Genomic DNA, 72,089 nt, shown 5'->3' with positions numbered 1-72,089 from the left:
TGTCTAAGATGTTGCCGTGTTTGGACATTTATTTTTCACAGCAAAAGCAAGCGAGTTTTTGTTCCTTCTCCATGAAAAAACCTGAAATAACCTGATGTCAAAGCCTCAGCAGGTTGGCGAATCCCTGAGCTTGTTAGCATGTTAATTACAGGAGCAGGCCCATGGAATTGACACCATCGCACGCCAACTAAATGAAGCGTATCTAGCGTAAATGTCAGGAGAGCTGTCATGTGACAACTCAGAAATTTAAATCATACATTACTTTAAATAATGACCCCTAATTGTTGTTTTTTTAAGACTCGTGAGAGAGCAACAATTAGGGATACTTTGTTTGGTTCTAGATCCCTGGTTATTTTTTGTGTCATAGCACAGATGTTTTCCCTTACAAATGTATACTTTTGGACTCAAAAATTTCACATCAACAGTATTTTTAGACTCCCAAGAGTTCTCTGTGAATATTTTCAGAGGAAACCTGTCAATTGTTTTTTTCTTTTCATTATATACTCAAAACGCTTTACAACACAAAGAAAGGGAGAACTCCAACAAATGGAACCAAGGAGAGATCCTGTGTTGGTTGAACATGATATTAATGATCCCAACTAGTGCAGGTTAGGAGTAGGGGTGTAAAGATACGCTAAACTCTCAATTCAGTTCGATTCAGAATTCGGTTCGGTACTGCTGATTAACAAATCTGCATGATTTGAACTGCTATTTTATGAACTATTATTTTATTGTTATTTATTGTGTGTGTCTCTGTGTGTTTTGCTGCCGGACACCTGAATTTCTCCATTTGGAGATAAACAAAGTTTCCATCTATTTTTGGTATTTTTTCGGTACAAAAAACCAAGGTAGATAAAAAATACTTACAAAATGCATTTATTGGTTTTACATAACAATAAATAAAATTGACCTATGTAAGTGATCTGCCTAGTAAAATAAGAAAAACAATATTAGCTGTCAGGAACCAAAAACTTTGGATAATTTACACTGGCCTGAAAAAAACCTTTTAACTTTCCGCCTTTTTTTTTTCTTGTAAACTCGATTGTTACAGTTGGGTGATGCCGTTTTAAGTTTGTTAACAGATTGGATGTGTTACACACAACATTTGACTTATCCAATTTTCTTTTTAATTCATGGATGCTGACAACAAAGCCAAAGTGTTCCCACACAGTAGAGCGTAAGGAGATGGGGGGTGTCCTCATCTCTGGCCTCGCGTCTGCCATATGTTGACATGCTTACTGTCTGTCACCTAATAAATTCAGAGGAAACTTATGGCTAAAATTACTTCCGCCTCTGGGGGTTAGGCCCGCCTATAGCCACTAAGACTCATGGGAAGTGTGAAATCAAAGCCCATTGAGACGACTGTTGTTGTGAATTTGGGCTATACAAATAAAATTGAAAATGAATTGAAATCTTGTGCGTTGAATCCTTCACCATCACTGAGAGAGCTATGAAGAAAAGTTGGGTTCATGTTTTTACGCTGTTTGTGTGTGTTCATTATAAATGGGTTATAATGCCGGAAAAGAGATGGAGCAATCGATTTCTCTGTCTACTCTCTCTCTGAGACTGTTTGAGGGTGTGTGGAGTATGAGGCAAGGACAGTTAACGCAGCTAGTTAAGCAGCAGGTCGGCTCTCGTGTCCTCGCTGCGAGTGACAAAGCAGCTGGGTTGTAACAATGCATGTGCGGGAAAATAAAGAAAAAACGTACCGAAACGGTACGGAAGTGAACCGAACCGAAACTGCCGTACCAAAACAAATCGGTTCAACTACGTGTATCGTTACACCCCTGGTTAGGAGGGCTGGACAAAAGGACTAGGTTGTAACTGACTCCTTTTTGGTTGGCTAATTTAATGTGGTATGAGGACCAGGCACAGTTGAAATCCTTCAAATTTCTTAAAAATCAACAGTATGCAGGAATTCCGACCTAGAACGGATTTTCTGTGACACGTGGTTGTAAACTATGATGCTGTACCGCTAGATAAATTGTTGGAGCACTGAGTGTACCCTGGTTGGGAGCCTGGTGGAGCGTCAACAAATTGAGAGCACTGTTTTGTAATTTACATGTTACAGCTGAACAATGTTGAGAGTTAATGTCAATAAAGTTTGATTTATCAGTTGAGCTTCACTCTCTGCAAAGGCCGCTTATTGCAGGTAAAAAGGACAAACGTAAAGAAAAACTTCCCATCGACCCCTCTGACCAATAACTTGCCTCTTGGTACTTTGAGGTATTGTGAGGCTTTTTTTGGGTTTAATTGTTTTTGGGTTTTTTAGCGCCCTTTAATCCAGTGCAAATATGGTCTAAGACTGTTTTTTTCAACCTTTTTTGAGCCAACGCACATTTCCTCCTTGACAGAAGTCCCGTGGCAGACCAGCATCCAAAAACTTAAAAAAAAGGAGAAACTCCATAGTTTGTATTGATGAACAGTCAACAACAACCTCTGCAATGTCACATTCATTTTTGTGATTATTGTGGCAGTAAAAGCTGGAAGTTGCAGCTGTTTTTTCTACAAGTTGTAATAAAAGTTAAGTTAGTTTTTTGTAATAATTTTGAACTAAATTATTTGAAATTTTACCCTGGTAGTTGTTTTTTCCCTTCAGTTTATTAACATGCAATGTTACGTAACCTCACAAAATCCAAATATATTCTTTCTAAATAGTGATTTATTTTTTAAAATATTTTTTTACATGTTAGTGCAAAGGCAACTGTAATTTTTGAACAATACGATCACAATATGTTTGATAAATTTTACACAAAAAGACTTACATTATATTTATGTTTTCTGTAGCTACACAAAAATTGAACATGTTGAAGATTTATTAGTTTTTCTGTCATGATACTGTAGGTGGGTGGAACCCAGATGCTGTAACCCAGAATGAAGACAGGTGAGTAGTGAGATAAGTTGAGTTTATTGTTTTTCCCAGAGATGTAATTGTCCGAGGCTGGTGGTGGCGTGGACGAGACAGATGGCGTGGCTGGAGGGCTTAATGCGGCATGCGTAGGCTGTGGTTTCTTGCGAGCTTCTGAGCGGCCGAGAGGATGATCCATGCTGACTTCACTCATGACTGGTAGGTGATCCTGGGACAGGGAACAGAAGTTTAGCACAAGAACGAAGCATAGTATAAAGTTACAGAGCATAACTTGGACCAGGGCTAGTCACCATAAGGGGTAACGATTTGACGATGAACTGTGGTGAGGAGTCTCCTTTTAAGCAGCAACAGCAGATGATGAGAGTGGAGTCAGCTGGTGGCAATCAAGCAGAGAAGCAAGCAGAGCTTAATTTAAGATGAAGTCTTTGAAAACTTTAACAAAAATGTTTTATTTCTGTTTCTGTTTAATTGTGTCTGTTTGTCATGATGGCCTGTCAGACTCCTCCCCCTTCAGGCGCTGCTGCTCATTCATCTCAGCTGTGACTATTCAACTCATCAAGCCACCTGCTACTTAAGGAGACCCAGCTTCATTATTCTTCGCCAGTTTGTTTACCCTGGTGGAGCCTAGTCTCCTGAAGCTCTCTACGTCTGGCCCCTTTGTCTCGTCCTGAACTAATCTTGGTCTGTCCTCTGCACTTCAGGTTTTCAATTCATGCCACGAGTGTCACCTGAGCCTTACCACCTCGAGCAGCAGAAGCCATAGCTCTCCATCGCTGACACTGCCTGCCATTGTGAGCCACAGTCTCTGTGCTCCCCAAGATCTCCATCCACGCCACACACCTAGAACTCAAGCCACGAACTCTCCCTCGCCCATTGCTCAAGGATCTCGCCACGAACTGTACCGGATCCTTCAATCAAGAGCCACAGCTATGTTGCCCACAGCCCCCCAGGATCAACCAAGAACTCAAATAAACTTCTTACTTACCTTTCGTTTACCTGTCTCTGCCTTCAGGGTCTGTCTCGCGTTGTAGTCATGACACTGTTGGCCAATTCACCTTAATCCTGTTTCTTAAATGTTATTATTACTTCTTGTAAAATAAACCAGACGTTAATAGAAAAGTGTTTCAGTTAGAAAGATGACTAGTACCAAACACTGGGATGTTTGGCTGTTATTAAACACAAACCTTGAAGGAGAACTAAACTGTTTACCTGTGGTTTCATCAAGAAGATTTAAAAACTGTTTTATGTGTGTTCGTTGTGGTTTTAAGACGTTTAACAGGGAAGACTCATTGTACGCTGAGACGCTGTCACTTTAACCCAATGCATCATGGGAGATGTAGTGACAACTGTGGCAGATGGCAGAAGACTCGCTTCTCTGAGCTTCATTGTTTTGTTCACGTTCCACTGTCTGACACCGGATCCCGCGATAAGCTATACCACTAAAGACGAGCTTTAGCTGTTAATTTTGTTGGAGCTGAGAGACTTTATGAGCTGAATCAGAACAAGGAAGTGAAGACTTTAACCACTCCTTATTGGTCAGACTGATGAGGTGTGATTAAGCCTCCAAGAATGATTGGTGGAGACAGTTAAAGGGGCGGGACTTTTCCGAAAACAGCTGAAGCTGCAGCTTAATGGCGATACCTTCATCCTTATCAAAGTGTCTTCAATAGGATCAAATAAACACAAAAAAAAAGTATTTTATGATCTTTCATATTCCTAAATACTCAGTGTTTTATCAGGGCCTGTTTGAATGAACACAGGGCTGATTTCCTGGAGATGGTAAATGTTTTTAGATCAGTGAAAACTAAACTTTTAGTTTTTATATATATATATATATATATATATATATATATATATATATATATATATATATATATATATATATATATATATATATATATATATATATATGGGATGCATGGGATGTACCACCGGACCGTAACTGAAGTGGCTGATATCAAGAAGTCCTACCAATGGCTAGAAAGGGCTGGCCTACAGGACAGCACTGAAGCGCTCATCCTGGCAGCTCAGGAACAAGCCCTGAGCACCAGAGCGATAGAGGCTCAGATCTACCACACCAGACAAGACCCAAGGTGTAGGCTGATCCTGTAGTCCCACAGGATCTTTGCCCTCTCATTCTCTACCACCTTCGGAGGTGTTTCCCATTTTGACCTTGGGGTTTCCAGTCCATATTCTGCACACATGTTCCTGTACATTATTCCAGCCACTTGTTTGTGGTGCTCCATGTATGCTTTACCTGCCAGCATCTTACATCCTGCAGTTATGTGCTGGATTGTTTCAGGCGCCTCTTTGCACAGCCTACACCTTGGGTCTTGTCTGGTGTGGTAGATCTGAGCCTCTATTGCTCTGGTGTTCAGGGCTTGTTCCTGAGCTGCCAGGATGAGTGCTTCAGTGCTGTCCTGTAGGCAAGCCATTGGTAGGACTTCTTGATATCAGCCACTTCAGTTACGGTCCGGTGGTACATCCCATGCATCTCCCATATATATATATATATACATATATATATATATATATATATATATATATATATATATATATATATATATATATATATATATATATATATATATATATATATATATATATATATATATATATATAAATACACATCATCCGACAGCTTCTCGTCTCTCTCAATCTATGTGTTTGCCGCTCTGCCTCAGATCTGCCCGAGTCCGCTCGCTGTAAGCTCCTGATCCGTTTGCTTAATAAAAGTTGAGGGAATGATACTTGGGCTGCAGTTAAGCCTCTTAACAAAGATCCCTGTTGGCAAACACAACCTTCGTGGGTAAAAAATGTCACATCTGTGCTCAGTTATGAAATCAAATCTGGTCACAATGAGATTTACATTAAGACACTCATTCAGAGCAACTAAATCAGGGTTTGGATGATTGTGAACAGAGTATTTGAAGTTTCACTTTCAGCAAAAAAGGCAGTTTTACCAATTATTTAAAAATGGTTTGAACTAAAACCCATCCAGCCATCCCTTTTTTTAAACCTGATAATTCCCTTTCAGGGGTTGCTTGAGCCTATCCCAGCTATTGTTGTGCGAAGGCAGGGTACACCCTGAACATATCGCCAGGCTGCCTTAGAGCCACTCTCACACATTAACACCAAGGGACAATTCAGATTGACCAATTAATCTATGAAGCATGTGGGAGGAAGCTGGAACCATGCAAACTCCACACAAAAAAGAAACTGGCTGAGATTCTCATGTCTCATCATTAAAAGCAGGAAATAAAAAATAAAAATTCTCCTTAGCCAAATGTCCTGATTTTGTGTATGCAGCCATCAAGAAAAAATAGTTTCAAAACTCACAACAAACTTGCCTTTCTTTAATTTGTATGAAGGTTATAGTTTCTTACGGGGCTCCAGATATGATCTCAGAGATTTTAAGCTCAGAGTATTCAAGGAGAATTTTAGACCCTCTTCAAAGAAAATCGTTTTTGGTGTTTTTAACATGTTTTGTGCCACTTTTGTTTAATGATTGAGGATGAAGGAAAGTTAAAATTTAAATCACTTTTCTGATTATTTTATTTTTCAAGTTGTTGTGAATCAGGAGCAGACAAAAAAAATGCAGTTGAAATAAGCTTGCAGTTGTTATGTACAGACTATAATCAGTGAGCTCCCTGCTCTGATTCATTCTGATGCATCCGCTTGAAGACAAGTAGTCACGACCAGAGGGGTATTCCAGGAAGCATGTTTAAACTAGCCTGACTTTAAGCCTGAACTCTGGCTGAAATCCGCCTGAACTTGCTTACTCTGGGTATGTCGGTTCCAAAAGACCGGGTATGAGTTGGCGTAATTACGCTCGACTTGGTAACCCTGGGTTAACGCACGGTACATAAAGACATTCTCAATAGATCGCCGATTTCTGGAGTCACCATGGAAACGCGTGGTGAAAAAAAAAGAAAGCGCTGTACTTAAGTGAGACGGAGTCTGAGAGTTTAATGACGGCGGAAAAAAATTACAAGTCCATCAAAAAAGTAACATGGCTGTAAAATAATTTAAATAATTTAGTTAAATTAATTCAAACTCAATAATTGTTTATACAACTCAAATTTACGTATTTATCTAACTCATTTTTATAACAATAAAAAGAACGGAAAAAAATGTACGGAGTGCAAAAATTCATTAAAGAATTTTCCATCATTGTCATAACATGTGTGGGAGGTAGGGGTGCTATATAAACTCATCATCCTCTCCCTTTCTCTCACTCATGGTGCAGAGACGTAAGCATAGTAGGACAAAATAGCTCGGCAAAACACGGTGAAACACGGTAAAACAGCTATACAACTAAAAACATTTTGTAAAAAACCCACACTTAAACCCAAATCCGTCCAGACAGGCAAAGGGAATAATATCCCACAATCCCTTGCGGTGCCGATCTAACAGCAGCACCAAAGTTACACCTACTTAATTGAATTAATTTGAACGAAAGGAAAATAATTGTCTGAAAACTATGTGTTATTTTTAAGGTGACCTAACAAAAAAAATGATTTATCTTAACTGAAGCAAATAACTAAGTTAGATCAAAGTAAAAAAGTTTATCTTTCCAACATCCATATGTGGTCTAATCGCCCTCTCATGGTGGAACAAGTGTTATCTGAGCTTTTTCATCCACTAAGTCATCTTTAAATGGACACGCCATGCTGCTTCACCTCTCTGTAAACAAACTAAGCTTCAACTAAACCTGCTCCAGACCAGGTTATGTTCAGTGCATGAGTTGCCATGGTAACTTGACCTACCCTGAAACATACCTCCATTTCTGGAACCAAAAGCTGAGGTTATCAACTTCCTTAGCCTCAATCTTATCGTGGGAGCTAGCATAACCTGCTTTCTGGAATACCCCCCTTGAGGGAAGATTCTGTCAACATTCAGAAAAGAGGAACAGATTTAAACCACAGCAGTTTTGGGGATTTTACCTTTAATGAATAATTTTTTTTATTTTAACTTTAGGGGTAAACACACTTTATGTTATTTATATGTTTACACAAGGACAGCTATGTAATACTGAAGGTTGTATACGAATACGTCTGTCATGGTGCCTCTGTCTGTCTCCTCCCCCTCCCCTCTCTGCTTGGCTCCTGATGCGACTCAGCTGGTGCCACTTACCTCATCACCCGCCTGCCTTTATAAGGAGCTCCAGGACCAGTATTCATCGCCAGTTCGTTGCCTCTGATGGTGCATAATATGGTTGTCAGGTTTTTGCCTATTGTCTCAAGCCCGCACATAAAATCTTGTTCTTACCTGTCTCCAGGAATCCATTGCCATGAGTGGCCGCCTGAGTCTGCATTTATTCTGGAACCCAGCCCTGTCTGCTTCATCGGTCAAACCACGAGCCTCTGCTGAACCTGCTATCCGCCAGGATCCACGAACGAAGCCACCAGTGATGTCACGAGCCTATAGGAACCCTTCATCCTCGTCGTGGGGTCCCCCCGGAGTCTGCTGCCTCTCATACTAAACTGATTCTGGATCTGAACATAAAATCATTTTCTAATCACGCCAGTACTCACCTGTGTCTCTCTCCGGGTTTCAGCGTCTGGGTCTATATTGTTCTGCTAGCCATGACAACGTCTGTTTTACTCATTGCTATGGATTTGTGAAAACTGGTCAGTAAAATCAAAATATGGACCCCTGGTAAAAAAAATGTTTTGCACTAACACAAATTTTTACTTTTTTAATTGAATTGTTACTTTTAATATAGAGTAATTCATTTTCCAACTCAAGTACTTTTTGGTTCAAGTTGTAAGTAACTATGACTAATTACTTTTTTAACATAATGTTCCCAATATAGCTATTCCTCGCAGTGTCAACTTTCGCAATTTCTTTTTTTTTCTTGTAGTGAAATTTTGCATGCTTTTATCTTGTATAGTGCCTTGTGTTCTGCAATCTCTGCCAAACCACCTGTGCAAATCAGTGAAAGCTGATTCGCTGTGGCAACCCCTTTAGGGAAATGCCGAAAGTTGAACAACAATTTGTGTTCTGCATCCTGATTGCCTGTGGATATTTCGCAATCAGTCTCCTTTGTCTCCTGTACAAAATGTGTTTAGTTTCAAAAATCGACATAAATCTACAATGATGAGCAGAACTTTGTTGTCATCCTTTAAAATAGGATTTTTTTTTTTTTGGGAAGGTTGAACTTTGAGAATTTTCCACCCTTTAACACCGGAGCTTTTGACTATGGTAACTTTTCAACCGTTTAAGCCAATTCTGAAGGAGAGAAAAGTAGTTTTACGCTGATATGCAACTCTTCACAGACGTGACACAATCAATCAAGTGGCTTAGCGCCAAAATGCAACACTTTACGTTAGTAATGTGTAACTTAAAGTGCTTCATGTCAGTAATGTGTTTTGTACTGTGTTGCATATTGGCACAAAGTCGATTCAAAAAGTCCTTTTTCTCAACGTCAGAATCAGCTGATCAATGGTGATCCCGTGAACGGTCGTAGAGTTATGGTTTGTCAGTGTGCGCGTGTTATGTAGGTGTTGTGGGGACAGCTCCAGTGTTCAAGGGTGGAACAAAACAGAAAAGAGTCAAAATGTTCATGTCAGTCTGAGAAAAGTGTAAAAAGCGTGTAGTGAAAGGTTTTTAGAGCCTTTAAGACCCATTCCAATTTTATTTAGCATGTTCTATTAGCATTTTTCTCATAATAGAGGACATATATAAATGGTGTATGACGTATACTTCTATAGCACTTTCTACCCTCTTTCGAAGGCCCAAAGTGCTTTACAGTCACAATCCCATTCACCCATGAACACACACATTCACACACTGATGGCGGCTTCGCTGCCGAACACTGGTGCCAACCTCCCACCAGAGGCAAGGTGGGATTCAGTGTCTTGCCCAAGGACACTTCGACTCATGAGCATGCAAGGCGGGAACCTGCAATCTTGCGATCATGGGTCGACCGCCCTACCGCTGCACCACGGCCGCCCGTATAAAATATAATAAATGATTACACCTGTATACCTGAGTATTTCTTCACTGAAATTGTGTTAGATGAGGAGCAGATGAAAGCAGGATGTTTTTGCTTCCATTTGGATTCTGTCATGTCTGAGTTCTGCTTCCTGTTTTATTTTAAAGATTCCCTTTATGTATCAGTTTTGAGTTTTACTTCCCCAATCTCTTCTGATCGATTTCTCTTGTGTCTCGTCAGTCCTGTTTGTACATATGTCATGTCTCTGCCTTCCTCTGGTGCTGGTCCATACAGTCATTTCCCTGATTGTCTGATTCCCTGTCTACCTGGTCACCACGAGAGTTGGTTTTGTTTGTTCTCCCTTTTTGGCAGAGCTTATTGTTTATCAAATTATAAACAAAACACTTTTTTTCACTTGGAAGCACCTGCCTCCCGTCTCCGCATTTTGGGCCCTTCATCAACACCCCTACCTGACACTCACTTTCTCTGCTGTATCTTTAAATCCTCCACTTCCAGTCAAATAGATCCACATCCGTCTTCGTTTTACTTGTCGGAGCTCTAAACTGTGCACTGGTTAGCTCCGATATTGCCGTTTTTTTTGCTACCCTTACGTTACCTTTGGCTTGTGAGGTGCTTGTCACAATAATGGGAGATAATTTTTTTTTTTTTTTAAGTTAAGGGCTTTTCAAAGACTTACCAGAAAGAAGCTTAAACGGAGAAGAAAACGAGCACATGTGACCTTCTCCACATGTTTGGTTGAAGAAAAGTAACAGAGCATGCAACAGTGGCATAGGGAGGGAAAAACCTCTTATTCTCTTTCAGCGAAGTGAGTTTAGAACCTGACACACTCCTTGCACTTTGTCTGCCATTTGCTTTACACCCAGAAGCTATTATCAGGCTTTCAAACTTCCCAACATCTAAAAGCTCTTTTCCTCCATCGACCTATTTTCTCTCTCTGTTTTTTTCTTCTTCTTTTTGTCTGTATTTGCTTGTGTCCTGCGAGGTTGATTGATAGGCCATCAGTTGTTCCAATTGCCAATTAAAACATTGGGGAGTCGGAACAAAAGTGGGACAGACAATTCCTGCATGATTAGATTGAGTTTGGGCGCTTTTACATCATTAATGAAAACCTTATCTGTCAGTTACCAAACTGCTGTTTTACCTAAATCCACAGAACAGCCGCTGCACAAAAGATGGATGTCAAGGACAAAATGTTACGTCTGTTTATTGTCTGTTTGAAGTTTCCATCCATTCCGGGAATTTCATTTTGAGCCTAATTTCAGACAAATTATGAAAAAAATAAAATAAAACGATAGTCTAAAATAAATAACTATTATATTTCTTCATTGTCTTTTAACAACTATTTCTGTTTGCATTGTTACAGCTTAAATTAATCAATAGATGGCACTGAATTAAGTTACTGAAATGCTCTTTACTATTATTTTCACTTAATATAAGAAAAAACAATTAATGCTTAAATGCTTAATTAATGCTAAATGTAAATGGTAAACTTTACTACCTTTCCTGGTTTACAGTCACAGTCCCATAAACCGATTCAAACACACATTCACACACTCAAACACTGGCGGCAACCTATAACCACCAGGAGCAATGTAGGATTCAGGGTCCTGCTCAATGACACGAAGTTTACTGCCTTAACCTTGCACTACGGTTGCCCCAGGCTCAGCAACCATGTTTAACATTTTCAAATTTTTGGTCGACTTGGGTTAAGAGCACCACCTTACCTTCGTGATCTCTTCAATAATGGCCTTAAACACAGAAGATGTTGCTGACTTTGACTTTTAACTTCCGTAACTCTTCAACCATTCATGGAATTCAAGAGGTTCGGATGTGGAAAATAATCAAATTTTTCCGTACAGAATCAGCTGGTTAACAACGATTAAACACTTCAATTCTTTCAAGTGCTACATTTCAGTGCAAGGCTGTTTTTCTCCGCTTCAGAATCCACTGGAATTAAGTTAATTGCGTAAAATATATTCGGAACAATGTCAACACTGGAGCTGAATCTCTGGTGTTCAAGGGTTTAAAGGAATCCTTTAACCAAACAATGTTACTGTCGACGATTGATGAATAAAAGAGTACTGCACTGAAATCTGCTTAGTTCTGAACAGGTTGGTGGCGTTGCTGGTCCTGATCCCAGCCGTCTCAAGGTGAGTACGGGGCACAACTGGGACAGCTCTATCACAGCGACAATCACGCAAAGTCCAACTCACCTTTGAGTAACAATTTATTCACCAATCTACATTTTACAAGTACTTTTGAACTGTGGGAGGATTCTAGGAGAAAACCCACACATCCACAGGGGGACCAAATTGGAGAGTTTGACAATTAATTCTCTGTTTAAAACAATTGTTTCTGCAAACTCAATTATTTTAAACAGCGTTTCCAGTTAAAGTGCTTTCTTTCCTTTCAGCCTACCAGCCCTAACACAATGCAAGTAGTTGCAGGACAAAGAGTACGTGCAGCAATTTTGCTCCCGATCTGTCTTCTTTCAGCGCTATACAAGCTTTTTTTTTATTCTGAAAATCAAGCTAACTCTCATGAGATTAGAGCCTTTCCTCTTTTTATAAAACTTCCTGTCTGTGAAGCCATGGTAGTAGGTGTCTGGTGTCATGGATGACAAATACAAGTGGCGGATGCTGCAGAACTGCACCACGTTTGGACCCACACCATGATTGGACCTACAGCGTGTTTGGACCTGCACCACGCCTGGACCCACACCCTGTTTGGACCTACACTTGGTATTTAGTTTGCATTTCACAGAAAATTTATTTTAGGTTTTTGTAGAGACTTACTTCAGTTGAACATCTCACTGGAAAAAACAAATCAGTTTATGTCGTGGAAAAAACGCTCTTCACGTTTCCCAAAGGCTGGGAAAAAATTTCTCCTTTCAGCGTCTCTCCTAATTGAGTTTTTAATTTTTATTGAGGATGGAAACCATCTCTCTCAGTGGTAAGGTGGATCATGGACATTCATCCTGTACACAAAGTGAGAAAAAAAGGCTGAGATCTTTAAAATGATTATAAGCTCAGCATCTAGTCTGTTCGCTGTCATAATTCAGCGGCGCTGCTCGCTTGCGGCCTCAGATCAGCCCAGTGACGCTCGTCGGCTGTCCATCGGCTTTCCGTTGGAGATTAACAGAGCACATGTGTTTTGTGCCTCACATCGGAACGTGCCATCCATCACACTTCCAGGGTTTTATGGACGAGGAGCTGGAGCCGCTTTAATTATGTGCTCCCATAAATCTACAGTGCAGAAAAAAACTGAAGCCACAGAATGGGGCAGGGGAGCAAGACGAGTGGACTATACCGTCAGGGACAGAAATGTTGGGAAACTATTCCAGCCGAGCCTTACAAACACACCTGAGTCCACCTGTGAGCTTCTCCGTCCCTCATGAGAACAGGAAAGCCTCCATTTAAACTTTAGAACTATGCAGTTCCTATTTGTTTAGCCTGCATTTGTCATTGTACATTTTTCCTTGTGGCGTATTCCCAGGAGAAGGACTGAGGTAATCAGACCGCACCTTCCCCATCTAATTAAAGGAGCCAAGATGTCAGGAATTGGCTTTGCATGTTTTTTACCAGGTGAACAGAGGAGTGCGACAGGTTCGGAAGAGCTCGACGGAAACGCTGCAGTTGACCCAACAACAGCCTTCATTGTGTTGGTTGCTATGGTTACATGACCTATCAGAGCCAATCACACAAAAAAGCATTACCTTACATCCATAATCCTTAAGTACAGACACATAAAACGCTCAGGATGTAGGAATGACACAAAAAAGGGAAAGCCCAAACACCACAACTGGAAAGAATCAGGTTTAGGTTGGGTTATGAAAGTACAAGACACGAGGTACAGACTTTTAGACTTTACTGCCCTTCACTGCAGTGAGATTGGAATGCAAGACCTTAACCTGCCCAAGAAGACTCAGTCATCCTGACATTATGTTTCCCAAGACAGTCAATGGCGCACTCCAAGAAAACAGACAATTCTCAAAGTTAGATGTTTTTTTTTCTGTCGGAAATTTTGCAGTAAGGAATCAAAGCATCTTTATTTGATTTATAACATCCAAAAATGAAGTAGTTTGGTTATTTTTTTACTCTTTAGCACCAGAGAGATGTTGCCTGAGACACCAAAATAACAAACGCTCTTTGACCTACTGTAGCTCTTCAACTATTTAAGTGATCAATGTGACTCGGATTCTTACTGGTAAAATAGCCTTTTTGCACCAATTCGTAAACCAGCTCATTCTGACAAGAAGACAAGCAGGTTGGCATATTGGCTTTGCACTAACATACATCTCTATGAAAAGTGACTTTTCATATCGGCTTTTCACCAAAATGTTATTAACGTAAACAAGCTACTTTTCACTCAGACAAAAGCGGCTTTGCATCACAATCAGCTGATTTCCATTCGTTTCGTAAAACTTTACTTCTATAAAGTGTTGTATATCAGTGCAAAACTGCTTTTATCAGAATTCATTGGAATTATGTTCAACGGTTGTGATATTCCAAAACAATGTTTGTTAGCTTGCTGTTGCTATACAGCTCCAGGGTTAAAGGGTTACATTTAGTTACACCTTTTTAGCAGAAAATACCTAGTACACAGTTTTTAAGGAGTAAAAAAAATACTGTAAAAACAGCACAAGATTTGAAAAGACCAAAGTTTTGAAAACAAGATTCCCAGAGGGAAATTAGATTCCTTTTAACACAAATCCCTACATCTCTGTCGTTTTGTCTTTGTTCACTTCCTGTTCTCTCTATGCTTTGGCCAGAGATCCGATGTTTTAATTTTCTGAAAAGAAATGATCATGATCCTTACATATAATGGAGTTTTTGAGTAAGTCATGGAAGTTTACTTTATCTTTGAGAAGATGTTGGCTCTCATATCCAGAAAATTTGACAGAAAACATTTATTTATTTTTTGTTGCAAAATCTAACAGGAGTTTATTTAAGTAAACTCCTGGTACATTTCTATTGGCACAGAGATGAAGAGGCAGAAGCTAAAACTTTGAAATCAGAGAAAATTCTTTTAAAAATGCATCCCTAAAACTATTTAATCTTTAAATGAAAAATTCTATCTGTCACCATAGACGACCTGACTTTGTTCATCTGATCTGGCTGCTTGAGCAAACCGGAGCTTTTCCTGCTCCCCACCAGCAGCAATTCTCCTAAAAGCCTGTAAATCCTTTCATCATGAGCAAACTGGGCTATTCTCAGACTGTTCCAGTCTAGAAATGAAAGAGTCCCATTTAATAACGCAATAACCTTCTATTTTTGGGGAGGAATATCCTTCATAATTACCTCAGGATGCATCAAAACAACAAGTGGGAACCAGCTGGGAAGCGGTTTATTTTGGTCCAACAAAGGGGTGAACTTAATACCCTTATAATGTGTGAAACTCTAATCCTCTGAAACAATTTGAGCACATCAAAATTTTGACAGCTTTACTCGAGAGACTTTATTTGTCACTAATTTTAGACTCAAATTTTTACGTAAAGGTTTTCAAAGGTTGTAAAAAGTCAAAGAAGTGCAGAAGCAGCACAGTCAGTGTGTTAAGGGTGTTTTAATTTTCTCAACCTTGTGGATCTTTATAATGTTTGTGTCAGGGTCAGAAAAGGACGCTCACAATAAAGGTATTTTCTGTGGTTGTTCCATCATATGCTAATGTGAGTTATTAACCAGTCACTACCAGTAAATAGCAGAAATCTATAGAAGTAGCCAGACATTGAGTTTGTTGCAGCCAGTGACTTTGGAGAAGTGTTGCCGTGGCAACCCTCACACCTTGCTACTCCAGTCAAATAAAAGCTCCTGTTCAAGTCCTTCCCAAATCAACATTAGGGGTCATCAGGTTGGAATGTTTTTTTTCAAAGAGGCAATCAGCAACGAGTTTGATTGATCAAAATCAGTTTCACAACTTTAAATTAGAAAAACACAAATGTAGCAAAAGTACCCCCCCCCCAAAAAAAAGTTAAAAGTTTACAGTGAGGAAAATGAATGACATCATATTCTGAGACAAGCATTTCCATTTCAGTTTAATCTTTTTAATGTCTTGATTTAAAGAATATGTTTGGTTATATTTATAATTTAACTCATGATTTTAATTGTAGGCTAACTGACATTAGCTTTAAATGGTTGCCATAGTGACCACTTCGAAAGGCTTCCAAATTTGTCATAAAAGAAACAAAACAACGCTTTTCTAGAAATAGATAAGGGGGGTATTCCACAAAGCATGTTTAAACTACCCTGAATTTAACCCTGAACTCTGGCTGAAATCCGACTGAACTTGCTTACTCTGGGTATGTCGGTTCCAAAAGACAGGATATGAGTTGGCGTAATTACGCTCGACTTGGTAACCCTGGGTTAATGCACGTGCACGTCAATTACATAAAGACATTGTCAATGGATCACCGATGGCACCATGGAAACGTGTGGAGAAAAAAAGAGAGTGGTATACTTCAGTGAGACGGAGTCTGAGGTTTTAATGACAGCTTATGAAGATTATACGCCCATCAAAAAAGTAATACGGCTGCATTCGCAAAAGAATGCAGGCAAAGAATGGGCAAAGTAAACGCTTGAGTTTCTGATCTTATTTCCATTTTCCTTAAGACGCACATATATATACAACTTATCCAATTTTGCCTACTTAAATGAATGACTTCTATTGGTAACAAGTAAGAGTTAAATTTAATTTAAATTTATTCAACCTAATTTCTTACGTCTATAAAACTCAATAATTGTTTATACAACTCAAATTTAAATATTTATTTAACTAAATGTCTGTGAAGAAACTGGATTTTCTAGAAAGGACTGTATTAAATTTTAGGTTCGTACCCGTCAGTTTCTTGCACACAGAAATAAATGAATAACGACTCAGAGACAGTTACTTATCTTTTGTGGAGGTTTTACTTCGCACAAACACGAAGGGGACAGACATATGAACATGGTACATTCAAAGTCCGAACCAACGAGCTCAGGGATGGGCTTTGGTATAAAAACCCTGCATTTGCATATTCAGAAGATGGTCCGATGGGCCTCGTGTGAAAAACACGCCCACAGGTTACTGCTGGAGAGAACCTCCAAGGCTAAAGTGAAGATAAGTCTGAGGCCTGCTCAGCAGAAAACATGAACAGAAAAGAGGGAGTATGGGAAGAAACTGTTAGAACAATAGTTTGGCTGTGCTTTCTTCAAATGTAATATAATTTTGAGATGACAATACATGCTCAGTGAATTAAGTTTAAACCATTAGTGTAATAAAAGTTAAAGGCAGTTTCTAACTATTCTTCACAATGTCATATTACTCCAATTCAATTAATCTTTGTTCCATCTTAATTTATGATAATTCTTGAACTCTCATTTGTCTAAGTTTGAGCCGACAGATATGCTCAATTGTATAAAAATAAAAAGAACGAAACAATATGCAAAAAGTGCATAAATTCATTCAAGATTTTTCCATTATTGTCATTACATTGCCGGCTGGTAGATGTGCTATATAAAATCATCATCCTCTCCCTCCCTCTCACTCATGGTGCAGAGACTTAACCATAGTAGGACAAAATAACTCGGCAAAACATAGTAAAACAGCTAAACAACTAAACACATTTGGTCAAAAACTCACACTTAAACCCAAATCCGTCCAGACAGACAAAGTGAATGGTATCCCACAATCCCTTGCGGTGCCTAACAGCAGCACCAAAGTTGCACCTACTTAATTGAATGAATTTGAATGAAAGTAAAATAAATGTCTGATAATTACGTGTTATTTTTAAGATGACTTAACTAAAAAAAAAGATTTATATCAACTGAAGCAAATAATTAAGTTAGATCAAAGTAAAAAAGTTTATTTTTAAACATCCATACGTGGTCTTATCACCCTCTCACGGTGGAAAAAGTATTATCTGAGCTTCTTCATCCACTAAATCATCTTCAAATGGACACGGCTTCACCTTCACCTGCTGCTTCGCCTCTCTGAAAACAAACTAACCTTCAACTAAACCTGCTCCAGACCAGGTTATGTTCAGAGCATGAGTTGCCATGGCAACTTGACATACCCTGAAACATACCTCCATTTTTGGAGCCGAAAGCTGAAGTTATCCACTTCCTTTGCCTCAAACTTACCGTGGGAGCTAGCACAACCTGCTTTCTGGAATACCCCCTGATTTTGGTCTACTTTCTAAGCATTCCTAGTGGTCCTTTAGGATGTTTTTAGTCAAAATTAAAAAAACCTATGGGTCGTTTTCTGAGGGTGGAATAGTTCAGTTGAGAGTTGTTGTCGGTACTGTTAGCACAAAAGCCTGCCTCCCCTCCCCATTAACCGTAACTGAGAGCTTACTGTTTACATGTTCTTCCGCCAACTTACAGCCCAATAGTAGAACTTTCCAGTCGTACAGGTTTGAGCCAGAATCCAGCTCAGACGAGGAAATCGAAGACGCACATAAGAATCTAGTCGTCTACAAGTGCATGCATCAGAATGGAGCAGAGCTTGTGACTGAGCACACTGTCTTTTTACTCCACAAATACAATCATTTTTTAACAACATTTTCTCATCTGAGCATGATTCACAATGATTAAAATATAGAAATAATCAGAAATGCAATTTTAAGCTTAATCTTTGTAATAAATGACCTCCCTCATCAGAAAAATGCCACAAGAACATGTTAAAAACATCAAAAACACATTTTATTGTGAATGAAATACATAAAAATTCCTGTTTGGGAACAAATTTTTCGACTTGTTCAGAAAATGTAACCCTTTAACCAGAATTCACTGATAATTTGTTCTTTTTACATCAAGAGAGATGGAGAGGGTTGTGTCAGCCATTACCCATGAACTTCCTGCCAGGCTGGATACTCCTGTTAACAACCAACAGCTCTGACCATGAAGTAATACTTCATTGCATCACTTTCTCTGTGTTTCCATTCACTCCAAACTGCAGCAAATTGCAGGTTACAGCGCGTGGATTCACCCAATGAAAGTAGTTCTTTATCTGCTCCACAGCTGCGCGCTCGTCTCTGCTTAATCACAGATAACTGCCGGTATGATGTATGCGTCTGTGATGTTTCAGAGAGCAGATCAGGGACAGAGGCTCAGTCGTCACAGCGAGGAAAAAAAAACCTACCAAGGCTATCTGTTTTGTGCAATTAATTGCGAGATGAATCTACTTCTTTCCAGAAGACATTTTCCCGTCTGAACTTCTGTTAGTCAAACGAGACTTGATTTAGCCGGATGGGAGGGCCAAATGGAAGAATTAGAATTCCCCCCACCCCACCCCAGGTGCTCATTTTACTAATTTACAGCCCCTCGTATCCATGGGAGACGCTCGTCCACTCATTGCTGCCTCATTAGGGTGGCTGGTGGGTCTGATCAAAGGAGGAGCCATTGTTATGGAGCAGCCCTGTTTCATCCACATCCTCAGCTTTCACTTCATGAAGCTTTATTGTCCTTCACAGCTGAACGTTCACATTCCATGTCACTCATTACAGAAAATAACCCATAAATGCAGTTACCGGTAAATGCATTTGCCCCACACTGCCACCCACCCTCTATCAGAAGGACTCAAGCACCTGCGCGACACCGGGGACGCAGTTTTCCGTACGCCACATGTCCCTGTCCGCCTGCCAAATGAAAAGTCAGTGCCGTCCTCTTCCACTTTGCTCACCGCGGTTGAAGGAATCCTGTTAAGTTTCTTTTCCTCCGATTAGTAATATCGCAGCCATACCTCCACAGGTGCGTGTCATGATGGCACAAACGAGAGCGAAGACAATGAAAAAGGCTTCAAGCCCTTTGATTTTTACATTGCCAGAGCAAAGCAGCGGCACTGCAACCAAAAGAAGTTGACATACAATAATGTAACATACACAAATGTATTAAGAAAGAGGTGAAACATTAAACACAATATATAAGAATGTGAAAACAAACACATACCATAAACAGCAACCGCACAACACACCCCTAAACCAGAAACAGCCAAGTGTTACACCCACACACACACCTGTTCTCCTTATATGCCGCACAACGCCCCTGAACCAAATCTCCATTGGTCACAATGGTCTGGTCTTATCTGAGGTCAAACACACATACAAATACTAAGAGTCATTCTCCGTAAAACAAAAAAAGATTGGTTATTCAGCCAGAAAACGTGGAAATAGTGTAAAGTCTATGGCTATCAAGAACTTTGAATGGGCTACAAGATCAGCCAAAATGTTTACTATTGAGAGAAAACTCACTCAGATCTTCCTAAAGTGTTTTCTATAAGTTTTATTTTCTTAGCTGATGGGAATCATTTACTTATGAAAAGTCACGTCCTTGTTTTTTTTCTGGCTCTGTTTGTCTAATTGTAGCAGCAGTAAACAGGCATCCCAACATATCCAATATGGTGCCCAACAAGCAGGGGAAGCGACTCTAGCCTGTATATCTCATTGGACCAAACTCTCTGAGATATGTTTTGTTGAATCTGTGCCACCTGTTACGTTCACACATACAACTGCCACTGCATGATGGGGAGACATAAGCAGGAACTTCAAGATAAGCTAGAGCCGCCCAATGTTTTAAAATTTATAGTCATGATCATGAATGCAGACGACGGCAGACAAATTATTTTGTTATATTCGTCACCTATAATGGTTTCACTTTACCATGTGAGTAACAAAGTACAGAGGATTTTTAAACAATGTGGTTAAACTCCAGAAAATGATGTTGGTAGACTTTAGAGAAACAGGTTAAGACTTCAGGTCAGCAGGTTAGCTACAGAGGTGACCCATGGGAGGAGCATCTGTCAGATGTTTCTAATGTTTCTGCTCTGATGGCCTTCAGCAGATTGTTGTCACTGTTGTTGTCGTCACAAAGAACTGCTCATCAGTCATTTTTAACAGCCGCCAAGGGCGGGGGTGGATATAAACTGGTTTAGAGTCTACAGCTTACCGAATTATGATCTTTTTTTGTCAGAGGTTGTGTACACCATTGTCACAAGAACAGGAAGTCAGCTGGATCCAAATGCAGCAGGTTTATTAGCTCAGTGAAAAGTCCACAAAGCTAAATCAGGGGTAGGCAGGGAGGAGTCGAAAACAGGCATGAGAGCTTCAGAGAAGAGACAAGGGTCAGGATCCAGGCGAGAGTTGGGGCAGGGGGCAGGCAAACAGAGTCAGGCTCAGAAAACAGAAGATCAGGTTCAGATAGAACGCTGTGTAAAAAAAAAAAAAAAAAAAAAAAAAAAAAAAAAAAAAAAAAAAGCTTAGTGCCACAAACAATTCTTATCACTGAGCTCAACTCAGTGCAGTGCTTAAATAGACTGTGATTGATTAGGCAAAATGAGTCAGGTGTGCTGCATCCAGGAGGTGTGCACTGGGGTTGCTGGGAGATGTAGTGTAGTTAGAACTCTGGAGATGATTCCCGCTGGTGACCAGAGGGAGAGACAGAGCTCTGACTTCTGACAACCATAACTTCCATATTGCAGCATTTGTTTTTCTAAAGAATACAGTGTTTCCATCTTCTGACTTCCTTTTGGTTTAATGGGGTTGCTTGAGCCTATCCCATCACAAATAATGTTGTGTTTTTATACTTCCAAGATTAAACTAGACGGTGTTACCCGCACTGTTAACGTCTGTTATTACCTTAAACAAATAAAATGTTTTAAAGTTTTATTTTATTGTGTAATTTTGAAACTACCTTTAGCTGTGACATTGCCATGCGAATGGACTGGAAATACAACTCCTGTGTAAAGCTTGCGTTGTGTTGCAGAGAGACAGATGTGATGACGTAGAGATTCTGATTGACTAATGAACGTTCTATTTTTTTGTGTCAACGCAGCAAAGACGCACAGCAGACAGACATGTGTAAATTAGCCCTGAGTCACATGCACCCACCCGTACCTAGTGACTCGTACGGAGGTTGACCCATTCGGTGTCCATGGAGGGTCGTAGAGAGGAGCGGCTGCATCTTAAGGTAGAGCACAGGTGTGTCTTGCAGTTCCCTTGAGGTTCGTACAGCCCCCTCAAGGGATGTCATGAAAATGGAACCTACCATTGTCATGTGTGTGGTAAGTGTATCATGAAGTATTTGCAAGGGCAATGAAAGTTACACGCACTTATGATATACGGGTGATGCTGTCGTGTGGTGTCTTTACAAACTTGACATTTCGTGTGGGCCACCTGCCTTTCTTGTACAAATTTGCCCCACCCTGACTGCCTTAAGCCTTAGGGGGCCTTAAGATGCTGAAACCCCTCTCTACAGGCACCCAACAACCCCTTTTTAAAGATCAACCCTCCGTATGGATGCATTTGATTAACTTTGAGATTAACTCAGGAAGTTTGGTCCATACGTCTGGATGGTTGCAGCCGTCCACTCTGGATTTTCTCCTCACTCTTCATGTCAGGATCCTGCTGCCTTTGGTTTTTTGCTGGGAATTCAATTGAAACTTATTAAATTAAGTCGGCAGCAGTCAGTCCAGCCGGAGCTGACATTTCAGAGAACAAAGAGATCCTGACAGTTGCAGCATCTAATTTTAGAAAAGCAGCTTCTGCAGCAGGAAAGTGAACTCTCACTGAATTTCCAAAGCAGACGTGGAACGATCCAGACTTCCAGTCTGAGTAAACCAATGAAAGTGTAGCTTCCTTTTTCTTCAAAGGAACTAATGAAGAAAAACAAAAGAACTGCAGAGAAATAACTGAGACCATGAAGTGTTTAGGTTTAGATCAGGGTTCTGCAGCTTGAGGGTCTGGAGTCACGTGGGGTTCTTTTATCTATATTAACAATATGAATAAATACAGCATTTTTGGGGCATACATCTATAGATTTTTAAACTGAGGAGATCTTATATTAGTAAAATACTTTTTTAAACCACTGCTGACATTGCACTAAGTGAAAAGGCCTTGTGTGCTTCAGCACTCCAAAATGTAGAGGTCATAAATGAGCAAAATGAGGGTTAAAGGTTTCATTTATTGTCTAAGCTGTTTGTCATTAAATGATAATTTTAAAGGAAACATTTGTATCTTCTGCTGCACAACAAGGTCAAGTTCCTGTTTGAAGGCAAAGTTCCTAAAAGTATAACTGCAGGTAAATCTACTGTCACAGGATTATCTGATACAGTGTATTTTATTTTGAGAAGGACTTGAATTTGTTGCTGTAAGTTAAAGGTCCTTTACCATGATTCTTGATTCTTAATCCTTTTATAGTAAGCAATAACCTTGTATGTGATAATATAATAGTAAACAACAACCTTTGGCACATAAATAACCAGAGTTTGTATTAAATATTAGTTCATTTCATGAACCTAGAACGTTTAGCCCTCGAAAACAAACATCTAAACTTTTGCAAGGATGGATCTGCCTATTGTAAATAAAAGGAACACGTTTTTGACGATCACCGCTAGGTGTGTGGAGAAATTAGGCGTGTGTGTGTTAGCCTGGGAGCAGTGCTGGCAGTGCAGACTCTTCCGGGAAGGGGCTGTTCTTCACTGTCAAAAATAAATTAACGTCACAATGTGAGAACCTGCTCGTTTCCATGGATTAGGAGGGGTTGGTGCTCAGAGTCTGGGTTTTTGGAGGAATAGTCAGAAATGTGTGAACAGATCAAAATACCACTTTGGGGTCTCTTTTCGTGGGGAATGAACATTATAATACTCCTTAAAGCAAAATAAAGTAACTGCATGATAAAGGCCTTTTATAATGATTACATATAAAAACATTGTTATAATTCATTTAGAATAAATATTTAAAAGCTACAGTTTATTTAAACAAAAAAGCTTAATAGCCACAAAATATAAATAAAAGGTATTTTTCTAAAAGGTGATATGGGACTCTCACTGGGTTTTGGTCTGAAATAAACTTGACTAGATGGCTCTTCTTGCGTTAAGGGTTGCAGAACCATGATTTAGACTATGAGAAATAAGACAGTTTTAGACTCAATCAGAATTGGATGTAGTGTCCTGGTTCGAGATCCGATATTCATTTTATTCTTACTTGAATATATGCTAAAAATTTTCAGCTTAGTATTACAAATAAACAATCTGTAGAACTCTGCATCACGATGATCTACAGATCATGATCTACAGATAATGACATGCTATTGCTATAAAGGGCAGCAGAATATGGCTGCAGTTTGAGGAGGGGCATAAAAATAGTTTAAGTTAAATGTTCACAGCAATCCGAGTTAGTCATGGAGCGCGTCATGAAAACAATGAATTTGACAGAAGGTTGTCATTATTTTTTACAATATTTTAATGAAGATATTATCAAGAATGTTTAACAGTTATGAAGATCCCAATAGGGAAAAATTAATTTGCGATATTTTGTTTATATTTTGTATCAAGTTAAAATGGAAAATAATCAATTTATACCGTAAGCATCCTCCACCGTCTGAAACTTTTTTTCCACTTAAACGTTAAATGTTCAGACAATGTTAACAATTTCCTTTAACCCTTGTGGTGTCCTATGACCTCACCCTTACATTGACGTGTTTTTCTTCCATGACAAAGGTGGAAAGATTTCATGTAATCCATGGACACCAGTGAAGATCACAAAACATTGAAGAAAAAAGGTTCAGCGCACTGTCTGGTAGGTCTAGATGACCCAACTCCCAATGTTAATGTGCCTAGGATAGCACAAGGGTTAAAGTCCCCTTCTGATGAAATTCATGTTTTTTGAGTAAGTGACTTGTACATTTGGCAATTTTCTGATGAAAGAGAACAAATGTAATAAAAGATCATTTCATTCTAAAATTTCTGACTATTTTTCCTTTTAAATTGCTGCCAATAAAACTGTAACGAAGACGTTCTGTTTGAATTAATGGGCCGTTGTGATGTTTTGTGCTAATTATTGGTTGGATATTTTGCACAAAACAAATGAACTGAAGCCAGGTCAGTTCACCAGGTCAAGCCTGCAGGCCTCTTCAATGACAGATGAATGTGTCATGATGAGGCATGAAAACAGAGTGACCCAAACGCTGAAACCCGGAAGGAGACTCAGACTAAGAGGTAAGTTTGGGAGGTTTAATTTGGCGGAACGTGAGTGGTGGCGTTTTTCCCAGGGTGAGGAGCGACGGCTGACTGGAGGAGTCTTGCAGAGCGGGTCCAGGAGCGAAGCACGAGAGACCAGAGGATCGCGACCAGGTGAGTACCAGAGCAGGATTTTCCTGAGGCAGAGCGAAAGGAATAATTAGTGACATGGAGCATGATAACATACAGGAGCGTGACTTGGCCAGACTAAGCACCGTTGGAGGAACAACGATCTGGCGTCGGCTGAAGATCCATGAGCTCCTTAAGAAGGCAGCAGTAATGAAGGGGTAAGTGGAAACAGCTGGTCTTGATCCAAGGCAGAATCAGCGGGGGAGTGGGAGAGAGACTGTCAGGCCACCATGACAGTACCCCCCCCCCCCAACGACCGCCACCCGGCGGTCCAAGACGGCGATCAGGGTTGTCACGGTAAAAGTCGTCGATCAGGCTATGGTCCAGAATCAGGGCACGGGAGATCCAAGAACGTTCCTATGGACCATACCCCTCCCAATCCACCAGGAACTGCACACCACGACCACGGCGCCGGACATCCAGGATCTTGCTGACCGTGAATGCGGGGGCGCCGTCGATGGTACGGGCGGGTGGCGGGGAAGTGGACGGCGGGCACAGCAAGCTCTCGGTGACTGGCTTGACCTGGGAGACGTGGAACGTAGGATGAATCTTGAGGGCGGCCGGGAGGCGGAGCCTGACACAAGTGGGATTGATGACCCGTTCTATGGTGTAGGGTCCGATGAACTTGGGGGCCAACTTGCGCGACGAGGCCTGAATGGGAATATTACGGGCAGACAACCAAACCTTCTGGCCAGGCTGGTAATTGGGACTCACCCCCCTGTGGCGGTTGGCTATCTGGCAGTTGCTCTCCTTAGTGCGAAGGAGAGCAGCCCTGGTCTGCAGCCAGATGTCACGACACCGTTGGAGGTGGAGCTGGACGGAGGGAACTGCCAGATCCAATTCCTGGGAAGGAAACAAAGGGGGTGAGTAACCCAAGGAGGCCTCAAAGGGAGATATGCCAGTAGCCGTGGAGGGATGGCTGTTGTGGGCATATTCCACCCACACCAGGAACTTAGACCAATCCTCTTGATTCTGGGCCGCCAGACACCTGAGAGCCGCCTCCAGTTCTTGGTTCGCCCGTTCTGCCTGGCTGTTGGACTGGGGGTGGTAACCTGACGTAAGGCTGGCGGTGGCACCTAGGGCGGAACAGAAAGCCCTCCAAACCTGTGACGTGAATTGTGGACCCCTGTCTGACACAATGTCACAGGGGATTCCATGATGGCGGAAGACATGGTTGACGAGGACGTCAGCTGTTTCCGAGGCAGAAGGGAGCTGAGGCAGAGGAATAAACTGAGCAGATTTAGAAAAACGATCTATAACTGTCAGGATAACTGTATGGCCTTGCGAAGGTGGGAGTCCGGTGACAAAGTCAACCGCAATGTGGGACCAAGGACGGCTGGGTGTGGGTAGTGGCAATAGTTGTCCAGAGGGTGGTCTATTGGACGTTTTAGAGCGAGCACAAGTGGTACAGGCCGCAATATACTCCCTGACATCGCGCTCCATGGTGGGCCAAAAAAAACGTCGTTTGAGTAGTCTGGTGGTATGATAGACCCCTCCATGGCAGGTGATGCGGGAAGTGTGTCCCCACGTGAGCACTTCAGATCTTAACGAATCCGGGACAAACAGGGTTCCAGGGGGACAGGTGACGCCTTCAGGAGTGTTGCCTTGAGCTTGCAGAACCTTGCTTTCGACTTCCCAGGTGAGGTTGCCGATAAAACATGAAGGGGGAAGGATAGGAGAGTCAGAGTTAGAGTCCGAGGTGTTACATTTTCGAGATAGAGCATCCGGTTTGATGTTACGACTGCCGGGACGATAAGTGATGGTGAAGTGGAAGCGGTCGAAAAACAAACACCAGCGGGCCTGACGGGAATTGAGACGTTTAGCGCTACGGAGATAGGCAAGGTTCTTATGGTCGGTTAATACGAGAAAAGGTTGTTCCGCTCCCTCCAGCCAGTGACGCCATTCTTCTAGAGCTAGCTTGATGGCCAAGAGCTCACGGTTCCCAACATCGTAGTTTCTTTCTGCTGGACTTAACTTCCGGGAAAAATAGGCGCATGGTTTGAGTTTTCCTGTTTTTTCTTCGCGCTGTGACAAAACTGCTCCCACACCGGAGTCAGAGGCGTCTACTTCCACTATAAACTGTTTAGTTATGTCAGGTTGAATGAGAATGGGAGCAGATACAAAGAGTGACTTGAGTTTTTAAATGCAGCATCAGCCTCCGGGTTCCAGGAGTAGACTCTGTTGATGGAGGTGAGTTGGGTGAGTGGGGCAGCAATGCTGCTGTAATAACGGATAAACCGGCGGTAGAAGTTGGCGAATCCTAGGAATTACTGAAGCTTCTTCCGGGTAGGGGGAACTTCCCACAGGGTTACTGCCTCAATTTTAGCTGGATCAGGGCGGATATTGCCAGCCTCTATGATGTAGCCCAGAAATGGGATGGAGGTAACATGAAATTCACATTTCTCGGCTTTGACATAGAGCTGGTTTTCGAGGAGCCTCTCGAGGACAAGGCGGACATGATGCTCATGCTGTGGGGGATCAGTGGAGTAGACTAAAATGTCGTCTAAGTAAACAAAAACGAATCGATTGAGGAAATCTCTCAAGACGGCGTTTACTAAACGTTGAAATATAGCAGGGGCATTGGTTAGACCAAACTGCATCACTAGGTATTCTTAATGCCCTAGCGGGGTGTTAAACGCAGTTTTCCACTCGTCCCCTTCACGCATACGCACTAAGTGATAGGCATTGCGCAGGTCGAGTTTAGAGAAGATTTTAGCCTGTTGAACCGAGTCAAAAACGGAATCGAGTAGTGGAAGAGAATATTTGTCTTTGACAGTAATTTGGTTGAGCTCACGGAAATCAATGCATGGTCTAAGAGACTTATCCTTCTTCTCCACGAAGAAAAAACCGGCGCCTACTGGAGAAGAGGAAGGACGGATATGACCCAAAGAGAGGGCTTCTTGTATATAATTTTCCATGGCGCTCTTTTCGGGTCCAGAGAGATTATAGAGCTTCCCATTGGGAAGTGGGGCTCCATTTAACAGTTCAATGGAGCAGTCGTATGGGCGATAAGGTGGCAGGGCACTAGCTTTAGATTTAGAAAAAAACGGAGCGAAGATCATGGTAACAGGCAGGCACATTAGTGAGGTCAATATCTTTAACGAGAGCAGGATCAGGCAACTTGGTAGCAGGCATTGCGGAGTGTAAACAGTTAGCCATGCAATACGTGCTCCAGTTAACGACACGAGGCGCGCTCCAGTCAATGAGAGGATTATGAGCTTGGAGCCAAGAAAAACCAAAGATTATAGGTGTTTGAGGACACTGGGTTATAAAAAACTGGTGGTATTCACGGTGATTACCGGAGGTCAAAATGAGAACGGTATTGGTGCGATTTGTTATGCGCGTGAGTTGTTTTCCTCCCAAACCAGCAGCATTAATAGGGGTGGAAAGAGAAACCACCGGCAGCGAGAGATCCTGAACGAGGCGTTGGTCGATTAAACTATGTTCAGCTCCGGAATCTACAAGGGCTTGGAGCTCAATAACTTGGTTTTGATTACTAATTCTGACCGGAACAAACAGAAACTTAGCACATGAGGTGAGTTCAGAACTTTCCTCCTGTGGTCTGACTTCTAACGGGGGTTTTCGAGAGTTAAAACGAGATTCGCATTTCGAGACTTGATGGCCCGGCTGGCCACAGTAAAAGCATAGACCTTCCTCCCGTCGTCTCTGTCTTTCAACAGAAGGAAGCTTAGCATGACCGATTTGCATGGGTTTGTTATGTTGGTTGGAAGATGTTTTATGGTTGGGAAGAGGGTCCAACATAACAGGGGTAACGAGATTAGCCGGGGGCGACGGAGGCTTACGCTGTTGTTCGATGTGGCGTTCACGTAAACGGGCGTCGGACCTCAGGGCAGCCGTGACCAGGTCTTCAAAGGTGTCAGCTTCAGGCTGAGAACATAGGTGGTCCTTTATCCGATCATTCAATGACTGATAGAAGATGCCTTTAAGAGCGGGATCCGGCCAACCAGCTTCGACTGCTAAGATGCGGAAGTCGACTAGATGATCACTTACCGGGCGGTTACCTTGTTTGAGACTCAGTAACCGCCGGGTGGCTTCTTCCTGCTTTCTGGGCTGGTCGAACACCAATCTGAATTCTCCAATGAAGCGATCGTATGGAAGCTGTGTGATAGGATGGGCGGCCAGAAACGCCTGAGCCCACTGGAGAGCCCTGCTGCGGAGAGAATTTACAATCAAAGATATGCGACTGTGATCGGCTTGATAATACCTGGGGGCCTGTTGGAAAATTAATTGGCATTGAAGCAGGAACCCTCCGCAGGTTTCAACGTCACCGAAAAAAGGTTCCGGCTGGAGACGGACATTTTCCGGGATCTCGGCGGAAGAGGAAGTGAGGTAGTTGCCGGAAACAGGAACATGAGCAGTGTTAGCGGGATTAGCATGTTGGCTGGGAGTAGCACTGAGTATTTGCGTGATGCTATCGAGGCGACGGAAAAGATCCCACTGTGCCGAGGACATGAGAGTGATGGCCTCCGCTTGCTGTTTAAGTAGATCTCCTTGTAAGGACACGGCGTGGTGGAACCCCTCCGGGTCAACTGGGTCAGGAGTATGGCCAGATCGTTCTGTCATGATGAGGCATGAAAACAGAGTGACCCAAACGCTGAAACCCGGAAGGAGACTCAGACTAAGAGGTAAGTTTGGGAGGTTTAATTTGGCGGAACGTGAGTGGTGGCGTTTTTCCCAGGGTGAGGAGCGACGGCTGGCTGGAGGAGTCTTGCAGAGCGGGTCCAGGAGCGAAGCACGAGAGACCAGAGGATCGCGACCAGGTGAGTACCAGAGCAGGATTTTCCTGAGGCAGAGCGAGAGGAATAATTAGTGACATGGAGCATGATAACATACAGGAGCGTGACTTGGCCAGACTAAGCACCGTTGGAGGAACAACGATCTGGCGTCGGCTGAAGATCCATGAGCTCCTTAAGAAGGCAGCAGTAATGAAGGGGTAAGTGGAAACAGCTGGTCTTGATCCAAGGCAGAATCAGCGGGGGAGGGGGAGAGAGACTGTCAGGCCACCATGACAGAATGTGTGCAAACATGCTGCATGAAAGACAGATGCTGCTGTTTGGAGAATGTCAGCTTTTAGAAAACTCTCTTCATTGACATTTTTGTAGCTGATCCAGAAAAAACAGATATTCATGACTGGATTTTTGCAACGTGACAAGTTGATCCTGACATGTGACCTTCATCATCCTTTAAAATCTGGATGGACTGAGAGATTTATGTCATTTATGGAAAGTTAAGAGACAGAGATGAATATTTATGAAAGTGATCAGAATATAAAGATTGTCTTTCAGCTTCAGTCCAGTTCAGTGTTCTGTCTGAGCAGCTGATTCCACTGAAAACCAGACCTTTGGTGTTTTCAGCTTTTGAATCATTGAAGTAGAAAAATGTTTGGATCAAATCTTGAGGAAAACTTCTCATTTGACTGGAATGAAGCTGTTTTGCTGCAGAAGGTCCAAAGAACACAGACTGACTGACAGAGATGTTTCTGCTGTAAACATGAACTCTGTCATTTCTGGAGTTCCAGGAAAACTGCCTCAGTTCTTCCCTCATATTATTCCCATTTTTCTTCATCAGATTTCACACAAACTCTGGAATGAAGACAAAAGAATCAGGATGTTTTTATTGTCAAGTGATCAGAAACAACTTTTCTCTGAAGAACAAAGAAATGAAAACACAAATCTTCAATCCAAAATTGTCAAATGAAGCAAAAAGAAAGAAAACAAAGTTGTAAATGTTCTTCTTTCTACAAACACAATATCGTCCTTCAGTTTCTTCTCTTGTCATTTCTGTGTAGAACAAACGCAGAAAGTCTATGATTGTGACGTCACTGATTCCATTTGTGTTGCATTTTCCTTCAGTTCACATGACAACAACACAAAAACATGAACAAAACATTTGTGTGAAATTTGAATTCAAACACTCAAATCCCAAAGTTCAAAGAAACAACAAGAAAACAGATTTTACTCCAAAAAGTTTGAGATTCTTGTTCAAAAATGTCTGAAATCCACATTCTAGAGATTTTTCATTTCTCTCTTTATTTCTGACTACAAACATTACTCCACAGAATATTAACAGTTAAAACGTTTAGTTCAAAATGATCCAAAGCAGAGAAATCACCAAAAACAAACATTTCATTACTTTCAGGAACTATTTGAGTTTACAGAACTCTGCTGTGTCTCCAAAATCACCATACAACCTCATTCCAGCATGGAGCGTCTGAGTGAATGTGGTCTGGACTCTGTGGAGGAGAGTCATGCTTTTAGAGACGCTGTAGAAGGACAGAACACCTGCTCTGTGATCCAGGTACACTCCTACTCTGGAGGAAACAGGAGCTGAGATGGAGGTTGCTATTCTGTTATGGTAAAATGAGAAACTGTTTGGAGAACAAACTAATGACCAAGATTTGTCATTTAAACCAAATCCACTTTCATCTCCAGATCTGCTGATGTTCTTGTATGCGACTGCTACACTAACACCTGTTCCTCTCCACTCCACCTCCCAGTAACAACGTCCAGTCAGACTCTCTCTACTCAGAACATGAAACCAATCAGTAAATCTGTCTGGATGATCAGAATCAGACTGAGGTTTTTCCATCACTGTCACCTTTCTGTTCTCCTCTGACAGTAACAGTTCTCTGTGTGCTGTGTTTGGATCCAGTGTGATTTGACATGAATATTTGAAGAAGTCAGCTCTGCTCTTTGGTTCTGGTTCTGACAGTAAAACATCCACATGAGTGACTGTCAGTGAGATGTTTGTCCATTCCTCTCTCAGAATGTCCTGCAGTTTGTCTCTGAGCTCTGACACAGCTGCTGTCACATCCTCAAAGTATCTCAGAGGACGGACATTGATGCTGGATGAGTGTGTGGACTCACTGAGTGGTGGCAGTGAGGGGTAGTTGAGCAGAAACTGGCTGTGATCCTCTGTGAGTGAGAGCTGCTTCAGCTCAGCGTCTCTCCTCTTCAGCTCAGTGATCTCCTGCTCCAGCTCCTCCTGAAGATCTTTGACTCGACTCACTTTAGTTTGCTGCTGGGATCTGATCTGCTGCTTCACATCACAGCTTCTTTTCTGGATGAGACGGATCATCTGAGTGAAGATCTTCTCACTGTCCTTCACTGTTTGATCAGCAGAGTGATTGATGGCCTCCACCTCCTGTTGAAGCAGCTTCACCTCCTTCTCTCTGTCCTGGATTCTCTGCTGGATTTGTTGTTGACTCTCCTCCAGCTCTCTCTGCCTCTCAGTCCTTTCTGCTGCAGCTGAGACTGTGTCGTGGCCTCTATGTTCATCCACAGAGCAGAGATAACAGATACACTTCTGATCAGTGCGACAGAACATCTTCATCACCTCATCATGACGGGAGCAGATGTTCTCCTGCAGGTTCTTGGAGGGTTCCACCAGCTTGTGTTTCTTGAATGCAGCTGCATCCAAATGAGGCTGAAGGTGTTTGTCACAGTAAGAGGCCAGACAGATCAAACAGGACTTGATGGCTTTTTGTTTTCTTCCAGTGCAGACATCACAGACCACATCTTCAGGTCCAGCATAGCAGAGATCAGCAGGAGCAGCTTGGAGTCCAGTCTTCTTCAGCTGATCCACTAAAGCAGCAAACATAAAGTTTTTCACCAGAACAGGCCTCGGTATGAAGGTCTTCCTGCACTGAGGACAGCTGTGGATTTTCTCCTCTTCATCCCAGAATCCTTGAATACACTTCATGCAGTAGCTGTGTCCACAGGGAATAGTCACCGGATCCTTCAGCAGATCCAGACAGATGGAACAGGAGAAGGTTTCTTTATCCAGATCAACTCCTTTCTGCGCCATTTCTCCTCTCAGACACAAAGACTGAGAGAGTTACACTTCCTCAAAAATCAGCATGACTCTGATCCTCCCATCAGGTGTTTTCACTGTGAGTTCAGCCAATCAGCTTCTTCCTTTCTTTTTCTAACAGTTACGCCCATCATGACAAAGGAGGAGCTGCAGATCAGGAAGAGGAGAACTTTATAGAAGGTGGCTGTTAAACTTTTCAGAAAGAGAAAAAGAAGACATCAAATGTTTTCTCCTTCATCAGATCCAGACAGATGGAACAGTAGAACATGGAACAGTTTTAGTCATTTTTCTTCAGAGTTCCAGTTGAAGAAGCTGCAGTTCTTTCTGCAGTGAAGGTTTCCTCACAGCTTGTTTCCCTTCAAGACTTTGAACTTTTAAATGTTTTATCATCAGGAGGATTACAGGATCAGATTTCAGGACTGTCTGTGATAGGGAGCTGCACCCCTGGAAAAAAAGATCAGTTTGGTTTACATAAAACAATAATGTTCTACTTTAATGAATGCTTCTTTTTTACTACACCTAATAGTTTTACATAGACAAAAAAGATTTTATTAGGCAATTTACCATCATTTTAACAAAAAATTAACAAAATGTTGTAGCAACACAAACACTTGGTTGACACTAACAAAATATTTAATTAAAATGTAAGAAAACTTTAAAATAAATACAATATAAATTGAATAATATAATTGCAATTGCAGATTATTATGTAAAAGCCAATATTTTCTTGTAGAACCTCATGCATTATGATAATCCGATTAACATCTGACACTGAACACAAACTAAAGGTTTAACATTTGTATTGTTTAAACTTGAAAAATATGTTTACAGCAAAGCAAAAAGTACAAATCAATAAAAGAGGGTCTTGCTATTTTTATTAAACAGCAGATAACAGAAAGAGCCCACCTAAGCAGCTGGATTCCACTTTTAGGAAAACCTTCAAATATTTTAAGGTAAAAAATGTTTTTAAAGAGTCGGATCTTAAAGCCCTTTACCCTTTTAGACAGAACTTTGCCCTCCAACTCCATGATCATTTTCTGGATTACCATAAAATTATCTGAGATGAGGAGGGTAATCCAAATTTGGGATGTAAATGAGGCCAAACAGCACTGCTACTGCAACTTGGTAGGTCGACCACCGCAGCCTGGGAGCTGTGGACCACGAGAATGTCCTCTTCCTCACCACTGCCATTCTTTATGAGGAAAATTCCCACCCGGGTGTCCTCGATTGCCTCCTGGACTGCTGCGTGGTCTTCACCCTACAAAACACAAAAAATGTTTTCAATAAAAATGTATAGGTCCACTAAAGCTGCTAACATGGCGCTTTTCACCACAACAGGCCTCGGTATGAAGGTCTTCCTGCACTGAGGACAGCTGTGGATTTTCTCCTCTTCATCCCAGAATCCTTGAATACACTTCATGCAGTAGCTGTGTCCACAGGGAATAGTCACCGGATCCTTCAGCAGATCCAGACAGATGGAACAGCAGAAGGTTTCTTGATCAAGGTCATTTGTGGTCATTTTGCTTTAGAGTTCCAGTTGAAGAAGCTTTTAATAAAATTTAAATTGAAAAATCAAACTGAAAAAATAGATTATTCTATAGAAGTCAATATTTTCTTTTAGGATCTTCTGCATTAGGACAATCCAATAAGCATATAATACTAAACACAAAATTAAGGTTTAACTTTTTTATGATTTAAACTTGAAAAATATGTTTACAGCAAAGCAAAAAGTAAAAATCAATATAAGAGGGGCTTTCTATTTTTCATTAAAAAGCAGATAACAGAAAGAGCCAAAGGAAGCAGCTTCAAATATTTTAAGGTAACAATTTTATTCAAAGAGCCAGATCTTAAAGGCCTGAACTCTTTTAGACAGAACCTTGCCCTCCAAGTCCATTACAATTTTTTAGATTCCTTAAAAGGTGTATCTGATATGAGGAGGCCAAACAGCACAGGAACTGCCACTCCAACACTTGGTAGGTCAACCACCACAGCTTGGGAGCTGCGGACCACAAGAATATCCTCTTCTTCACCACTGCCACTTTCCATTGGAAGGAAAATTACCACAGCGGTGTCCTCGATTGCCTCATGGGTTGATGCATGGTCTTCATTCTACAGAACACAAAAAATATTTTCAAAAAAGATTTCGTCTGCAGCTTTCCATCTCGAGAGACAATGGTGTAGCTCCTTGTGAATCTGCATGGCCAGGAATGGCAGTCTCTGCCATACTTGGTGCAGGTGAAGGCTGATGGCTTCTGCAGCTGCTGCTGCCGCTGCTTCCTCCTGGTTCGTTTCTTTGAGCATTCTCGTTCCGCGTCTGTTGTACCTTACCTGACTGCGAATCTCCAGATGGGTTGATCGTCTGCTTGGCTTTCCCATTAGTTGGGGTCGATAGAGCACTGCCTCATGTCCTTCTTGCAGACGTCTTTGAAGCGCAGTTTTAGACACCCTCTTGTTCTATGGCCTTTAACTAGTTGCCACAGAGGGGGTCTTTGGAGATGTGGCCTGCGTCCATTCTCATGACATGGCCAAGCTACCTCAGACGCCTCTCACTGGGTGCTGCGTGCATGCTGCTCATGTCGGCTCATTCCGGCACCTCTATGTTTGGGACCTTGTCCTGCCACTTGATCTGCAGCATGCACCGCAAGCACCTCAAGTGGAAGGTGTTGACCTTCTTTTCATGCCTCACGTAGGTGGTAGACATTTTGCTTCTGTAGAGGACAGTACTGAGCACGTAGGCTTGGTAGACGCGCAGTCTGGTCTTGTCAGTGAGGCTGGAATTGTTCCACACTCGCTGGATCAGTTTGGCCATGACTGCAGCTACCTTTGCGATTCTGATGTTGATCTCTGAGTCAATGGACAGTGAACTGGAGCTTGTGGACCTGACGTAGGTGATGTTCTCCACAACATCCAGGATGTATCCATCAGTAGCGATTGTGGGGGGTCTCAGTGCCCTGGGCCATGACATTGGTCTTGTTCAGACTGGTGGTGAATCCAAACTCCTTGCAGGCGTGGGAGAGGCAACTGACAAACTGCTGAAGTCCGCCTTCAGTGTGTGATTTCAAGGCTGCGTCATCAGCAAAGAGCAACTCACGGATGAGTACTTCTGTGACTTTAGTCTTGGCACAAAGACGGGCCATATTATAGAGCTTTCCATCTGACCTGGAGACCCCTGGCGCTTGTTTCCTTTGCCAATCGGACGATATCTGTTCCCTTCTGTGTTGTCTCGTCATCTTGTGATGGCGCTGGAGTGTCCTCTCCAGTGGAGCTACTGAGCCTGAGCAGGGTGAAATGGAGGGCCAGCAGTTGCCCATGCAGCAGTCCCTCCCTCTCCGTGAAGCTGAAGGGTCCAAGGAAAAAACAGAGTAAGTACAGCGTGGCTGCGCTGCTGGAGTTGCTGATAATGATGATACAATGTCAGGCCGCCTTAGGGACTCCGGCTCTGGATTTTTTGTCAGGAAGAGAGAGAAGAGAAAAGCCATGAGTGTTGGACTGAGAGTAGAGATTTTGAATGTTGGAACTATGACAGGAAAAGATAGAGAGATAAAATAATGTAAGATAAAACTTTATTAATCCCACGATGGGGAAATTCTGTTGTCTGTGGCAGCAGCAAAGTGATGTTCAACAAAAGTAAAGTGACCATCAAGTGTTACAGTACAATGTAAAAAAGCAGAAAAACATCTGCAACCTGCATGATGAGGGTGAATCAAATTGAAGAAAAATAAATAAATAGTAAGAAAAAGTAAAATTACACACCAAAAGCAACCGTTAAAGAACAAAAAAAAACAGCTGAAAACAACTGCAGCAATAAGTAAATGAATGAGTGACAAACACCTGTGAGTCCATAGTGTGTCACTTCAGCACCGTGTTGTACAGTCTGATGGCTGTGGGGAGGAATGACCTGCGGTACCTCCTTCTTGCACTGTGGGTGCAACAGTCTCGTGCTGAAGGAGCTGGTCAGTATTCTACAGTTTGGTGCAGGGGGTGGGAGGGGTATCTATGATGGATGTTAGCTTGGCCAACATCCTCCTGTCCGCCACCTCCTCCATGGACTACAGTGTGCAGCCCAGGACAGAGCCGGCCTTCTTAACCAGTTTGTTAAGTCTCTTCATGTCTCTGCCTGCACTGCCCCCTGTCCAGCACACAACCCCATAAAGGATTGCTGAGGCCACCATAGTATCACAAAAAGTCCTGAGCAGGACAGTATCACAAAAAGTCACACGCCGAACTACATCAGTCTCCTCACCAAGTGAAGACGACTCTGGCCCTTCTTGTACAGAGCATCTGTTTTCTTAAACCAGTCCAAGTTTGTTGTTAAGGTGAATACCCAGTTATTTAAGTGTGTCCACAATCTCAGTAGCCAGGGTCACATGTGCAAAATATCTTGATCGGATCAATGGTCGGATCAATTCATCCGTGTACATGGGCCCAGTTTGTTCACATGGTCACACACATGGTCGAAGTAATTCAGTTGGGCATGCGCAGTAGTGTTGAAAATACAGCAAGAGGAAATGAGTCATCTTCTATTAATAATCTTCTAAACGTGCTTTTATTAATTTTATGAATGTTATAAAGCATCTGTTTGCTCATCATACTGTGCTCAATCCGTGTGGTCAGTGCTTTTTTTGTGGGACAATGGAGCCGGAAGAAGCCAGGGTTAGGAGAAGGCTAACACGTGCTAACAACATTAGCCTTGTTTGATGAACACAAAATCCATGCGGAAATGCCGCAATCTGCATCTTGGCTGCACGTAAATATGTGGGAATAACATCAACCTTTATTATTTCGGGACACGACTGGAAACACAAATCCACGTGATTGTTTGAATGGTTTCTGAGGGCTGAGTGGCATTTTTGCTTTGAAAATCTCACACACCGCCCCAAAGCCGGTGTGTGAGCTGGAAGTCCAAGCTCTGCTCGGAGACGTGGTTTTTCTGAGTCCGGCAGCCGCTAAACCAGAGCAGCGGGTCGGACACCTCTCCCCGGAGCGTACACGTAACAAAGCACCACCGCCCTGTCCGCAAAGACAAAGCTATAAGTCCGGCTGCTCTGCTCACAAAAATGGTTCACTTGCGTGGCGCGGTCGGTCCATCCTGTAAGAGCTCCAAAGCTTTTTCTGGAGCAACGCACCGTCTCTGCGTGACCTAAACCAGAGCGGTAGTGACACACGATCGGAATAAACTGTTTACATGCAACACGATCGGATAAACAATCGGCATAACCCACCTATCTCGATCGGAAAGAAATTTTGATCTGAACGAGTCTGTTCGGTGTGTTTACATGACGCATTTTTCTTCCGATCAGGCGTTATTTCCTTTTTATTTTTTTTTATTTTTAACTTGTTCTGTCCAACAACTGAGCAAACAGATTAGAGCTGAAGGCTTTTTGTGTTGGACAGGTTTTACTATCACAAAAAGAGGTTATATAGCTTCGAGAAACTAGAGTGTAGACTTGTAAAAACCCCTTTTTGTCGTATTATTTTTTATTTATTTGTTACATTTAGTGTGTGTGGGGAGGGAGACGGGAAGAATGTGAGGGGAGGGTGGAAGAGAGTAAAAGGAAGAAAGGTGAAAAGGTGGGGGATACAAGCACTGATTTGAATAAGTTATTATTTTAAGCTGTAACAATTATACCAGATCTGCTGGAAAGACGAATGTTACATCAAAGGTGAAAATCTGACACTAAGATGAGCGAGAAAAAAAAATCTGTCCATCAATACACTGTGGGTAAGGAGGAGGGATGAAGCAGACAGGGAGCAGTGTGGCAGTGTGCACGTGCACATGGGGGTGGAGATACATGCATGCTGCCGACGTGAACCGTGTGTTCATAAGGGGAACCAGATCTTACCCAGCCAGACCAGCCAGACCAGGAGAGGGGAGGAGAGCCCCCCAGGCCAGAAGCCCCCCCAGCACCCGGACCCAGGCAGCCCGGGAGGGGAGGAGGAGGGGACCGCCCACCCCACCAGCCAGGCACAGAAAGGGCCCCCCTACAGGGGCCCCCCCAATGCCCAGAGGCACAAGCGAACCCAGTGTCCGGCCCCCAGGCCACGAGACAGGAGCGCTTAGCCGTACCAGGCGGCAGCCATGGGGGCCACCGGGCGCCGGACACCGAGACAAAGGCCAGGGACGAAGCCAGGGCCCCCGGGACCCATGAGTCGGCCACCCCCCGACCGGCGCCCCGTCTCCACAAGCCAGCCCAGGCACGCGACCTAAGCAACCCAGGGATTGCCACGCACCCACAGCCACCCCCGATAACCCTACAACCCTACATACTACAACCCCCCCCCCCCGCCATAATATCTGAGCCCCCCTCCTCTCAGTGCCCTCCCCTCTCTGTGATGGGGAGGGAAAGCCCCAGAGGGTCCCAGCGAGCCAGCCCCCAGGTCCGTCCTACCCATGCACTCACGAACACATACTCACAATCATCTGGTTACCCCCCCCCCCCCCCCCCCCCCCCCCCCCCCCCCCCGCCGCCGCCACGCAGTAACCCCCCCCCAGCCGGCCGACCCTCAGCGCCGTATGCCCGACCATTCCCGCAGCTGACAGGATACCCATAAGCCCGGCCGCCCTGAGAGGACCAGGCGGGTGAAGACCGGCCGCCCCCCCCCGACCCCACCCATATATGGAGGTGTGGGAGTGCTGTGTGTGTGCTGCTGGTAAAATAGGAGGTCCCCAATGTGGGGGGCTCCATCGCTGCCAGGCCGCAAAGTCCCCACTCCGGGGTCCCTCTGTGAGTGGTGTGTGTATTTGCTGCATGTGTGCTGCTAGCATGCAGTGTGTGTGTCTACAGAGGAAGTTAAAATTGTGGTGGGGGGCCAGCGAAAGGTGAGCAAGAATGTTTCACCGTGCCCCCCTCCACCAGACCCTCTCCACAAGGCCCTAGATGAATCAGAGTGTCTAATATGCAAGTAAAAAGCGGGGAGGAGGGCGGGTGCCAACGAGAACCCAGAGAGGGGCATCCCCAGTGAGCCCCGCCAGCATACCCCTCCCATCCAGATTCCGGAGCCCTATTTGCCTGTGTGCAATATTTGTTTGGGTGAGAGCGGGGAGGAGCAGGCGGATGGGCACAACCGGGGGAGAAGGCTCCCCCGAGCGACCGGCCCTCCAGCCGGCCGCGGTAGGCGGCCCCCCTCCCAAAGCGGCCAGGCAGCCAGAAACGGCAAGCCAGCCGCAGTTGGAGGCCAGAACCTCGTAGCGCCGAGAGACAGCCAGCAAGGAAGGGTCCCGGTGCCAGAACGGAGGGGCAGGGGGTCCAGCCCCACCATTCACACCCAGGCCTCCCTAAGGACTAGCACACCGCCCCCACAGCCCCCCCCCCCAAAAAAAATAAAAATAAATAACAATATTAATAATAATCAAATAATAATAATAATAATAATAATAATGAAATAAACCCACCCAAGTGAACCCCTTAACCCCTGCTGTGACTGCGGCGTTGACCCCCGGGGGGCCAGGCCACGCGCCAACTACCGGCCACGGGCGAAACACCGGCCACGGGCAGACGACACCAGGCCCCAGAGCCCCAAGACCCCCCCCCCCCCCCCCCCCCCCCCCCCCCCCCCCCCCCCCCCCCCCCCCCCCCCAGCCCCCGCCACGGCGACCAGCCATCCAGCACGGCACCCGGCCGCCGTTCCCGGTCAGCCGCACTACCTACCCCGCGCCCAGAAGGGGACCCGCCCAGGAACCCCTGCCAAGTTGCTGGCAAAGTGTGCACCCCCACCACCACCCCAGCCAGGCAACCAGAGCCCCGAGCCGGGAGAACGGCAGGCCCGGCAGAGACCACCCCCCCAAACCCACCCCGGCCCACCCAACCAGCCAGGACCCGTCTCAACCTATCACCATCCCACCCCTACTAGGTGATGTAACTAATCAGCTGGAGTCAGGGAGAGTCTGAAGCCGACAGGTTTTTTGTGGAGGACATTATCTCTAAACTCAGGCGTTATTTCCGATTACCTTTGTCCATTTAAACGCAGCTAGTGTCTGAACCCTTGGACCTTGATGAATTAATGATGGAGGCATCTATTGTGGCCACAGGGATTTTCAATTAGTCATTGCAAAGCTCGTTTCTGCATCGTAAAATAATCAATGAGAGGTTGAGTGATTCAGATGTACCAGCACCTCTTCCGTAACTGGAAAAAACAAGATGGCGCTGGTAATGTTAGCCTCTCTCACGCCATGCAGCCAATTTTAACAAGTTTTTCTGGCCTCGATTCACGTATGAATGCTGTCCAAACAGCTTTGAAAAGATTTGGTGCCTGAGAAGGACAGCGAAAACACTAGAGAGGTCGTCCTTGATATTCTTACACGAGTGGTTCCAATGTCTGTGGAGAAGCTACGTGATACTGTAGATACAATTCATTGACTGGGGAAAAAATATGCAGTGAATAACAACATGCCAAGAGTCATCTTAATCCAGTTTGCAATGTGCACTGCGAGAAATGAAGTGTGAAGAAAATCTAAGGATGGCAGAATATGTAAAGAGATGAAGACCTACTTCAGAGAGGACTTTTCCAAAGAAGATCGAGTAGACAGAGCCGAACTCTGGAGCAAGCTAGATGGAATGGAAAGAGAGCCTTTTCTGACGGACAGATACACACTCATTGAGGGGAGAAAAATATGCCATAAGGACCAGAGACTGCTGGATTATCTGTTTAAAGGTCTGTTTTGTTAAGCTTTGAAGCGGTGTAAATTCATATGTTGATAGCTAGGGATGGGAATACAAGCCCCATGAAGCCTCATTGGGGTTCATGTAATTGTGTCGGAAAAATGAACCACCCGTTCAGGGCTTCGAAACCACACAGAACAGCGGCATCTGGTGGCGGACTGGATGTATATCGACACATGTTTCAACAGAGCTCCTTGTAACACTTCAATGTGGAAATAATGATGAAAAAACGTAAAACAGAAACATTTTGTTAATGATGATAAAAAAAAGTGTAAAACAACAGAACATGTGATGCTTTTTGTGACAAGTGCTTGACACAGCAAAATACACATCACATGAAGAAAAAAATACACGCAAAAAGAATATGTATAGTGCCAGACTCAATTCTAGAACCTCTGGATGTTTATGCCATTGACCATTCCACTGAGCTATCTCTAATCGCAAGAAAACAGCATGCCATCATATATTCATTGCAGTGTTTTTTTTTTTTTGTTTGTTTGTTTTATTAGGAAAAACCAAGTTGAAATGATCCTGCGCCACAGAACGTTTTTAATAGGAGCCAAGGTAAATTGCAATGAACTGACGCTGATTCCAATACAGGGGAAACAATGGAACTGGTCGGGAGACGTTCAGGATTCATTTCGCATTTCTAGAGAATAGCGTGCCCAACTGTTCAAAACACAAGTGACATCTGAAGCGTGCTTCGACCAAACGAAGCATTCGGAGCGTCATACGTCATCAACCACATGATCTGCGCTAGTTGACACACGCCCCGAAATATTGTGCCGAAACACTCTATTTCATTAAGGTTAACCGTGCGCCGAAGCGCCGTGTCAAACGGGCCCTCCCTATTGATAGCATCAAAAGTAAAAAATAAAACATACTTATAACTAATATCATCGGGGATAAGTTGATCCAGTTACGTTTTTTTTTATTGTTTTTGATGGACATTCTGCTCATTCCGACATATTTAGGAATAATTTAGACACCAAATATTCATTTTAGAGTTCATGTCTATTTTATTCGTTTCAAAAATTGTCACAGACTGGCTCTTTGTAGAAAGCATAAAACCATTTACCAAAGCACCAGTGGTGCTTTGGTAAATGGTTGACGTATTGTGGGAAAAGATAAAGATTTGAACATACAAATCTTAAAAATAATAGGAATAAAATATGGCAGTGGACTCTGACCACAGAGAAAAGGAACATTAAAATCAAAATTAAGTTATTAAGTAACCACTGGAAAATTGTAGTAGTTTTAGGGGATGTCATCTGGACTTGGTTTTAAAGTTGGAAGACGTTTCACCTCTTATCCAAGAGGCTTTGTCAATTCTGAAATAGCTGGTCTAAGAGCTGGTATATATGCGCTCATGGGGGAGGAGTCAGACCTGAAACTGGAGGTGTTGTCCACTTAGCCTACGTGGTTTCGGGTCGTTAATAGTCCTTTGTCCTCAGCTGGGGGTTGGGGTCAGTGACTCCCAGTGACTCCCTCTCCAAATGGTCGTCTCTTTTTAAGCGGTCATTTTAAGGGTTTATTAACTTAAACTTTATAGTCTGTTAGAAGCGCTGCAGAGCAGGAAAACAGAACTAAACTCACTGTGGGCAAAACATGAACATGGCAGAAGGGAAGAGACGATAATGGACCAGCACAAGAAGGAAGGCAGAGACAAGACTTAAAAACAGGTAGGACAGACAAGACTCAGGTGAACATGATCAGGAGAGATTGGGACCAAGGAAGTAAAACTCAAAAGAATGACTAAACCGGACACCTTTCAAAATAAAACAGGAAACAGAACTCAAAAATGACAGAAACAAGACGGAAGGCAAAAACCAATACAAAGAAATCCAAAATATGACAGTATCCCCCCCCCCCCCCCCCAAGGAACCGCACCGAGGTTCCAAAACTCAACCAAGGAGGAGGGAGCCCGCAGGCCGAACTTTGATGTGCAATAGAGTCCATGGAGGCCGGGCTGGGAACACCAGCAAGGCCGAGATGATTAGTCTGGAGGACGGCCAGGAGGCCGTGCTGTCCGGTGTGGCGGGTCCGGACGACGGCCGGGAGGCCGCACTGTCTGGCGCGGCAGACGAGGCGGGTCTGGCATAAAGTCTGGGAAGAGCGTGGCTAAGTCTGGGTTCTGCCAGCAGTCAGCTGGCGGGTCAGGCATGGAGTCAGCTGGCGGGTCAGGCATGGATTCAGCTGGCGGGTCAGGCATGGAGTCCAGGATTGGCACAGTAAAGTCAGGGTCAGGCTGAGGTGCATCGGGGACCCTCCTGGGAGCCGGGATGGGATAGGGTGCGTCCGACACCCTCCTGAGAGCAGGGATGGGAAGAGGTGCGTCAAGCACCCTCCTGGGAGCAGGGATGGGTCGGGGTGCTTGCAGAACCACCACTGGAACAGGCTGTGGTGCATCCGGGACCACCACCGGAACAGGAACGGGCTGGGGTGCATTCAGGACCACCACTGGAACAGGCTGTGGTGCGTCTGGGACCCCCACTGGAACAGGAACGGGCTGGGGTGCATCCGGGACCATCACTGGAAGAGGTTGTGGTGCGTCTGGATCTACCACCGGAAAAGGAATGGGCTGGGGTGCATCTGGGACCACCACTGGAAGAGGCTGTGGTGCATCCAGGACCACCTCTGGAACAGGAAGGGGCTGGGATGCATCCGGGACCACCACTGGAAGAGGCTGTGGTGCATCCGGGACCACCACTGGAAGAGGGATGGGATGTTGAAGGGGACGGCAGCGGCGACAAAGAACCCCCCCTCATGGTAAGATGGCTCCCCTCCATAGCAGGAGTGCAGAACTGGAGCATGGCAAAATCCCAACAAGACCTTGTCCTCTTTGCCTCCAGGCAGTTGGCCACCATTAACCGCATGTCCCGCTTTAGTGGGTCCAGGAAAAAGTATGGCTGGTCCATTCTGTCGGGTTGAGGAGGCCTCATGAACATGAAGGACCCAAAATGTAGACAAGGGAGGCACACGGTTCCAAAGCAAGGGGTTTGTTAACCTAACAAAAAGCGCTGCAGAGCAGGAAAACAAAACTAAACTCACTGTGGGCAAAAGATGAACATGGCAGCACATGGCAGCACGCCATGGCATGCAAAGGAAGAGATGAAAATGAACCAGCACAAGAGGAAGGCAGAGACAAGACTTAAATACAGACAGGACAGAAAAGACACAAGTGAACATGCTCAGGAGAGATTGTGACCAAGGAAGTAAAACTCAAAAGCATGACAAAACTGGAAACCTCTCAAAATAAAACGGGAAACAGAACTCAAACATGACAGAAACAAGATGGAAAGCAAAAACCAATACAAAGAAATCCAAACCATGACAGAAAGACAGAAACGCTAGAAAGAGGGGTTATGTTTTTATTGTAACTTTGGTCACTTAGTCTCAAAATGCTCACTCCATTTGTACTCCAGAACCCCCCGGTAGATGACAGGCCATGGGGGAACAATTAGGAAAACTCTAAAGAAAAGAATGTCCTTTTTGTACCTGTCAAGATCTTGCATAAAAATTTTATCCATGAACTCAGGGCGCTTATCAACTCTGGCGCTGAACACAGCCTCATAGATCAGCATTTCGTAAAGCAACTTTCATTACCTACCAAACCACTTAGTTCTCCTATCAATGCGGCTGGATTAGGTGGCCAACAACTCTCCAGAATCACGCACCGTACTAAACCCATTCTCGTTCTCACCTCCGGTAACCACAGAGAATATCTCAGGTTTTTTGTCACACAATCCCATCAGACTCCTATAATTCTGGTATTCTCCTGGCTTCAAATCCACAACCCCACATTGACTGGTCCACTCTTCGTACACTGACCAAAAATATAAACGCAACACTTTTGTTACTGCTCCCATTTTTTATGGTATGAACTCAAAGAAGTGAAACATTTTCCACATACACAAAATAACCAGTTCTCTGAAATATTGTTCAGAAATCTGTCTAAATCTGTGATAGTGAGCACTTCTCCTTTGCCAAGACAATCCATCCCACTTCACAGGTGTGCTATATCAAGATGCTGAATAGACAACATGATTATTGCACAGGTGTGCCTTAGACTGGCCACAAGAAAAGGCCATTCTGAAATCTTCAGTTTTGTTTTATTGAGGGGTCAGGGGACTCAGACAACCAGTCAGTATCTGGGGTGACCACCATGTGCCTCATGAAATGCGACACATCTCCTTCACATAGAGTTGATCAGGTTGTCTATTGTGGCCTGTGGAATGTTGGTCCACTCTTCTTCAATGGCTGTGCGAAGTTGCTGGATATTGGCAGGAACTGGAACACGCTGTCGTATACGCCGATCCAGAGCATCCCAAACATGCTCAATGGGTAACATGTCCGGTGACTATGCTGGCCATGCAAGAACTGGGATGTTTTCAGCTTCCAAGAATTGTTTACAGATCCTTGCAACATGGGGCCATGCATTATCATGCTGCAACATGAGGTGATGTTGTTGGATGTACGGCACAACAATGGGCCCCAGGATCTCGTAATGGTATCTCTGTGCATTCAAAATGCCATCAATGAAATACACCTGTGTTCTTCGCCCATAACAGATGCCTGCCCATACCATAACCCCACCACCACCATGGGCTACTCGATCCACAACATTGACATCAGAAAACCGCTCACCCACACGACGCCACACACGCTGTCTGCCATCTGCCCTGAACAGTGTCAACCGGGATTCATCCGTGAAGAGAACACCTCTCCAACGTGCCAGACGCCATCGCATGTGAGCATTTTCCCACTCAAGTTGGTTACAATGACGAACTGGAGTGAGGTCGAGACCTCGATGATGACATTGTTTCGGACCGCGGTCCTCAATTCATTTCCCAGGTGTGAAAGGCATTCTGCTGTGCCCTCGGAGCCACAGTCAGTCTCTCGTCAGGATACCACCCCACAGTCCAACGGCCAGGCGGAGAGGGCCAACCAGGAGTTGGAAGCGGCACTCAGGTGTCTGGTTGCCCAAAATAGTGCTGACTGGTCCAAGTACCTGGTGTGGGTAGAGTATGCCCATAATACTCACCCCTCTACCGCAATGGGGATGTCTCCCATCAAAGCCTCCTTAGCGTACTCACCACCTCTGTTTCCATCACAGGAACTCGATCTGGCAGTGCCCTCGGTCCAACACCACTTCCAGGCCAGGGCCGCTCTCCTCTGCACCAAGGAGAGCAACTGCCAGATAGCTAATCACCACAGGGTGGTAGGACCCAATTACCAACCTGGACAGAAAGTATGGCTTTTGTCATGGAACATCCCCATCCAGGCTACCTTCCGTAAGTTGGCACCTCACTACATCGGTCCTTATGTCATAGACCGCATCATCAATTCTTCATGTGTCTGCCTCCGGCTACCAGCAGCCCTCAAGGTTCATCCCTCCTTTAATGTTTCTAAAATTAAGCCTGTTAATGAAGGCCCCTTGTGCCCACCGTCCACTTCTTCTCCACCCGCCCGTATGAGCGACTGTGCCCCGGCCTTCACTGTTAGCCGGGTGATGGACGTCGGGCGCCTTGATCGAGGCCTCCTGTTCCTAGTGGACTGGGAGGGTTATGGTCTAGAGGAAAGCTCCTGGATCTCCCGTTCCCTCATCCTACACAATACCCTCATAGACGACTTCTACCGTGCCGGACCGGCGTCCTGGAATGCCAGGTGGCGGTTGTTGAGGCGGGGGTACTGTCATGGTGCCTCTGTCAGCTCCCCTCTCTGCTCTGTTCCTGACATGACCAGCTGTCTCCTCAGAACAGGACTCAGCTCATCAGCCTGCAGCCTCTTAGGGAGATCCAGTGCCAGTGTCATGACTAGAACGCGGAGGAAGGACCCAGATGCTGAAAACCCAGAAAGGCAGGGGCAGGTAAGTGAAGAGGTAAGTATGAGGTTTAATTTTCTTAATGTTTCTTGCAGTTGTTGATGGTGTAGTGGGTAATCCTGGCTGTGGCTCTCGATTGTAGATCCAGAACTTCCAGAGCGGGAGCGAGACAAAGTCTGTGGGCAGGATTCTTGAACCCGGGCGTGGCGTGGTGATCTTGAAGAACGTGGACGCTCAGTGGACACGTGGCGTGGCTGTGGTCTAGGTGAGAAACAGAGGCTGTGGCTCACAGTGGCAGGAAACGTCAGCGGTGGAAGGCTGAGGCTGCTGCTGCTCGAGATGGTGAACTCAGGTGACTCTCGTGGCGTGAGAATGTAACCTGAGTGCAGAAGACAAGACAAGGTTAACTTAGTACAGAGGCAAGGGGGCCAGACGTAGAGCTTCAGGAGACTAGGCACCATCAGGGTTAACGGACTGGCGATGATTGCTGGAGCTGGGTCTCCTTAAGAAGAGCAGAGGCTTGATGAGGTGAGTAGTCACAGCTGAGGGAGATGAGCAGCAGCTGGTGGAGGGGGAGGAGTCTGACAGGCCACCATGACAGCCAGTGTTCATTGCCAGTTCGTTGTTCTTCTACGGTGCATAGTCTGGTCACCTCATGTATCTTGTTCATGCCTGCTTTCCTCTCGCTAATCTTCTCCTACGCCTCACTTACAGGAAAAGATTTCCACGAGTGTTCATTTGGTCACAGTTGTCCATCCATGCTACACGTCCACACCACGAATCCAGTTCAAGCAAAGCTCTCCTGATCCACTACTTCCGTACCCTCCAGCCACGCCTCGCCTCCAAGCCAAGATTCCTGATCCTCATCATTCCTGTTGCCATTAGAATTCACCCTTCAAGTTTACCATCAAAATCTCTGACTGTAAATGAAACCATCTTACTTACCTTACGCTCCTCTGGGATTTCTTCCAGGTTCCAGTATCTGGGTCTGCCAAGTCTAGTGATATCATGACACGATCTGGTATTTTAACAATACCCTTATCGATACTTTGAGGATGAAAAATAAATAATTACATAAATAAAGAATGAAATAAATAAATAACAAATTAAGAACATAAAGTGTTTTATTTCCTCATTATGGAACAACATTGTTTTTTTAACAAATACATTTTTCTTTATACATGATAATGTTCCAATTCAAAACTGGAATGGACATGGATGTGCTAGACCAGGGGTCGGCAACCTGTACCACTCAAAGAGCCATTTGGATCAGTTTCCCACTGAGATGAAAGCACAGGGAGCCGCAACACTAGGTGTGTTAGAAATAATGGTTTTGCCGATATATCTCGATAGTTCATTTAGTACTTGTATTGAGTCAAAATACTGTCATGATATTTATTTAATTATTTAATTTAATGATTTTTATTCTTTTTGATGTTTCCTTTGATCTTTTGTCCATTTTCCACAACCTTGAATAGACTTTTCTGTCTGTCAAACACCCAGAGTTAAGATGAGCGACATGATGGAAACAAATTTACTTTGATTCAGACTCCTTTCTATTTTATTTATTTTAGTTAAATCCAGTAAACCCCAATCAATGATATTAATTTTTTGGATGACAACTATTTTTAATTAGGAAGCAGCTGAAAGATTTTTTAGATTCTTTTTTGGGGCGCTCATGTGTCCCCTATAGATCTTCACTGACTGTCTTTCCAGAAAAATTTTCCATCCCATGACAGACTGGTCGGCGTTGACATCTGCAGACATGCCCCCTCCTCATGTTGCTCTCTTCCTCCTGCCTGATTACCTCCGCCTGACGGTGTTAAAGGCACCACAACAATCTGAGAACATGATAGTTATTTTACAAAAACACAGCATTGTGGACCGTTTAGCTCTTTACACCATCGTATATCTTTAGCAGCGTTCGTGTGTGCGCTGCCTTGTCTTGTGTGCGCGCGGCATGTGCTGTCTGAACAACAGCCCCGTGAACACAAATAACCAGGCAGACGTCTCCTCTTCAGCGAGAATAGCGAAATTAATATCATCATTAATTAACGGAAAATTTACTGATTTGGTGAGTTAAATATGGCAAATAACGTTTATATCTCGTGGGACACAAATAAAATGCGACTTCTCCAGTACTGATAGGAGAAATGTTGAGGTCAGATCTTAACAATACTGCGGTCTTGAAGAATGTTCGGTACCCAACCCTACTCTGGTCCTGACATGTGACCTTCATCATCCTTTAGAATCTGGATGGACTGCGAGATTTGTCATTTGTAAAAAGTTAAGGGACAGAAATGAATATTTATCAAAATGATCAGAATGTAAAGATTGTCTTTCAGCTTCAGTCCAGGTCAGTGTTCTGTCTGAGCAGCTGATTCCCCTGAAAACCAGACCTTTGGTGTTTTCAGCTTTTGAATCATTGAAGTAGAAAAACTTTTGGATCAAATCTGGAGGAAAACTTCTCATTTGACTGGAATGAAGCTGTTTTACTGCAGAAAGTCCAAAGGACACAGACTGACTGACAGAGATGTTTTCCCCCCGGGGATCAATAAAGTCCTATCTTATCTTATCTTATCTTACTGTAAACATGGACTCTGTCATTTCTGGAGTTCCAGGAAAACTGCCTCAGTTCTTCCCTCATATTATTCCCATTTTTCTTCATCAGATTTCATTCAAACTCTGGAATGAAGACAAAGGAATCAGGATGTTTTTATTGTCAAATGATCTGAAACAACTTTTCTCTGAAGAACAAAGAAATGAAAACACAAGTCTTCAATCCAAAGTTGTCAAATGAAGCAAAAAGAAAGAAAACTACGTTGTAAATGTTCTTCTTTCTACAAACACAATCTTGTCCTTCAGTTTCTTCTCTTGTCGTTTCTGTGTAGAACAAACAGAGAAAGTCTTTGATTGTGACGTCACTGATTCCATTTGTGTTGCAGCTTCCTTCAGGTCACATGACAACAACACAAAAACATGAACAAAACGTTTGTGTGAAATTTGAATTCAAACAGTCAAATCTCACAGTTCAAAGAAACAACAAGAAAACAGATTTTACTCCAAAAAGATTGAGATTCATGTTCAAAAATGTCTGAAATCCACATTCTAGAGATTTTTCATTTCTCTCTTTATTTCTGACTACAAACATTACTCCACAGAATATTAACAGTTAAAATGTTTAGTTCAAAATGATCCAAAGCAGAGAAATCACTAAAAACAAACATTTCATTACTTTCAGGAACTATTTGAGTTTACACACTCTGCCGTATCTCCAACAAAGCCAAACTCCAGTCCAGCATGGAGCGTCTGAGTGAATGTGGTCTGGACTCTGTGGAGGAGAGTCATGCTTTCAGAGACGCTGTAGAAGGACAGAACACCTGCTCTGTGATCCAGGTACACTCCTACTCTGGAGGAAACAGGAGTCAAGATGGAGGTTTTTATGTTGTTGTGGTAAAATGAGAATCTGTTTGGAGAACAATCTAATGACCAAGATTTGTCATTTAAACCAAATCCACTTTCATTTATAGATCTGCTGATGTTCTTGTATGTGACAGCTACACAAACAAAGTCTATCCACTCCACCTCCCAGTAACAACGTCCACTCAGACTCTCTCTACTCAGAACCTGAAACCTTTTGGTAAATCTGTCTGGATTTCTAAAAAAAGGCTGATGTTTTTTCATCAATGTCACCTTTCTGTTCTCCTTTGAAAGTAACAGATGTCTGTGTGCTGTGTTTGGATCCACTGTGATTTGACAGGAATATTGTAAAAAGTCAGCTCTGCTCTTTGGTTCTGGTTCTGGCAGTAAAACATCCACATGAGTGACTGTCAGTGAGATATTTCTGCGTTTCTCTCTCAGAATGTCCTGCAGTTTGTCTCTGAGCTCTGACACAGCTGCTGTCACATCCTCAAAGTATCTCAGAGGACGGACATTGATGCTGGATGAGTGTGTGGACTCACTGAGTGGTGGCAGTGAGGGGTAGTTGAGCAGAAACTGGCTGTGATCCTCTGTGAGTGAGAGCTGCTTCAGCTCAGCGTCTCTCCTCTTCAGCTCAGTGATCTCCTGCTCCAGCTCCTCCTGAAGATCTTTGACTCGACTCACTTCAGTTTGCTGCTGGGATCTGATCTGTTTCTTCACATCACAGCTTCTTTTCTGGATGAGACGGATCATCTCAGTGAAGATCTTCTCACTGTCTTTCACTGTTTGATCGGCAGAGTGATTGATGGCCTCCACCTCCTGTTGAAGCAGCTTCACCTCCTTCTCTCTGTCCTGGATTCTCTGCTGGATTTGTTGCTGACTCTCCTCCAGCTCTCTCTGCCTCTCAGTCCTTTCTGCTGCAGCTGAGACTGTGTCGTGACCTTTATGTTCTTCCACAGAGCAGAGATAACAGATACACTTCTTATCAGTGCGACAGAACATCTTCATCACCTCATCATGACGGGAGCAGATGTTCTCCTGCAGGTTCTTGGAGGGTTCCACCAGCTTGTGTTTCTTGAATGGAGCTGCATCCAAATGAGGCTGAAGGTGTTTCTCACAGTAAGAGGCCAGACAGATCAAACAGGACTTGATGGCTTTCAGTTTTCTTCCAGTGCAGACATCACAGACCACATCTTCAGGTCCAGCATAGCAGAGATCAGCAGGAGCAGCTTGGAGTTCAGTCTTCTTCAGCTGATCCACTAAATCTGCTAACATGGTGTTTTTCTCCAGAACAGGCCTCGGTATGAAGGTCTTCCTGCACTGAGGACAGCTGGGGATTTTCTCCTCTTCATCCCAGAATCCTTGAATACACTTCATGCAGTAGCTGTGTCCACAGGGAATAGTCACCGGATCCTTCAGCAGATCCAGACAGATGGAACAACTGAAGGTTTCTTGATCCAGATCAACTCCTTTCTGCGCCATTTCTCCTCTCAGACACAAAGACTGTTTGCGTTTCACTTCCTCAGAAACCTGTTTTACTCTGATCCTCCCATCAGGTGTTTTCACTTTGAGTTCAGCCAATCAGCTTCTATCTTCTCTTACTGTTGGTTACGCCCATCATGACAGAGGAGGAGCTGCAGATCAGGAAGAGGTGAACTTTAGAGAAGGTGGCTGTTAAACTTTTCAGAATGAGAAAAAGGAAACATCAAATGTCTACTTCAGCAGATCAAGACAGATGGAACAGCAGAAGGTTTCTTGATCAAGGTCTTTCGTGGTCATTTTGCTTCAGAGTTCCAGTTGAAGAAGATTTTAATCTAATTTAAATTGAATAATAAGATTGCAAAATAGTCAACATTTTCTTGTAGAACCTCATGCATTAGGACAATCCAATAAGGATATGACACTAAACACAAAATTAAGGTTTGACTTTTTTATTATTAAAACTTTAAAAAATATGTTTACAGCAAAATAAAAAGTACAAATCAAATTAAAAGGGGCTTATTATTTTTCACTAAACAGAATATTACAGAAAGAGCCAAAGCAAGCTGCTTGATTCCACTTTTAGGAAAACCTTCAAATATTTTAAGGTATGAATTTTAATCAAAGGGTCGGATCTTTTTTTTTTTTTTTTTTTTTTTAACTTGTCCTGTCCAACAGCTGGGCAGACAGATGAGAGCTGAGGGCCTCTTGTGTTGGACATATTTTACTTTAACAAGAGGGGTTATTAATCTTCAGACAAACCAAAGGTATGTCTGAATAAACCCCTTTTGTAATTGAGGCCAAACTTTATTAATTTCAATCATGTCTGAAAATCTTTGGTGTTGGACCGGACGGAAAAGGAAAGAAGGGAAGAAGAGAGAGGGACGTTAGAGAGAGGGGGGGTAGGAGGGTGATAATAGGAGGGGAAGGGGGATAAGACCATGAAGCAGCATAGAGCAGACAGGTTTACTGGTTGTTAATCATTATGGTAAGGTTCAAATGTAGAAAAAAAAAAAGAAAAAAAAAGGAAGGGGCGGAGCCTGTCCACACACACACTCAAATGTTATAAACACACCTGCTTGTAACGGTCCCTGGCGGTCTCCTCCCCCATCCAGCTCTGCCCTGATGTTCCTGATTGCCACCAGCTGCCATCACTCTCCTCATCATCTTCTGTGGATTCAAAAGGAGATCAACGCCACTACTCGACGCCAGTTTGTTACCCCTTATGGTGACTGCTCTGGTTCTAGCCTCGTTACAGCTTCGTTCCAAGTCTCTGACTCTGACTAATTCTTTGTTCCCTGTCTCAGGATCCTACCGCTCACGAGTGACGGCAGCACGGACCTTCCATTCTACGCCTCAGGAGAACGGAAACCCTCGGCAACCGCTAACCGCTTCAAGACCCTCCAGCCACGCCACAGCCACGTCTAATCTGGACACTCCTCAAACCAGCCATCTTCACATCTGGAGAAAACAATAAATCCATTCTCATCATCCACTTACCTGTCTTCCTTCTGGGTTGCAGCATCTGGGTTCCTCATCCTTGTGAAATCATGACAGAACAAACTGGCCAACTTCCGGACCCAGCTGATCCAGAGGGACTTCGTTTTGCCGTCAGCCAGCAAGGCATCGCCCTGGGCCGCCAAGCCGACGCTCTGTCGCAAGTATCCTCTGCCCAACAGGAACTTTTTCGGCGCCTGGATGGTCTAACGCAAACTTTGATGAATTTAACTGCCCAGGGGGCTACCCCCGCACCATCACCTCCCGCTTCCAGCATCGCCGCAGTTTCCGCTTCCGGTCCGTCACCTGAAAACTACCGACTGCAGCCGGAACCATTCTTCGGCGACGTCGAAGCTTGTGGAGGGTTCCTGCTGCAATGTAGTCTCCTGTTCCAGCAAGCCCCGAGGTATTATGACTCCGACCTCAGCAAGATTACCCTAATCATAAACTCACTCCGCAATAAAGCGCTGCAGTGGGCTCAGGCTTTCCTGGCCGCCAATCCTGTCACCCACCTATCGTACGAACACTTCATTAATGAATTCAGGCTGGTTTTTGACCAACCCCGTAAGCGGGAGGAAGCCTCACGAAAGCTTCTCGCTCTTAAGCAGCGAAGTCGCTCAGTGAGCGACCACGTCATAGACTTCAGAATCCTGGCGGTGGAAGCCGGCTGGACGGATCCAGCATTGAGAGGGGTCTTCTATCAGTCTTTAAATGAAGTCATTAAGGACCACCTGTGTTCGCAACCAGAAACCCACTCTTTTGAGGAGCTCGTCACGGCGGCTCTCCGTTCGGACACCCGCTTATGTGAACGACAGCATGAAAGACCTCAGGCTCCACGCAGAAGTCCTGCTAATCCACCACAAGGTACGGCGGCACACATTTTTCCTATAACCCAGTCTGAAACCTCTCGCAGTCAGACCGACGAGCCCATGCAGATTGGACACTCCAAGCTTTCCGCAGAGGAGAGGCAGTGACGCCGGATCTAAGGGGCATGCTTTTACTGCGGAAAACCAGGACACCAGGTACACCAATGTAGCCTGCGTTTAAACTCCAAAACCCCCCACTAGAGGACAGGCCGCGGGCGGGTCAAGTCTTGTCATCCTCTAAAGATTTTCTCGGCATTCCTGTCAAGTTAAGTCATGTTTCTGAAACTCTGGATCTCCACGCTTTGATTGACTCCGGCGCTGAACAGAATCTTATAGATCACAGCCTGGTTACTCGCCTGTCCCTGCCTACAGAGTCCCTTCCTTCCCCTATTAGAGCCGCTGGGTTGGGGGGTCAACACCTTTCGGTGATTACTCACCGTACGGAACCGGTGTTATTAATTACTTCTGGTAATCATAGAGAACTCGCCCGGTTCTTCGTAACTCAAACCCCCCAGAACCCCATTATTCTGGGGTACTCTTGGCTTCGTCACCACAACCCGCAATTTGATTGGGTCCATCGTCGTATTATTGGTTGGAGCGAGTTCTGCCTCGCTAACTGTTTGCAATCCGCTGTTCCACCCGCTAATTCTGCCTCCGTTAAATCTCCTGAGGAGATCGATCTGTCTAACGTGCCTAGTTGCTACCACGATCTTCACACCGTTTTCAGCAAAGTTAAGGCTGGTGCCTTACCTCCCCACCGGCCTTACGACTGTTCAATCACTTTATTGGACGGCGCTCCTCTGCCTTAGAGTAGGCTGTTCAATCTCTCTGGCCCCGAGAAAGCCGCTATGGAGGTTTACATTCAAGAGGCACTTTCCTCGGGGCACATTCGTCCTTCTTCCTCCCCTGTCGGTGCAGGGTTTTTTTTTGTCGAGAAGAAGGACAAAACCCTCCGACCGTGCATAGATTATCGAGAACTAAATCAGATCACGGTTAAAGACAAGTATTCCCTTCCGCTCATCAGCTCTGTCTTTGATTCGATTCAAGAGGCCCGTATCTTTTCCAAGCTTGACCTACGAAATGCTTATCATTTCGTACGGGTCAAGGAGGGTGATGAATGGAAAACCGCTTTCAAAACTCCTCTCGGTCATTATGAGTATCTCGTCATGCCATTCGGGTTAACAAACGCTCCTGCCGTGTTCCAGCGCCTCATAAACGACGTCCTACGGGACTTTATCAACCGCTTTGTTTTTGTCTACCTTGACGACATACTGATCTACTCTAAACATCCTGATCAGCACAGAAACCACGTTCGTCAGGTACTCCAACGATTGTCTGAAAATCAGCTTTTTGTCAAAGCCGAAAAATGTCTGTTTCATTCCACCGTCGTCCCCTTCTTAGGGTACATCTTCGAGGCAGGTAGCATTCGACCCGACCCCGCTAAAATTGAGGCTGTCTCCAAGTGGGAACCCCCTACCACGCGTAAGAAACTTCAGCAATTTTTAGGGTTCGCTAATTTCTATAGGCGGTTTATTAGAAATTACAGCTCCATCGCGGCTCCCCTTACGCGACTCACTTCCACCGTTCGGGCCTACCAATGGAACTCGGATGCCCAAGAAGCTTTTGACACTCTCAAGAACCTCTTCGTTACCGCCCCCATACTAATACAACCCGACCCAGCTAGACAATTCGTGGTCGAGGTTGACGCCTCCGACTCAGGCGTCGGGGCTGTATTATCTCAGCGGGAAGAGTCCTCCAGCAAATTGAAGCCCTGCGCTTTCTTTTCTAAGAAACTGACCCCTGCTGAGCGCAACTATGATATGGGCAACCGTGAACTTCTCGCTATTAAATTAGCATTGGAAGAATGGCGACACTGGCTGGAGGGTGGGGTTCATCCATTTATTGTTTGGACTGATCACAGGAACCTTTCATACCTTCGCTCCGCCAAGAGACTGAATTCCCGTCAAGCCCGCTGGTGCCTGTTCTTTGACCGTTTCAATTTCACCATAACCTACCAACCAGGAAGCCGCAATATTAAGCACGACGCCCTCTCACGGAAGTACTGCTCCTCTGATGACCAGGACGGCACCACGAACCTCATCATTCCCTCCACCTGCATCGTTGGAAACGTTACCTGGGACATTGAGAATAAAGTGATGCAAGCTCAAGGTGAGGAACCCGATCACCCAGAACCTCCTGACGGAACACTTTATGTACCCCGATCTCTCAGGTCCGACGTCATCACGTGGGCCCACGCCTCACGTATTGCCTGTCACGGCGGGGTCACCAGGACTCTCTGCCTCCTCCGTCGGCGTTTTTTCTGGCCCTCCATGACTAAGGACGTTAAGGAGTATGTGGCTGCCTGTACCACCTGCGCCCGCTCCAAGACCTCCAACTCACCACCGTCTGGTCTCCTCCATCCGCTGTCCACTCCCGGGCGTCCTTGGTCCCACATTGCCCTGGACTTTGTAACCGGTCTCCCTCCTTCTCAGGGAAACACGGTCGTCCTCACGGTCATAGACCGCTTCTCTAAATTTGTCCTTTTCATCCCGCTCCCACAGTTGCCCACGGCCACCGAAACCACGGAGATCCTGGTCCAGCATGTATTCCGTCACCATGGTATTCCTGTGGACATTGTCTCAGATCGGGGCCCCCAGTTTGTCTCCCAGGTTTGGAAGGCTTTCTGTGGAGCCTTGGGGGCCACAGTCAGCCTGTCCTCAGGCTATCATCCCCAATCTAACGGCCAAGCTGAAAGAGCTAACCAGGAGCTCGAAACATCACTGCGTTGTCTCGCCGACCCGGAACTCCTCTGACTGGTCCAGGTATATGGTTTGGGCCGAATATGCGCACAACACTCACCCCTCTTCTGCCACAGGCCTGTCCCCGTTCGAGGCTGCTCTGGGGTTCCCGCCTCCGCTGTTTCCTTCCCACGAGTTAGACCTCGCTGTCCCCTCTGTTCAGGACCATCTCCGCCGATGCCAGAGCATCTGGCATCAGACCAAGGCTGCTCTGCTCCAGACTAGGGAGACCAATCGCCGTACGGCCAACCGTCATCGTGTGGTGGGTCCTACATATCACCCTGGTCAGAAAGTCTGGTTGTCATCCCGTAATATTCCTCTTCAGGCTACCTCCCGCAAGCTCGCCCCCCGCTTCATCGGTCCCTATACTGTGGAAAAGGTCATCAATCCCACCTGTGTCCGCCTCCGCCTCCCAGCGACTCTCAAAGTCCATCCCACCTTTCATGTCTCTCAGGTCAAGCCTGTCGTTGACAGCGCGCTTTGCCCGCCGTCCGCTTCCCCTCCACCCGCCCGGCTCATCGATGGCGCCCCGGCTTATACGGTCAGTCGGGTTTTGGATGTTCGCCGCCGGGGTCGCGGCCACCAGTTCCTCGTGGATTGGGAGGGTTACGGTCCGGAGGAACGCTCTTGGGTCTCCCGTTCCCTGATCCTGGACCGTGCCCTCCTTGCTGACTTTTTCCGTGCCCACCCGGATCGGCGTCCCGGACCGCCTGGAGGCGGTCGTTGAGGGGGGGGTACTGTCACGGTGCCTGGCGGTCTCCTCCCCCCTCCAGCTCTGCCCTGATGTTCCTGATTGCCACCAGCTGCCATCACTCTCCTCATCATCTTCTGTGGATTCAAAAGGAGATCAACGCCACTACTCGATGCCAGTTTGTTACCCCTTATGGTGACTGCTCTGGTTCTAGCCTCGTTACAGCTTTGTTCCAAGTCTCTGACTAATTCTTTGTTCCCTGTCTCAGGATCCTACCGCTCACGAGTGACGGCAGCACGGACCTTCCATTCTACGCCTCAGGAGAACGGAAACCCTCGGCAACCGCTAACCGCTTCAAGACCCTCCAGCCACGCCACAGCCACGTCTAATCTGGACACTCCTCAAACCAGCCATCTTCACATCTGGAGAAAACAATAAATCCATTCTCATCATCCACTTACCTGTCTTCCTTCTGGGTTGCAGCATCTGGGTTCCTCATCCTTGTGAAATCATGACACTGCTAGCTGCAAAAATGTCCACCTGTCGACATGTACACAAAACAGATAGTGTTCACACGCATACTTATGGCTTAAAACCAACTAGTGTGAAATATTTCAGTCATTCAGTCATGCAAACTGTTAGTGCAAAGGTGAGCTAACACCAGTGCTCAGGTGAGTGTTTATGTTCTTCTAAAATGGATGGTGGAACGTGAAAAGGAGGAGGAGCGCCCAGCCACCCCCACCCCAAGACCCCCACCGCAGCAGCAGCGGCAGCCGGAATCCCCCCAACGCCGGACGGGAACCGGCAGGGAACAACCGCCGCCCGGGCGACCAAGCCCGCCACCCAGGCCAGGGCCAGCAGGGCCGCCGCAAGGGCCCCAGAGCCAGAGGCCAGGGACGCACGGAGGGAAAGAGAGCGCCGCCCCAGCCCAACCAGGAGAGCAGCCCCCCCGCCGCGCCGGGAGAACCCAACGCAGGGCCCCACCGGAAAAAGGACGCCCACAGCCCCAAACGAGCACCCCACCACCACCCAGGAGTTCCGGGCATCCCCCCGCCCCAACCCCAGGTACGAGCCAGGACCCCCCAAGGGAGACCCGCTCCGCACTCCAGGCAGCCATCCGCCCGGCCCACGGTTGGTCCAGGGAAGAGCGAGGCAGGGGCCCGCCGCCCCCGCCCAGGAGGGGGGAACCCCGGGGAAAAAAGAGGGCCCACAAGGGGTGTTGTAAATATGGCCCGACCAGGCTCGGCCACAGTTGGAAATTTGGCGGGGCCCAGCACTCAGGAGCAAGGACCAGAACCCACCCCCCAGGGGCCAGACACCCCCGGCTCAGATGTAATGTGAACCCCCCCACCGCGCGGAGAGAGCACCGCCGGGCCCAGGAAGCCGGCACCCCGGGGACACAGCCACCGCCGCTAAAGGGTCGGATCTTAAAGGCCTGAACCCTTTTAGACAGAACTTTGCCCTCCAACTCCATTACAATTTTCTGGATTACCTTAAAAGTATCTGAGATGAGAAGGGGATTCCAGATTTAGGTTGGAAATAAGGGCAAACAGCACAGCAACTGCCGCTCAAACACTTGGTAGGTCGACCACCACAGTCTGGGAACTGTGGACCATGAGAATGTTCTCTTCCTCACCACTGCTGCCCTTTATTTTGAGGAAAAATCCCGACGTGGTGTCATCGATTGCTTCCTGGAGTGCTGCATGGTATTCACACTACAGAAAATATTTTAAATAAAAATTTATAGGTACAAAATATGACCAATGCAGCCACAAGGGGGCTGAAGCCAGGGTCTCTTTGTGCCGGTAAATACAGGGGGGTTGTGTCAGGAAGGGTATTCAACGTAAAAATCTTTGCCAAACAAAATATGCAAATCAGACCTTTGATATCCTTACCGGATCGGTTGAGACCCAGGTTAACCATGCCATCTGTGCTGTTCACTGACAGGGTGCCATTGAATATTAGACTACCGGTACTGCTGGTTGAAGAATGAGAGGAGGAAGGCCTGTTTAAGAAAGAGAATAGGAAAGTCGTGAGTGGTGACTGAGAGAGACTTTGAATGTTGGAACTCTGACAGGAAAAGGTAGAGAGTTAGTTTAAATGATGCAAAGGAGGAAGGTATGCTGTGTGTCCAGGAAACAAGGTGAAAAGGTAGCAAGGCTAGAAGATCAGGAGCAGAGTTTAAGTTGTTCTATCATGGTGAAGGTGGGAAGAGAAATGGAGGAGGAGTTAACTTGAACTCTCAAACTAAAATCTCCTTACAAATAAAGTTCAGCATTATAGAATGAAAACAAAGCTCTGCTTGAAATGGAAGATTTATGTAAACTTGTCAAACCAAACGCATTTTGGGCAGGAGATTCGGCACAAAGGATGATTGACATCCGACTGTGACACAGAAGTGCGCTGTGTGTGGTAGAGCTGATCAAATAATGCCGTCCGTTAACCTAGCTCATAAGTGGAACGGTATGCAGTCATTCATTAATCTTCTAAACCTCTTTTGTCCCTTTTGGGGTCATGGGGCTGATGGAGCCTATCCCGGCCACTCGTGGGTGAAGGCAGTGGACATCCTGGACAGGTCATCAGTCTGTCGCAGTGAACTATATGGAAAAGCTAAATAATAACAATATTAGTGATACTAGCTTCTCACATTTTTCCTTTAGATTTGGTTTCCATAACGTGGAATTTAGCTCAAAGAAATCTACTATCTACTATCCTCACACGTCTAATTGTCACCCATTCTTAATAGTAGATAGTTAAACTAGTTTTTCTTTTTAATAGTTGCATTATTTTTACTTGATTGTTGAAGCTACTTCACAGAAATGCTGTTAAGTGTTAAATGATAAAAGGGGATTAATAAAAGAAAAATGGGAAACAATCTGGATTAGTTTCTTAAACCTGTTGATTTTGTAAAATGTGTTACAAAAGTATCGGATCAAGACTCTGTATCGGCAGAGAACCAAAAACTTTATATCAGTGCGTTTGTAGTGTAGACCGAATAAGTGTGTCTCCTTACAGAAGGAGGAAGCATGTTAAGCTGTTTCACTTGTGGACTTTGCTCCATCATTTATGAGTCCATCCAGACTCCTCTTGTATGTCTGCTCCTCATCCAGACGCTCCTGTTGGAGGATGAGCCACGGCAGCAGCGACACGCTGACTCATGTCTGCCCGCGCTGTGATTTCTGCATTAGGTTGCATTTAAACAGCTGCGTTTGGGTTTCTCAGCCAACATCAGGCATTGTTTTGGGAGACGGCCTTCAGGGTTGTGAACCGCCGCACGGTCAGCGTCGCTCAGCGAGGCAGTGGGACGATGGGGGAGGAGCCCACAGTGTGCTGCAAATCAAACATAATTAAAAACCATCAGCGTGCTGCTCTGGAGGCCAACCACAACCTGGAATTCAAGTTTCTACAAAAACACAGAGTCAAAAACATTTAAACGTCCTAAAGGAGAAGATTGCAAACCAGATCCTCCAAGAGGTCAGTGCTGCTCATGGAGACATTCACCCCACAACTCCATGAGACTCGAATGAACCAAAATTTCTGCTCTGGTTGTGTGTCATGTTGTCACATCAAAATAATGGATCTTTTTGTGTTTTTAACATGAACTTGTGGCATTTTTTCTGTTTTTGGTGGACATATGTAAAGTAAAAGAAGATTAAAATTGCATTTCTAAGAATTTCTCTACTCAAGTTGTTGTGAATCAGGAGCAGAAGAAAAAATGCAGTTTGAAAAAGCATGCAGTTGTGATGCAGCAGCTACAGTGGTCCCAACATCTGGATTGCTCCAGTATTGCTTGCTGTTTTTGTTGCACTGCTAATGTTAAGGCCATGTCACACAGACACTGTGTACAATCATAACATTGTCCAGGGATGAAATTTCGGCCTTTCGTGTTACATGCGTGATGTACTCAATTGTTTCTTGCTCTTGTCATTCACCGATGTGCGTATATGCTCATTGAGGGTTTCGGTTGACGGGTCTTTCCTTGAATTCAGTTTTTAGCTGTTCAAATTTCTCGGAAGCATTGCAGTAATGCATCAATTTGGGTTCAACAGGCGCCTGGACACCACCCTGCGCGTCCAGACGCTGAAGGTGGGTCGCGGGACAGAACGGACAGGGAACGGTGCAGCGCCGGTAACACGACTACTACAAACACAACAGTAACCAAAATGAAAGTAACTTTCTATTATGTCATTATCTCAAATATTCATCTAAAATTTATCTTTTCATTTTCAAAATAATTGTCTGATTTACTTTGAAATCTGCTTTTCAAAATAGGTCACTGTATTCAAGCACATAAACATGAAAGTTTCAAAATATGGTTTTGTTTCATTTTAATAAACAATAAAACTGTTTATTGATCTTGCCTCACAGTAAGAAGGTTCTGGTTCAAATCCCGGCTGGCACCTGTGTGGAGTTTGCATGTTCCCTTCCGTGCATGAGTGGGTTTTCTCTGTGGAACTCCGGCTTCCTTCAATGGTCCAAAACATGCTTCATAGGTTAATTGGTGACTACACTGTCCTCAGGTGTGCATGTGAGTGTGGGTTGCAATAGGCTGGCTAACTGTTCAGAGTGCACCCCGCCTTTGTCCAACAGTAGCTGGGATAGGCTCCAGCAACCCAGCAGGTTCCAAAGATGGATGGGTGTTTTGATTCCACCTGCATTTTTTCAGGTCTCCAGCAGAACTTTGAAGAATTTAAGAGATGTGTGGACACTTTTTAGGGTTTTTCTTTTCTTTTTTTGGGTGAAAACTGTCATGGTCGGTGGTAGCGTGAGCAGACCCAAACGCTAAAACCCAAAACGACAGACACTGGAAGCGGCGAGAATGGATTTAATTTTTGACAAGACTTTGATAGCTTGGAGCCTAGTGGCGAAGAAGTCACCGGAGCAGGAGAGGACAGATGCAGAGGAGGATTTTCTGAGCCGAGCTGGAGCGGGGTCTAGGAGGTAAGTGGAGCTTTCTTTGCGAGAAACGGGCTTGATAGCAGAATGGAGTTAGGGCGCTGGAGTACCGAGGAGCTGGAATACGGACTTGAGGTTGATGAACTTGTGGCTGGACCCAGGTCGGCGTGGATGGATTCGAGAATTCTGTAGGCAGATCGAGAACTTGGATCAGGCAAGAGCAGGGAATTAACAAGAGCATGAACAATCAAACCGAGAGCTTAGGGAAGACCAAGTAAGCACCATACGAAACAAACTGGCGTAGAATACTGGTCTGGAGCCGTCTTAAATACAGGTGCAGGTGATGAGATGAATGCCAACAGCTGGGTCAAATCTAGGAGAAAGCAGAGAAAGGAGGGCCTCTCAGGGGTACCATGACAAAAACCTCAGTGTTAAAACATTACACCTAAACTTTTTTCTCAAGAAAAACTTCAAATAATGAGGCCCATCTGTGATGGCTCTGCAGGTTTTTATAGAAAGTGTCAGGCTCTGTCTTGGTTCCTCAGGTTCTCAAAATCCAGTTCTTAAGGGTGGGATTGACTCTGGAATTCTCTCTGAGCTCCTCACCCCCAAAATACCCACAATGCCTCCTTCTGAAAGGAGAAGTTCTGTACATAACAGTAGAAATTGTGAGCAGGTCTCATGGCATGAACTGAAGAACACACAGATCAGATAATGGAGACGCTGATGAAGATGGGAGATTATTCCGGGTGATCAGTTAATGGTCGGGGGTGGGAGTCCTGCTCCCAGCAGGCCCTTTAAGGTAACTGGGGCGTGAAACAGAATTAAAGGATCACTTGTGCTAATGCATCAATCAGAGTAAATGTTTTTAGCCCATCAGATGCGAGTTTTTGGATGCTGCACACAAACAGGTTCTGCAGAGAACATGAGAGCAGACCACCTCAACCACAAGCTAAGCCTGGAAAATCAACAAGTAGAAACAAAACAACACCTGCTTTCTGTTTTATTAAATAAAACTGCTTGGTGAGAACAGATCCATCAAAAAAAGTGTGAATAAGAGATGCTTTAATTACAAACTGAACTAATATTATTATATTGATTTTATCTATGGCACAGATTTAATCAACAGTTCATCAAGGTAATCTGTTGTTGCATCCCATTGAGTGGATAAGAGAACTGGACTGAGTGACCCTTCCTCCCTCGCATTCCAAATAGAAAGTACCCATAGACTTCTATTGAGAAATAAAAAGCTTTTATGCAGTCATTCTATTTGTCAGAATAACAATTATGGCCCTGCATCTTTCCTAAGATAGTCTGTACCCTTCAGCAAGTCTGAAAGCTCACTTGAACTCTGGTTCAGACTAAACCAGTTAATTCTGATCTGATAGATCTCAAAGATCTATCAGATTCAAAAAACGACATAATGACATAATTCAGACTCAAAAAACGACATAATGACATAAATGCAGGATTGGACGGAGAAAGCAGGACATAACAAAATGTTAAAATGCTGGAAAATGGCTAAAAGGATAATGTCATGTTGTAAGAATGTTTAGGCATTTTTCACTATGTTCAGTAAAACTAAATATTGTTATTATTTCATTTTTTGCTTTCCCCCACCAATCTTGGTCAGAAATGTGCCATTTGTGAAAAATAAAAAATAAAAGTTTTGAAAGTTGTTACCATTTTTGCTCCGTTTGCACCAAGTTGACCGGGCTGTGCATGAAAAAGCTGCAAACCTCCTCTGATGTCTCTGCTATCATGTATTTAAACTGTCTAAACTCAGAAATAGGTGTTGGAAGCAGGAAACACGTTTCTGTCCTGACAGAGGAACTTTGGACAAAATCTTCCATAGGAGCAAAAAGTCAAATCTCCATGATCATGCATGGGAACAATTTCTTGGTCCATTTTCAAGGTAGAGTGAAAAAAACAAACAACCCTTAGACTCCAGTTTGAGTTTGTGACAAAGCAGCGTCCTGCAGGTGTCATCTCCCAGTCCATTATGTAATATATATGTCTGGACCGGATACGCCCACCTTTCACATGCAGACACACAGGTACACAAATCACTCACATTTTACCACAACATAATGACCACATTTTGTTTAATTCTAAAGTTTCACACTAAAATAATTTTATTTATTGTCTACGCTTTTCATTACAAACATTCCAACCAGAGCATTGCACACACCATCACACTCAAAGATAATTTAATAGGCTAGAGTTGCTACACTAGCTTGTTGCATATGCAAAGTTGGACACCACATTGTTCAAAATGCCTGTTTACTGCTGTGCTACAACAGCACAAACAGAACTGGAAAAACAAGAATATGACTTTTCACAAGTGAACTATTATTGTCAGCTAATAAAGGAGAACTCCTAGAATACATTTTAAGTGACTGACTTCTTCATTCTATTGTAATCAGACACGGGTTATGTTTAAACATACCTGACATGTAGCAACGGACGCATTCTGTCGAAACACGTCAGGTATGTTTAAACATAACCAGTGTCTGATTACAAAAGAGTCAAGAAGTCAGTAACTACACACACCATGAACTTTATTGGATTAAGATCTGAGTGAGTTTACTCTCAATAGTAAATGTTTAGGCTGACCTTGTAGCCTATTTAAAGTTAATGGTGGCTTAAGATTTTATACTATTTCCACGTTTTCTGCCAGAACACCTGACTTTTTTTGTTTTACGGAGAATAACTCTAAGTGTTTGTATGTGTGGGATCTCAGATAAGACCAGATGACCCGCTGGTAAGCAGATTACTTGGTGGGGGAAAAGAAACTAAGGAGGATTTCCTCAGTAGAGGCGAACGAAGAGGGAAGAGGCCACCGGAGGACAGGGACATGTGGCAAACGGAAAACCACTTGACCGCTGTGGGGCGGATCCCTTAGTCCTTCTGATAAAGACTAGGTGGGATCTACTTGTGGGAGCCACCTCTTGGTTTCACTTGTGCATTTGGTGCATTGTGGTTTAAGGGGAACGCCCCCCCGGACCTCGCTGCACTGGAGCCGATGACTGAAGTGCTCACTGTACCCTCTCTCCCGTCCGTGGGCCCCCCAGCACAACCAGCCCGAATCGTTCCCAGTCCGCTCTGACCGTGTCGCCCCGAGCAGGGACCGGCACACATAGAACAGGCGCAAGCCGTCTACGGCAAAGTCAAATCTGCCCCCGACCTGTTTCTAAACACGGATCGAGGAGTCTCACAGTGTAAATATTAGTATGTGTGAATAAAACTACACCCATGCATCAGGTATGCATTGCCTTTCCTATATAATGACATATTTGTAACATGCTTATCTGTTGTACTTTGTAAAAAGACATTAACACAGCCGCCTGGGTCTTATTTTTGTGATGAGTCGGGTTTTTCTTCCTTTTAAAATCGGACCAAAATTAAGCATTTTATTGTCATTTTACTGCATCTGATGAGTCATGTGTCATTGCTTAGATACCTTTCCAATACAGCGTCGCCCTTTATGTATCTTGGACAACGGTAACAGGCTAGCGTAGCCTCTCTAGCAAAATAACTCATTGATCATACTGTGACAGTTTGTGGATGACTTTTCTCTGAGGTGCCAGTCAGGTCGCTCTCCTGACATAAGATACAAAAAAAATCCACTGTCACAAAGGATGTTATCCACCCCCTCTGCTCTTTACACACACAAAAGTCCAAAGTTCGTTTAAAGTCTTTTATTATCTCTGTTACTGTAGGAGGTTATTGCTGAAATGCAGTTAGAAAACAAGGCGTCACGGCCTAGTTCTTCAGAGTACCTATTGTTTTCCTGTTCAGTCCAGTACTCCTTAGAAATCCGTTCCGGGTTCCTGGGAAGTTGCTTCCTGTATCCAGTCCTTTGTGGAGGGGATCCGGTCCAAGTTTTCCAACTATGGAGTTATTTCAGTCTCAATAATCAGAAATGCACACAACCGGTTTCACAAATACACACGCTCCGATTCACAAATGTCATTTTATGCAAACGTGAAAAATAAATTTGGAAATACACACCCTGTGTTTCACAAACACACATATTGTGTTTCACAAATGCACACTAAATGTTTTACAAATGCACAATAAGTGTTTCTCACAAATGTGCACACTGTTTTTCACAAAAACATTTTAGAAATTCACAATAAATGTATCAGAAATACACAGTAGGTGCTTCACAAACATGATTTTTAGGTACACATGTGATGTGAACTCACAGATCATTCGAACTGCAGACTGTGCATTCAAAATCCCGTTCTCGTTTGTGAATCTCCCCGTGTGTGTGAGAGATTTTTCTACGGTGAATATTGAGACTCATCTGACGGAGCAGGTCAACTAATGTCACCATTGGCTAGTGAATCTGTCAATCAAACTCATCGGCAAAGCAGGCGGGTTCGCTTTTAGCCAATCGAATGGCCCCTTACACTTTCTTTACGCTTTCTGCAGGTGTCAAAAGCCCCGCCCATATTTGATTCTGTACCAGTCGGTCGTTAGCGTGTTAGCCCTAGCATGGCTTGTCGGTTTATTGCCTTCGGTTGTCAAAAATGACTGGCTTGTGCAACTTTTCAGTGGACCTGGGAGCAAGGCAACAGTGGTTTCAATGCAGTTGACAGAATCCATCGAACTCTGTACTGGTCATGAGATTTACAATGAACGTTTCACTCGGGATCGTTTGTACGTTATTCTCTTAGCTTTCATGCTAGCGTCATTTCAACACTCAGACACGGTTCCCTTCGGTCTTGATCATCTGAAGGTGGAGGATAAAAATCTTTAACTTCCACAGTAGGTTCTGTGGAGAAACTGGCATCACTTTGCTCCGTACCACGCAGTGGGACTACATTACCTCAAGTTCATCTCACTGTCAATCACAGATACCCAATACACCTCCGCTGCTCAGCCCGAAGTCACTTTGCTGGACCTTAATGTTATTTTTTTAATAACTCAAATGTCATTGATTTTATATTGTAACCATATACATATACACCTCTTGGCCAGGTCACCCTTGCAAAGAAGATCCTCATCTCTCTGGGTTTTATAGCTGGTTAAATACTACACAACAAAAGATGGTCATAGAACAACAAAGTGCAAACATTCACCCTTTATTGCAGAGTAAAATTCAGTGAAAACATGGACAGATTAAAACATCAAAATTTAAGCAAATGTGGGATCTCTACTGATATGAATTTTATTTAAACTGGAACTAATTTTCATAACATCCTTACATACAATGAAGTCCCTTGAACAATACAGCAGTATTGATTTGAACTTTGTCTTGCTCCCCTCAGTCTCTCTTCTTCTGTATGTAATTATGTCACCTAAATTAAGTTCTAAACAAACGGGACAGTAAATATATAGGTCCACTCCCAAACGGTCTGAATTCCACAATGGATTGATGTCGTCTTGCAGTTCCAACATTTGTGGACCCAAAAGGGGACTGTCCCATACCGGGACATTGATCCCAGGATGAGGTTCAGTCATGGATCCACTCTCCTCCCATTCAATCTCTGGAACCAGCATACCCTGACAAAAAAAAAAAGATACTGTTTATGAACAGCACTGTTTTTTTTAATGTTTTAGATTATGTAGGAACAGAGACCCACTAATAATGACTTATATTGTTTCTAGCAGGCAGACCTCATATCTCCATAACTGTTTATAATTTGCAAATAAGTGATCCTTAACAAAGTAGTGAGATTAGTTCATCTGATAGCTCATAATGCCATGCATTGTGATGCATTTTGAACTTGCAGATGTGCTATTCTTCCTACTTGATTTAAAAAACCAAACAATTTAGGGAAATAGTTTGCACCACACAACAATAATACTTTTCATTCATTTTTGATGAAAATTCCTTGTAGTCATTGTGATTTCATCATACTGTTCTTGATACTTTCCACTTTAGTCGAACTGCACACAAATCAGTTGTCCAGTACAGTGAGATTAAATAAAGCAGTGTTTTTCAACCAGTGTGTGTGCCGCGGCACACTAGTGTGCCGTGGGAGATGGTCAAGTGTGCCGTGGGGAATTGCCCTACTTCACCGATCTAAAAACATTTCCTATCTCCAGGAAATCAGCTCTTCATGCAAACAGGCACTGATAAAACACTGAGAAGTTAGGAATATGAAAGATCTTAAAATGACTTTTTCTTTGTGTTTATTTAATTCTATAAAATACATTTTGATAAGGTTGACGGTACCGCGATTTAGCTGCAGCTATAACTGTGTAAGGAAAAGTCCCGCCCCTTTAACTGTCTCCGCCAATCATTCTTGAAGGCTTGATCACATGTCATCAGTCTGACCAACCAGAAGTAGTTAAAGTCTTCACTTCCTTGTTCTTAATTCTGCTGGTAAAGTCTCTCAGTTCTAACAAAAATACCAGCTAAAGCTCGTCTTTAGCGGTGTAGCTTTCCACAGATTCCGGTGTCAGACCGTGGAACAAGTGAACAAAGGTTAAAAAACACTGAAATAAAGCACTTACCCGGGGATCAGAAACAGGGTTGTGGGTCAAGCCCAACTGCCACAGCTGATTTGGTGTCATGCTTTGCTCCGTCCTGATTGGATGGCTGTCCCACGCGTCACTAAAGACATCCAAACTGGCCTGAATGCGTGGTAGGAAAATATAGTGGCAGCAGAATACGTGATGTTACTGATATTGAGCAAGTCTTGGTCCTCAGGAGAGAGCAGGATGTTGTAATATAAACCAGTAACACTCACAAAGACATCACACCAGAGGAGCTCAATCCTGTATTTGGAAAAAAGCAAAAAGAAATATTATATTGTCAGATTTATTTTTAATACACCATTCACTTTTATGTATATATTAAAGCGTCAAAAACTAGGTTCAACTCACCGTTGATTGTGTGTACACTTTTCCTGCAATGAAGCTGTTTGTGTCAGTTCTACGTATGTGAGCATTAACTCGGCTATGCCCACATTTTCTCCGGGATCTCCTCTCACCCTGACAATAACATGAAAATCATGTCTCAAACACATAATTACAAATGCATCGCCAATACGGTACACATCAATTTAAAATGTAATGTTCTTATGTATGATGCCAATAAGTAGAATTTCTAGGTTAGATAAATTGCAGGAGTGGGTTACATGTATCACTGGGGGAAACATTGAGGTGAGAGAGACTATTAAGGGGGGGTAAAATGTTATTCATGAGGGGAAAGAGTTTTAGAGTTGCCTTTGTTTTCAGAGAGGAGTCTAAAAAAAGTTATTTTATTTTTGTACAAATAACCAAGTACCGTAAATTCCGGACTACAAAGCGCACCCGATTACAAGCCGCACCCACGCATTTTCACGTGTTCAATTACCGTAATTTCCGGACTACAAGCCGCTACTTTTTTCCTGCGCTTACAGCCTTGCGGCTTATTCAGTGATGCGGCTAATTTATGGATTTAATTGGCGGCCGCCATGTACGTACTTACGAACACAGTGAATAGTTTGAATTCTCTTTCTAACACCAAGCACGAGGCATTTTTATTCAACACACCTCTTAGCAGCCAAACAGCATGGAGTTGACTTCAGGTCTTAGACACTTCATGTATAAAAGCAGTCAAACACGTGAATATGGGTGGGTGCGGCTTGTAATCGGGTGCGCTTTGTAGTCCGGAATTTACGGTAGTTTTATGCATACACAAGCCACGTCAGAGTACAAGCCGCGCATGTGATAGCCGATATTGTCATCCTGACAGATCACGGCCAGTATCCCAGAGTGAGTGCAATTCATTAGCACATTGTGGGTGGTGCCAGCTTTGCCTCTGGCTCATGTATTTGAGTGTATAGACATCTGTCAAACAGCATGGACCTATATTCTGTTCACAAGTTCCTCAGTTATGGTGTTTTTATTTCATTTTTTTTTTACTTATTGACAATCTAGGTATCATACATAAAATTACAAACAGTAACCATATAATCAACATTACATCCCTCAGTTATGATGAGGAAATTTACATCCGCGATTCCACATTTCCCATGAGTCTTAGGGGCTAAAGGCGGGGCCAATGCCCGGCTCGCCATTCTGTTGTACGTGTTTAAGAATGAGCAAGTATCAGCAGTACATGGAGGGGTGAACGGGAAAAGCTCTCCTTCCGCTTGTGTCGCGGCAGCGTTATGGGAGTAACAGGACTGGTTAAAAAACACACTGGTAAAATACAGCAGCGGCGACTGAAAAGCGCGCGCCTCAGTGCGGCGCGTGCGTCAGAATTCAGAAGCCTCTGCACTCCGCAGACGCCTCCGCGCTCCGCTCCCCCCCCGTGCACTCCTTGTCTCCCCTTCCTATCTACTCCGACACCTCTGGCCAGGGCAGCTTCAGGGAGGAGCACTTCGTCCCCGTTGCGCCGGTGGACGGAGCAAATCGTTTCTGTGCAAAGCAATCGGACTTAATACTGTACGTTTTGTGTATGAGGGGCGGGTGCGTTGTTACGTGTGGGAGCCTTCAGACTGCCATCGGCCCCGCAGCTCAATCAGCAGGAGAAGATGTCTCCAGCTCACACGGAGGCTGTGAGTTTTTCAAAGCAAAATTCCGCTTTTACGGTTTCCTTAGAAACCGTAAATGGAGTGTAAATTCACTCCATGCGCTGTTCTCTCCGTCACGCAGCAAACCGGCTTTTCCAAACCCGTTGGTGACGGTGGACTTTTTTACGCTGCTTTTAACGATTGCTTTTAACTTGAAAGCTTCATCATAATGTAGCGGCGATCTGGTGCACGTTGGGTCTAATGGCACCAAAGGATTCTGGGATGCGGCCGGGCATGCGTGTTTCATTTTGTTGAACCATGACTGAAGTGTCTAAGACCTGAAGTCAACTCCATGCTGTTTGGCTGCTTAGAGGTGTGTTGAATATAAATGCCTTGTGCTTGGTGTTAGATAAAGAATTCAAACTTTTCACTGAGTTCGAAAAGTACGTACATGGCTGCCGCTAATTAAATCCATAAATTAGCCGCGTCACTGAATAAGCCGCAGGGCTGTAAGCGCAGGAAAAAAGTAGCGGCTTGTAGTCCGGAAATTACGGTACTTATACTGCCTGATATGTGAATAAAATATTTCTTTATGAATAACAGAGGTAAGCCATACACGTTCACAGCGTCACTGAAGAAGGCCAAGTGGGTGTCTGCACAGTTGTCTGCTATCTTCAGGTACAAGATCTATGGAATACAAGTACAAATACTTTCAACTGACA

The 72,089-nt window shown here is 44.3% G+C and overlaps 1 protein-coding gene and 1 pseudogene across 1 annotated transcript; both read right to left on the bottom strand.

Moving 5' to 3' along the window:
- Positions 1-30,553: 30,553 nt before the first annotated feature.
- LOC105353565 (tripartite motif-containing protein 16-like) lies at positions 30,554-32,803 on the bottom strand. Its single transcript, XM_023965195.1, has one exon. It carries the CDS (start codon positions 32,769-32,771, stop codon positions 31,107-31,109), a length of 1,665 nt encoding a protein of 554 aa, XP_023820963.1. The 5' UTR covers positions 32,772-32,803; the 3' UTR covers positions 30,554-31,106.
- LOC101164866 lies at positions 31,703-53,604 on the bottom strand (annotated as a pseudogene).
- Positions 53,605-72,089: the final 18,485 nt, after the last annotated feature.

This window comes from Oryzias latipes, chromosome 17, assembly GCF_002234675.1.
Source record: "Oryzias latipes chromosome 17, ASM223467v1".
NCBI lineage: Eukaryota > Metazoa > Chordata > Actinopteri > Beloniformes > Adrianichthyidae > Oryzias > Oryzias latipes.
Note: the sequence above shows the minus strand (reverse complement) of the source record. Positions and strands in the feature narration are given on the sequence as shown.

Coding starts and splice junctions, on each gene's coding strand:
- LOC105353565 (XM_023965195.1), bottom strand. CDS start 32,771: ATGGCGCAGAAAGGAGTTGATCTGGATAAAGAAACCTTCTCCTGTTCC.